This window comes from Sceloporus occidentalis, unplaced genomic scaffold, assembly GCF_023333645.1.
Source record: "Sceloporus occidentalis isolate IW3139 unplaced genomic scaffold, rSceOcc1.0.p SCAF_9, whole genome shotgun sequence".
Taxonomy (NCBI): Eukaryota; Metazoa; Chordata; class Lepidosauria; order Squamata; family Phrynosomatidae; genus Sceloporus; species Sceloporus occidentalis.
The window spans coordinates 45,126,696-45,198,765 of NW_028316989.1; the positions used below are offsets into that span (position 1 = coordinate 45,126,696).

General features: G+C 41.2%; 2 protein-coding genes across 3 annotated transcripts; both read right to left on the reverse strand.

Annotated features, from left to right (window-relative positions):
- Positions 1 to 1,347: 1,347 nt before the first annotated feature.
- LOC149307442 (leucine-rich repeat-containing protein 28) lies at positions 1,348 to 37,544 on the reverse strand. 2 transcript variants are annotated; one of them, XM_089539178.1, is made up of 10 exons: positions 37,453 to 37,544; positions 35,771 to 35,997; positions 32,101 to 32,141; positions 28,277 to 28,314; positions 26,978 to 27,115; positions 15,612 to 15,818; positions 11,784 to 11,886; positions 8,793 to 8,968; positions 6,536 to 6,695; positions 1,348 to 3,095 (listed from the first exon to the last, which is right to left on the reverse strand). In XM_089539178.1, exons 2-10 carry the CDS (start codon positions 35,960 to 35,962, stop codon positions 3,023 to 3,025), a joined length of 1,128 nt encoding a protein of 375 aa, XP_089395304.1. In that variant the 5' UTR covers positions 35,963 to 35,997; positions 37,453 to 37,544; the 3' UTR covers positions 1,348 to 3,022. The 2 variants fall into 2 exon arrangements, with proteins under 2 accessions (XP_089395304.1, XP_089395305.1); XM_089539179.1 differs by lacking the exon at positions 37,453 to 37,544 and adding an exon at positions 37,236 to 37,311.
- Positions 37,545 to 47,196: 9,652 nt separating this feature from the next.
- Positions 47,197 to 70,764, reverse strand: SYNM (synemin). The gene is made up of 4 exons (XM_089539180.1): positions 69,964 to 70,764; positions 61,499 to 61,623; positions 55,972 to 56,045; positions 47,197 to 55,330 (listed from the first exon to the last, which is right to left on the reverse strand). Exons 1-4 carry the CDS (start codon positions 70,753 to 70,755, stop codon positions 51,393 to 51,395), a joined length of 4,929 nt encoding a protein of 1,642 aa, XP_089395306.1. The 5' UTR covers positions 70,756 to 70,764; the 3' UTR covers positions 47,197 to 51,392.
- Positions 70,765 to 72,070: the final 1,306 nt, after the last annotated feature.

The following is a 72,070-nucleotide window of genomic DNA, read 5'->3' on the forward strand; positions in this document are numbered from 1 at the left end:
AGATGTTGACTATATGAAGAAGAGGGGTGAATCAAAGACAGGGGAGAATGAAGGAAGAAATGGAAGGATAGGGGAGTCCCTCGTTCATAGGGTTGCCATATATCAAAGCTGACTAGATGGAAATTAACAACTGGCCAGGCTTGAAATTGAACAGAATAGAAAGCCAATAGAAACACAGCATACAAGATGCTTAAGTTTGTTTTTTTTATTTTGGGGTTAGGACATTTAGAAAAAGCTGTAGCTACAGCCAAGTTTTGAACTATTATCTCCCTCAAACTACCAAAGCAGATGCCTCCAGGTAGTTGGAGGTGGGCTACACATGCATTCCCTACCCATTACTATCCCAACCAGATAGAATGTCTATGGTGAACAAAGTGGTAACTCATCCTTTGCTTTTGCCTCCCTCTCAAGGAGGAGAACAAGCCCTGGACAAATGGAAAAGAGGAAGGAATAGTTCCCTGGTAGCAAGGAAAGACTGCAGATTAAGAATGGACTATAGCTCTTGCACTAAAGACCAGGAAATTATTTTTAAACCACCATATAAACAAAAGCAATGAGACAAGGAAGAGTCCTTCCTTTGTGCAAGAAGCTATTCTTTACGCTTTTCAATTGCTCAGAGCACCCTTCCTTCCTAGGAGGTGGAAGGCGTGAACCCGAGATTCAAGCCACTCTAGCCTTCTCACCTGTTGGATTCTTAGCCACCTTCCTTGAGGATCAGGTATTACATGAAACCTAGTTCTTATGAATAGAATGAAGAAGTCCTTAATTTAGGGCAGAGTCCACTCCAGACTGAAGGCTGAGGCTTGCATTCCTAACCTGTATTGGAAAAAACAGCCCAGATACCTTAGAGGATCAAATACTGTGCCACTCTGTCATGCTACTATCTTACACTCAAGGTTTTTCTCCACAGAGAAGCATACAAAAACATGAAGCCCTTTCTGAAACATGTTCCAGTTCAGAACATGCAGCCCACAGACTGAACTTCCTGGAGCTGCCTACTTTGGGTGCATTTGCACGACAGATATAATCTGGTTTGACACTGCTTTAACTGCCATGGCTCCATGCTATGGAATTCCAGGAGTGGCAGTCTGTTGTGGCACCAGCGTAATGAGGAGCTATGGCAGTTAAAGCAGTGTCAAACCTGATTATCTCTGCCATGTAGATGCAGTCTGTTTCAGAAAAGCATCCATGGAGATGCATAATAACACAATTAGAAAATAAGTAAGCAAAGGGATCTTGTAGCACCTTTAAGACTGACTGAAAGAGGAAAGTTGGTAGCATGAGCATTCATAGACTTGAGCCTACCTCCGCTGAGAAAGTAGGCTCAGGTTTATGAAAGCCCATGCTACCAACTTATTTGTTTCAGTTAGTCTCAAAAATGATACAAAATTCCTTTGCTTACAATGAGAAAATGTCCTCCCTTCCATATTACCACAAATGTACCTGCATCTGCAATTACCAGGCTTGTGCTTGCCTCCTGCCTTCTACCACTATTGTGCTTGGGAACACCTGAAGAGTGCTGCAAACCTCATCCAGTATGCGGCTTGAAAGAAGACTCTTGACACTTCAAGGCAGATAAATGGGGGCCAGGGTTGGGTGGGGAGAGAACTTGTCAAAACCTGCAACCAGTTAGAGGCTTGTATGCATTCACAACCATGTACTAAAGAAAACCAGCTTAGGACTGTGGATTGCTCTTATTTCTGGTTTCTGTTAAAAATTAAATTGTTATGGTAAGGCCAACAATTTGGGCTCCCTGTTGGTTTTTACACTGTTAAGTATAATCAAAGATTCCAAGAAACAATCCTCAGAGCAGTAATAATATCTGCAAGGCTCTTCTTGAATACAAACCAGTTAAAATGCTATCATAGCCTTTTCAAAGAAACATTAGGAAAAAGTGAGTTTACTCCACTCTCCCTTTCATGGCCTTCCCTGATGTTAGTCTGAAGCCAAAATACTAAAACTACTGCTATGCAAACTGTACCATTTCTCACCTTACAAGTTCTATTAACATTGACATTACATTTTAAAAGAATTTTGTACAGGATGAGGATGTAAGCAAACAACTTTTGACTCCTCCTGGCTTACCCTTATTTTTAAAACCAAAATGAGAACATCCAGATGTTGAATTGCAACTCCTGGCATTTCTAACCACTGGTTACGCTTCTTAGGGCTCATGGGAACTGCAGTCTAACAACATCTGAAGAGCTGTGCTTTGAAAATTGATTTTAAACTCTTACTTTGGTTTTGCAAGAACACAGGATGACACTCTGAAAATGTCTGCTAAGAAATTACCCATTTTCTGTCATTTTCCGCAGTTAATCCTCTGAAATTTGTCCACTTCATACACAGGGTAAATTTTCAGTTTTCCCCACCCACCTAATTCCAGGCAGACAGCAGCAAATGACATTCAGAAAGAGTAATTTTCCAAAAGTATAAGCCTCAGTAACCATCAAAAGTCAACTGGGTGAGAACACATTTCATTCTGAATGGAAAATGGGAGGGAGGAATCTCACCAGCACAAATAAACTGTTACCTTAAATGGCTGCTCTGTAAAGGGTGGTAATACGCAGCCAAGTAGGGAAGCCACAAAGGAAGTAACAGGTTTTGCAGATGTATTGTTCACAACATCAGTTTATATTGTCCAAGTGACTGAGCCCACTTTGAATGGCGTCATGTACAAATGCAACTAGAAAATCATACACGCAAGCCACAAGAGCATCCCAGAGGTCCACTTCCTTGCATGTTTGTTTGGTTTACGTTCTTGCCTGGGAAGGAACAGGAAGATGTTAACATTTTCTAATGCTGGAGGATCGAAACGTTTCCAAGGGAGTTTCTGCTTTTTGTCCAAGTTTGATACGGGCACAGAATTCAAGTGGTTCGCAGTGTTCCCAGCTGGGCACTCCTCCTGTTGCTTTGGCACACACACACACACTCTCACACTCACACTATTCCAGTACCATCAGGAGACACAGTTTAATGCAGCTTTAAGCTGGCACTGCTCCTGAACAGCTTTAAGTATTTATCAACTCAATAGGTCAAAAGTCTGCAGACACTGGGTGGAGCAGCAGTATGCCACAAAACTAACAGTTGTCCTCCTGGAATAGAAGGGGGGAAAAGAGGGGTGGAGGGAGAAAGAAGACAGCAGTTGTCAGTTCAAGATTAAAACACTGGCTCTTCTCCACAATACACAACTTTTCTGGATAGTTAGAAAGCAAACAAATCAGGAGCAGGGGGATTAAGCCCTGGTAAACTAAGTACACAAAATATTTGAGTTTGTAAAAATAGCAAGAGGTTCCCCCCCTCCCTCTGTAAACATACCAAAAGAGAGAGAGCAAGAGAGAGAGAGAGAGAGAGAGAGAGAGAGAGAGATGCTAAATACTTCTAGTTTTGTAGTTATAGAGATTTGGACAAATTCATTAAATACTTTGGGAAAAGGATGAATTTTTTAAAAGTCTGTGTAATCTTCCCCCTTCCACTTCCAATTATTTAAGGAACTGGGGTCTTCCATCTAATCTACTACTGATTAAATTGAACAAAGTGTTCAGGCTACACTGTATTCTGCTATCACTTGTTCATGTTTAGTCTTCCGCTTACGAATTCATTCAAGGGAAAGGTTATACATCTTTACACATGTAAAAATCTTTGCACAAATGATATGAACACTAACATGTTCCCAGCCTTGGTGACAACAACATTGTCCCATTTCTTATGGTGAATTTCTGTCAATAATGCATGACTGCAGCACTGGACAAAAAAACTAGTGTAACAATCGGTGCAGAGAAACAAAAGATGACAACAAAAAAGGAAGAACAGGAGACCTCTTTCACAAGATCTGAGAAATCCAAGATAAATTTAAACCAAAAGTGAGAATGCTCTACAGCAAGGAAACAAGTAAGGAAATACATTACATGACCAAGTAGAAATAAAAAGAAGATGGAAACAACATACTGAAGAATTATATAAAAGAGATTAAATGATAAAAGATTCATTCGAAGAAGAACTATACAAAGAATGGTGCAGCTCCCAGTTTTAAAAATGAAGTGGAAGCTGCACTCAGAGCATTTTGGAGAAAGAAATCACCAGGAACAGATGGCATACCAACAGAGCTGCTTCACTCTACAGAGAAAGAATCTAGTCTAGTTCTAATTAAAATCTGTCAACAAATATGGAAAACAAAGCAATGGCCTACAGATGGAAAAAGATGAATATATATTCCAATCCTCAAGAAAGGGGACACCAAGGATTTAACAGCAGGACCGCTGCATTGATTTCCCATGCAAGCAAAGTGCTGCTCAGAATTCCAGAACAAAGACTTCTACCATAAATAGAATGACAAATACCAGATGTTGAAGCTGGATTCAGGAAAAGATGAGGCAACAGGGAGCATATAGCAAACACATGTTGGATAATGTAGCACATCAAAAAAATTCAAAAGAAAATCAGCTCATGCTTTATAAATTATAGCACAGCCTTTGACCATATAGATCATGAAAAGTTATTTGATTGCTCTTGAAGACATGGATGTACCAGCCACAAAATCTGGTTGTCCTGATGAGTAACCTGTATTCAGCTCAAGAGGCTACTGTGAGGACAAAATACAGAGCAATGAAATGGTTTCCAATTGGTAAGGGATATACATAGAGATTCTGTAGCACTTTTGAAACTAATGGAAAGAAAGAGGTTGGCAACATGGGTTTTCATAGAATTAAGTCTACTTCCTCAGAAGCATTCATTAACTCCCATCAACTTATGACTTCAACTTATGGTGACCCCTCCAAGTATTCCTATATTCCAAATGCATCTGAGGAAGTAGACTTAAGTTTACAAAAGCTCATACTGCCAACTTCTTTCTTTTAGTTAGTCTCAAAAGAGCTACAAGATCTCTCTACATACTGATTCTACAAACTAACATGGCTTTATTTGATAATTGGTAAGGGGGTCTGTTCAATTTGTATGCCAGAAATATAATACATAAAGCAGGAATAGATTCAGAGGAAGGAGAGGCAAAAATTAGAGGAAGGAATACCAACAATTTAAGATTGCTGTCTACAAGACCTGACCAGGGCAGCTGATGACAGGGGGACTTGGAGGCCTCTCTTTCATAGGGTTGCCATAAGTCGAAGCTGACTTGATGGCAGTTAACAACAAAAAAGAGCAAGCCTGGACTCTCTCTGGAAGCCAAGAGGACTAAGCTGAAACCATCACGCTTTGATATTGGCGCCTGGCAAGGCAGAAGGCATCAGGAAAAGAGGAAGACCACATTACAGGTGGATAGACTCAATCAAGGAAGCCTGAATATGCAAGACCTGAGTAAGACTGTTGATAATAGGAATGCTTGGACAGGGCCACCATAATTTGAGGTCAACTTGATGGAAGTTCACAACAACAAATCAGGTAGAGCTGTACCACTGCCAAAGATGTAAGAAGTAAACCTTATACATGGAAGAGCTGGATAATAATAATAATAATAATAATAATAATAATAATAATTTTTATTTTTACCCCGCCTTTCCAAATGCATGATCAAGGCGGCTTACAAGATGAATGGTGGTTGCAACTGAGGCACCTTTCTAAAGAGATGAGGATGATGAAGGTGGTGGTAGCTCCCTTAGAACAGGAAATTATGTCCACAGCCATGTGGCTGCTGTCTCAATGGACGATGCCTGGGTTGTTCCCACTTCATAAATTTCTCTTGCTTGTTGAAAGGGGAGGGAGGGGAAGAACACCAGAAGTGTTATGACACACACCTACAAAGCAGCAGCTATTTTTAAAAGCTCAAGAAATATACACAGGATGCTTCCAGATAGTGTGCTCCTACCCTTCTGCCAGTCAAAATGCAAAGGTGAGTGTTTCTATCTTTTCCTCCTTAACCAATTTTCTATTTCTGTGCATGTTTTAAGAAAAGAATAATATTACCCTTCAGATACTTAGTTTGATTTCCAAAAATATCAGCACCTAAGATGGGATGGCAGGCGTCTGGCTCACAAAGATTTGAAGATGAGTGAGGAATGTGTTCCAAGCTCAACATGCTTCTAATGAGGTGGCCAAGAATGCATAATTCTACATGCCTTTTTCTCCCTTATCCATAACTTTAAATGTTGGCTCCCCATCTATTGCTCCAAATCAGGGTGTCAGGAACAAATACAGTTCAAGTTACTCTGCTGCTTCCCTTCCTAGCCAGTGTCCAAGCAAATCCATAAAAGTGAAAAAGGATACATGGCAAGAAACAAGTGTGCAAATTCATTTGCTATAGACCAATGTGAAAACCAATCATTCTGAGTGTGTGTGTGAGAGAGAAGATTATGTAACCAGCTGTACAGCTGCTACTTTCAAGCTACATAGATATAGGAGTCTTAAGAATAAAGAGAAATTTATTACTTCTCCTCCCCTCCTCGTTTTTTCTGGAGACTCTTGACATTCAATGCCTAAATATCCACCAGAAAAGCAGAACTGCAGCCTTATGCAGATGCTTATTCCTCTAACTGGAGCCTTTGTGTGAGGTCTGTAGCCCCAATGTAATTTCCCTTGTAATTACCCCTGATGCAATCCTGCCATTGGCGTCTCTCTCAAGGGAAAGAGCTTTGGGTAGACAATAGTAAACATGGGCTGGCTGCAACGGTGGCAATGTCCCAGAGGGCAATGCAATAATTCCAAGAGACTTCTGGGTAATGAGATTGGAGTCAGGAACTTCAAATCTACAGAAGAAAACAGAAATAAATTTTGATTTCAACAAAACATAATTACACTTTTCTTAATCATGATGAACACATCCTAGATGCATGGTAGCATTCTGTTCACACTTGAAATAATAAAAAAGGGCTGTAACAGAGAGGAGGGGTCAGGCCTGTTGTCTGCTGCCTCAAAGGGTAGGGCCAGGTAATGGTTTGAAATTAAGGGTAGATTTTTATTGAACATTAGAAGGAACTACCTGACAATAAGAATGGTTTGGCAATGGAATCAATTTCCTAGAGAGATGATGATATCTCCTTTTCTGGATGTGTTCAAAAGAGTCTGGACAGCTGCCTGCTGAGGATGCTTTAGCTGTAGATCCTGCACTGAGTAGGAGGCTGGATGTGAAGGGCCATGAGGCCTCTTCCATCTCTATGATTCTGTTATTCTAACCAACATCAGAAGGGCATGAGATTTAACTAATCATAAGGTCTCTTCCCACAGCCAAATTCCGTACAATATGGTGCATAATTCTGAGCCAATGTTCCAGCGCTGGCCCAAACTGCAAATAAAGCAGCTAGTAGCTTCTTAAGAACAGAATGCTGACGTCTTGGGAAACGGAGTCCTTTGCTAATTCACATTCATCTCAGTTACACTTATCCACACCTCCCCTATACTGCCCAATATGTGAGGCCGTGAACTCCCAAGGACTTTTAGCGAGCTCAATATTCAAGTTCTTGTCAGAAGACAAGGCCCCATGTGGCAGCATGATGCAAAAGGCTGACAAGCCATGGGCCAGTTTTCAACAAAAAAGCCTGAACTGGGGCAGAACTAAAGCAGCTCAGCTGTCACGTTGCACTGCAATGGCCAACGGGCTGCAAGCGGTTGTTCTGCCTCATGCTTAACAAGCCTGCCAGCGCTGGAGCCGGCTGCCTGGGAAGGAGCTGCATTGTTGGATGATGCACAGCCTCTTGCCTCAGGAATACTGTATTATTATTTCTGCTTCTCTACTCCATTAGAAGGCCCTTGCTTCTCTGCTGCAGACTGTGAAAAGGCTTCAGCTTTTCCACTTTCTGTGCAAGAAAAGGCTCCTAAATGACTTTCACATTTAAAGCATGACACTCGGCTGTCCTTTAGAGCCTCTGTATTCCTACAATAAATGTTACTGGGATGCTACTTTGGCTGGAGTTTTAAAAACATGGCCAGACTACACGGCACTTGGAAAGGCTACATGCTTCAGGTACCAGGCTGGCCACTGGGCACTTCCAATAAGCTTCTTCCCTTCAAGATACGCTTCTTAATTTACAAATGTCTTAGATCTTCTTATCTATGTCTCTTTATGCCCCTGGTTGGGTTTTTTCTAGCAGTTTCCAATATGCTTGTGAAACTTCTTCTTCTAAAGTTTCAATCTTTTGCCACCTCCATTTTTCACCTCCCCTGCCCCCCAATATTTAACATGTCTCTCTCATCTGCCTGCTTTGAAAATCAGGTTGCTCAAATTGCTACTTCTTGCATATGTTTTCCCCAATCCATCCCTTTTCTACATTTTTAAGGTATCATTTTCTGGTTTCTATATCTATTCTCCCCTTTCCCTGATTAGTCCCATCTGCCTGGATTGTGCAGGTGCAGGCAAAGATTATATCCATTTGTAACTGTTTCTTTACAGCAAATGGGGTAGGGATATAGGACTGACCAGACAGACCTGGCTTAGAAGATTCTGATGCTTGAGGCAGAGCGCAAATAGTGCCACCTACTCACCAAAATGAAGAAGCATAGCAAGCCAGTCAAATTATTTTGACACTTGAGGCAAAAGAATTCCACCAACACTCTTGTTCTTACACCTTACCAATACAGAACAACCGCAACAGCAACAACCAAATAATTTGCTGCCTTTTCAATGACTCCTATAATCTGCTGCATGAATCACTATTTGTCAAAATTTGGGAGAGGGAGAACAGCCTGCCTGTGGTTGTATTACAATAACAATCAACCCTAGCTAGCCTACTCGATTGTGAGAATGATGGGAGTTGCACCATGTTACCCATCCCTGCTTTAAAGAGACCAGGTATTTAAATGTTTGATAAGACCTATGCACTCTAGAACCACAACCTCTGTCCAAGTACCTTTGAAAAACCTGCTATATGTGTTGTACAGTGTCCTCATTGTCATCTCTTGCAAAGGCAACACATGGTCCAATTCTGTCCCTATTGCCTTCACTTCTGCTGGGAGGAAAATTGTCAGTTGCCCTGATGTAAAGGACAGAAGCTTCACCTCTGACTTGAGAACCGGAGAACCACAGCTGGAGAGATATTTGGGAAAAGGTAAAATGTATTTAAAAGCAGTGAAATAACACACAAAGGCATTACCCCAAGCCACCTAAAGAACTATTGTACTTCCTTGGACACATGCAGCATATGATTACAAGACAGGCATTTTCAACACTCAACTATCAGGTGCCATTGCCTAGAATTAACCAGCTTATAGTGGTTACAGATTTTTCTTTTGACAAGCTGTCAAGCAAAATAAAAACTAGGGCATTATATCTATCAAACTTCATTAAATTACTATCTAGTTGTCTTGTATTTTCTTCTTTCTACAGAGATCTTTTAAAAAGAGTTTTCCTGGGCTTCATAAAAATTGCATGAAATCAGAAACATATGCCAATACAACTCAAGAAAGAACTAATTAATTAATGGAAAAGTTGTGAAGAACACTCAATTTATGGGCTTTTCATCAAAAGCATCCAACACTGTGCTTCAGGAATAGTAAATATGTTACAACAAGGGTGGGCAACTGTGGCCCTTCAAATGATTTTGGATTGCAGTTCCCATGGCCTGTTACAGACTGCCAAAATAAAGCTGCTTGGGGTCTCTTTGGAGGTATGCTATTTAAATGATGCATGGTTCCTAAGAGTCCAGAGGTCGCGCCAAAGCCACACTCCATTCCTAAGCACTGGAGTGCAGCTTTGGTGCAGCTTCCGGATTCTTAAGATGCATGCATCATTTAAACAGTATACCTCCAAAGAGACCCGAAGCAGCTTTATTTTGGCAGTCTGTAACAGGCCCATATTTCCTCACCACTTGGCCTTGCTGGCTATGACTGATGGAAGTCATAAGCGAACATCTGGAGGGCCATGACTTTTAGTTACTGAAGCTCTAAAAGACAAGTTGTATTTTCTGTGGTGACACAAAAACAAGCTAAGACTTTCCAATGTGATAATCCCAACTTGAGTTTATCAACTTTCATTAGCCTCAACAGATGTCAGAGAGTTACACAAAAAGCTTGAAGAAAGGCTAGCATGAACACTACCCCACTCTACGGCCACAAGTGAATTAAGCAAAAGTGGCAATGTACATGAAGAAACTGATTTGAAGTGATCATAGTCAACAGATAGAGGACAGCATCTGAGCAGGAGATGGAGAATGACATGCCCAAATGTTTATTTTCTGGTGTTTGTTATACTGTGTGAAGTGACTATAGAAGAAGAACCCCACATTCAATGAATTAAATAGGAGAGGAGAAAATAGAAGCAGCTGAGGGAAAGCTTTTAGCTTGAGCATTAGAGACCAAGGTTCAGATCCTTACTCTTCCACAAAGCTCATTAGATACCCTTGGACAAGTTACTCTCTCTTTCTCTGGCAGGAATAAATTACAATACAGTATAAGTTGCCCTCGGGATTCAGAAAGGAGCATGAGAAACAGGAGATGTAGGGAGACTGTGGTAGCCAGAGGGGACAGAGAGGAGGAAACATTCCCCCCAAAGGCAGGTATGAGGATGGGAGAGATCCTTACTATAAATCTCTAAGGTAAATTAGGCTGAGAAAGGATACTAGCTCAAGATAGTCCAGAGAATGGCAGGGTTGTGAGCATCCATTGTGGCCAAACCAATTACCTTTTTCCACCCCAGGATGCAACTCAGAGAAAAAAATGCCACTGTTTCTATCATCTGGCGCCACCAATGTCATTTTCCTGTGACCAGATCTTGCATCCTCCTCAGATTGGTACCAAATGCAAAAATTTTCAGCAAGCTGGCCAGAAAAAAATACATGCCAAATCAACACCATTTGCTCCATTTTGAAAGGAGCCGCTTTGCATGGGGAAGGAACAGTATGCATTTTTTAAAAGCTTCATGGTCCACAGGGGCAAAAGGGAAAAAAAGCAACCACTTGCTCTGGCATGGCTATTTCCACAGCATATAATAATAGAGACCTTTTGGTAATCATCAGTTTAGAGAACTAAATTGATGGACAGTGCTCCAGCCAGGAGATAGTACTACACATTCATCTTTTCCACATTCTCTACACCATACTTTTTGTAACAGGGTTGGGGAGTTCAGTTCTGTGGCTACTACTTATGAACATCCACCTTCTTTATCAGATATAATCTCTTTTTGTTCAGCGTAAGAAGAGTGTACAGTACCCAGAGATCTATTTGCATAACCACCTGACAGAAAGCAACACAGACCTACAGGGGGTTATACCTGCATTTGCCACTTTCTTTAATGTGCGTGCTTTCATGTGTTGCCAATGATGCCTAAAGCACACATTGAGATGCTTTTAAAAGTACAAATAAATCCAAATTAAACTCAGACGAGATATTTTGTTTACTAAGGGAATACGTTCTGCCACAAAATTACTGTCTCAATGTGAAAAGTAAGTAAATAAGATCCACCACACTGTTCCATAGCATGAATAGTTTAGCAAAATATAGGTATATTCAAAGGTATCTGCCTGTGGGGGGGGGGGGGAAATCAAAAGGACTTTATGCCTAAAATACAGGGTTAGAACGTGAGCATACAAAATTGATAACATCTGCATTTTGAGTGAAATGTTTTACTTCACAGCGCATGTTCGGCACCAGAAACGTCCTAAAACATCAAGAAACAGGCAGACAGCAAACAGCTTAGCACTAGAAGTATTCAATATTGAGAAATTTAATGCAGGAGATTTAGCACAATTGGAGGGAGCTGGCAGTCAATGTAATCTCTTCAAAGTAATGTAATGTGATGAATTTAAAAAAAAAACATCCAAAGGAAAGTTTCACTTGAAAAAGGCAGCCTGCATTTTTGGAAAGCCTTAGAAGAAGAGACATGGCAGCTTAACTCATATACGTACCCACTACAACCAATGACTTTATTATAAAGGTAAGAGGGAAGCCCTTTCAGGTGAATGTTGTTATCCACATAAACATACTGCAGTTCTCGGGAACGACCTAAATCTGGACGGAAGACACAAAACAGGAAGATGAAATAATCACATTGCTGGCAGATATCCTTGAAATACAAATGTAAAAACTTACCAGGCTCTGTGTCAGTGAACACTCGCATTATGAATGGCGCTTGATTAAAGATCAGATTAGTCAAGTAGATGAAAGCCACGCAAAACAAGACAAGAGGTCTCCAATTAAAATTATCCCTCAAGTCAGTCCCTCTTCCAAATTTCCATCTATTAAGCCGTGACGGAGACATGCTTTCTTGATACATTATTAGTCATATTAAATGCTGGGAAAAGGAAGGACGCAAACAAGTCCCATTTTTCCTATGTGATCCTTTTAAGAGGTTTGTCAAACCCCTCTCAATAAGTAAGACTATTTGATTCGAAGACAAATCACAGTGGAACTAGTGATAAAGGAAAACTCCTACACGTGCATGTGGAAAATATGCATTTGTTATAAAAAGAGATGAAAGCTATTTAATAAACGAAACAAAGAATTTGGACACACACCCCAAGTTTTTAATGCATTGTTTCATTTTACGTTTGGCTGTAGCTGCTGTTTGTACTAAACTTTTTTGTATTCAATGCTGTATTTCAAATATTTCATAAACTGACTCGAATCTTCAGCTGAAATGCACTCTTTTTAATTAACCATTCAGGAAAAAATGCAATATCTGAATCTTATAATATAATCTTTCCATTTCCACTCCTTTGAAAAGGCTTTTAAGAGACAAGCTTCATGTAACTAAGTAGCAGGTGTACACATATATGTAAAAGTCTCAAAAAGAATAAAAGCTATGCCACCTCAAACCACAAAAAAGATTTCTAAATGTTTAGTAGCTGCTGCTGTAAGTGGTTCTTCCCACTCTCTGATGCTTTTAAGTTTTAAGAATCTGATCCTGTAATAAACGTTGCAAAATGCTTTTCTGCTGAACACATTCCTTCTGGGCCTCAAAGAGTAAGGAGGCTCTCCATCTGATGCTACAAAGGAAGTTTTCAGAGGGCTTTTTAAAGCACTGCAGCTTGTCTAAAAACATTTCCACTTTCCTCCTACTAGAGCAGGAGATCAGAGCCTTTTTACTAGAACTGACCAAATGGCATGAGTCCTGAACAGACCCCAATTCAAGTTTTTCCCCCTCTCATTTTGACCTCAAGGCACTGGCATATGCATTCCACATGGCTGAGGATGGAACAAAAGGTCTTATGTGTCTGTACTGATGTTCTTTAACCCTATTGTGAAAGTAGAAATACAGATGAGCTGCACACTTGGTGACAAAAAAGGCCAGTGTTTATCACACTTTGGGGTTCTAGCACTACTTTATTAATACTAAAGGCAAGTAATGAAGTAGTTGAATATAAAGTTCTTGCTTATAATATGTAACTAATTCTGTTGTTAAGATGTCATGTTGCACAATAGTTTGATTCAGCAGCTTTATTTCTTATTTATTTATAGCTTTTACGTTGTTTTTTGTGAGCCTTCAAGTCAGCTCTAACATAGGGCAACCCTATCATATGGTTTTCTTGACAGGTTTTATTCAAAGGAGGTTTGTCATTGCTTTCCTCTTAGGCTGAGAGACTGGGACTTGCCCATGGCCACTCAACGAATTTCCATAGCTGAGTAGGGATACAAACCCTGGTCTCCAAACCCGGTCCAACACATCAACTATTAAACCACACTAGCTTTCTTATAGCCTTTAAAGCACCCTCAAAACAATCTTGGCCATGGAACAACTGAACAACTTCCAGCCTTCATCCTGACTTTGGAGTTGGCAGCAAAACTGTACAACTGCTTGGGCTGTGTCACCCAGCTTCGAAGATGGAGGGTGACTGGTTGGTCACTTAAGGGTGGCACAAGGAGTACCACAACAAGTGGGATTTAATAGGAATGCCAGAGTTCCTAAAAGCAGCAAAGACATCAGACAGAATCCATTTATCTTTAAAATGCTTTGGCAAATGAAAAGGTTTTGACCTCGCGCTAGAATAATGGCAATTGTGGTGCCAATCACATCTTCTTCCATATTCCATAGCACCATGATTGAGACCTCTGTATCACAAAATAACCTTGTTTTTGTTGTAATGTGCCATCAAGTTGCCTTCAATTCACGGTGAGCTCATGAATGAGAGATGGCTAAGAAACCCTGCACACACAGGGCCATGGCTTCCTTGATCTAATCTATCCACCTGTAATGTGCTCTGCCACTTTTACTACTATCATGCATGATAAGCAGGGACTTGACCCTGGTCTCTGGAGTTGTAGGCTATCACTCAAACCATGATACTACACTGGCTCTCCAGAGAGTAAGCAACCTTGTTTTAAAGCATTTTTTCCTTCTAACATGTGGGTTAATTTTTTAATGCATTCAGTGGATACAACTACAACCAGCCTGTGGAACAGAACTGCAAACATATGGAGAGACATCTTCTGTGTATACCTGTGTCCATTTAAACCCAACTATGGTTAAAGCCCTCTGTGAAAATCCCTCCTACACAAAATCAAGAAAGGAAGGCTTTCATGGACACCAGTTGCTAGACTAGAAAGCTTTTCATGTATGTATATCCCTTAAACCCAAGCCCACAGTCTGAAGTTATTTTTTGAGACATAACTAGTCCCTTCAAAGAAAGCTCGGTTTGAGGTTTCAGTAGCTATTCCAAAATTCAAAAAATGGGTTGCATGTGTGTGCCAGATTGTTTCTAGGGCAGCAGTTTTAAAGATGTCATAATTATTTATGCCTCTGTCGGTGCTATAAGAAGCTGAAGGGACACAAACAGACCTAAGAGACACAAAACTATGCTCTTAACCTCCTTTGACTATAATGACAATACAGTGGTACCCCGGGATACGAATGCGCCGCCTTACGAAATTTCCGGGTTACGAAAAAAATCCATTGAAAAAAACATTTCCGGGTTACGAAGGTTATTTCGGGTTACGAAGAAAAATTTGGTGCTTTTCGGCGCGATTTCACATGGAATCGCGGCTTTCGCTATTAGCGCCTATGGGCTTTTCGGCTAGCGAAAGTTTCCGGGTTACGAAAGCGGCGGCGGAACGAATTAATTTCGTAACCCGGGGTACCACTGTATTTCAGTAACCCCTTCAATTTGGTTTCAGTCACCTCAATTAACCAATATGTATTGTTTAAGTAGGAGCATTTAATCCATTCAGTGTTGATATAGGTTAAGGATGTTCTGGCTAACAATGATTTTAGAAAAGGCAGTGAATTTTGGAGTTGTTGTTAACTGCCATCAAGTTGACTTCGACTTGTGGTGGCCCGTGAATGAAAGAGTTCCAAGTCACCCTATCGTCAACAGCCCTGCTCAGGTCATGCAGACACAGAGCTGTTGTTTCCCTGATTAAGTCTATCCTTCTGGAATGCAGTCTTCCCCTTTGGTAAAATGGTAAAAGTCTTTGTTATAGAATTTTGAGCATCACATTGCTTGCATGGAAGATTAATGCAAATGGTCCTGTGGTTACTGCAATCCCTGGTGTCCCTTTTCTTGGGGACTGGAATGTGTACTGAATGTTTCCAATCTGTGGCCTATTGTCTTGTTTTCCATATTTGTTGACAGATTTTAGTTGAATTAGAGTAGCTGCTGTCTCTGTAGCATGAAGCAGCTCAACTGATATGCCATCCGTTCCTTGTGCTTTGAAACAGTACTGCAACAAAGCAAAACAAACAAACTAACTAACTAAAGGGGAAAGACATGTGATGAGAGACAGAAAGGATCACTCACCAAGTGGCAAGAATGCGAGGCGGTTTCCAGCCATGGACAATTCATTCAGACTAGGAAGCTGACAGAGATGGCGAGGGACATACCACAGATGGTTCCGATCTGCAGTTAGGTACTGAAGAGAGACACACATGTGTAGCCTTTCAGGCAAAGTTATCAAATGATTGGTTGAGATGTCCAGTGTCTGCAACTCCCGAAGGTCTCCAACCTCTACAAAACAAACAGCAAATGCAGCTGAGTTAAGTACAGCATTTAAAGAACACTTCAACAGAAATGTAACTCAAATGGGGAAAGTAAACTTACATATTTAACCCATCAGTTCAAGCCCAAGAGGTTTTGAAGTCTTAGGCAAAGGTCAATATGCCTCCCCCCCATCCACATACATAAGTGAACTGAACTTTTAGCTAAATTTTATTTAAATACTTATAGAACAGTCTTCTCCACTACATGTGAGAGTAGCAAGATAGTTTACAGGGCATGTAAACTATCCTTCAATGAATTTTGCTGCCCCTAAAATGATGCCCCTAAAATCTGCTATTTGAATATAGATTTACTGTCTTGTGGTAAGGCCACCATTTTACCCACTGCAGAATCCATTTTAATTGTCATTTAGTACCATTCTTGACACTAATGAAAGCTACCTGAGATACCCAGGTAGGGAATCTGCTATGTTTGGGCAGGTGGATCACAATCTGTGTAGGATCTACTTATGCTATCACGAATATAGTTCTGAATCATAGGATCTGGTACACTTCACCGTTAAGAACTTTGGTCTTAGGCTATAACATGGTAAAGGAAATTCCTTTTTTAACTCGAAGTCTTCCATTTGCACTAGCATCCAGAACACTATCCCCAAAGCTTGTGCCTTTTATGACAACTGTCCCCTAACAAGTAATCAAGCAGCTCTGTTAATTTGAAGCTCCATTAGACACAATGGAGATAGGTACAGGGAGAAGCTCAATTTCTCTAAATGGAGGGGAAAACTCAAGAACCAATATGAAAATGTTCTTGCAAATTCTCATGAGTTTTCTGCAAGCCTTGCAGCCATCACATCTTAATTAAAAGAAGATTGTTTCCAGTAACTGCAATAGGAGGGAGGATATCTCCAACACACACAAAAAGCTAAAGACAAAACCTCACAAGAAAGCAGGCCTCATTTTACCAAGATGCATTTCTGCACCTCTTTAAAGATACCAAGTTAATAAAAAAGTAAATAGGCATTGCTGAAGTTATACAGAGTGAGCTCCCACAAGAATATATAGGTGTGGATGTGAGGGACACTAAAAGGATAGTGCTGCAAACCCAATGCAACTCTCTCTTTCATTTCTATTAAATTCAGAAATAATTAACAACAGTGCAGGAAATAGATCTAAATGTTAACAAAGAAATGTCTCTTTACAAACCACTTCAAGTACTGTAGGGGGACTGGCATAGAAAATAAAGGTCATATTAAAAGTTGTCTTAACTTGCTAACTGGGCTAGAAGCATATGTAAGCCTTGTAGAAAGTAATCAAGACAACACAAAGAAGAAAGTGGTGATGGCAGACAATTACTCTTGTCCATCTATAGCAATAAGGGAATACAAGGGAGGGAAGAGGGACAGCAAGTTAAGGAGAAAGAGAGAAAATTAGGGCAAATGCATGGCTACATTAGTTAATATAGCACATAAAACAAAAAGGTCTAGTGACTACTGGTTCGAACAACATAGCTGCAGCACAAGTACAGCAGAATGGTCTTACACATGCACAAAGTACAGCCAGTAGTGGAAAGAAAGCTTCCTACATACTGAATGACAAGAAAAAGGTCCTGCTATTTTCATACACAGCCTCTCCTCTGCCACTAAAAATAGCCTTGCAAACACTGGCCAGGCCCAAATCCTTCAAAGCTCCAGTTGGCAAACTGGCAGCAATCCAGAGTCTCTGCCGGCCAAGGTATTTTTCACGTCTTTGGGAGTGAAAGATCTATTTCTTATCTTTGTTGTTTATCCAGCAAAGCACTCATCTGAATATCCCATCTTCTTTTTATCCTTCAAACGCCAGGGACGCGTGTGTCAAGAACAAAGGCTGCAGTCCTATCTAAGATTATGTTAGCTAGATGAGGAATAGGTCATTACCAACTTCCCCTCATCCTAACGGGAGAAAAAACATTCTGACAACAAACTGGATTTACAACAGAGTAGCACTGTAGATGTGGAACTATGCTAGTACACAAGGAGCTACAGAGTTTAGGCACAATCTGATGCTCAGAGCTGGGCCTTTTGTCACACCTACAAAATGCATAGATAAATTAAAAACACCTCTACTGAAATTAATAGCGAGTCCCAAAACACACCAACTGTACAGCCAAGATTTCTGGCTAACTCTAAAGCCAAATAACAGCACAGTACTGTAGGCTATATTACAGAGGAAGGAACTGGCAAAACCACTTCTGAGTGTTCCTTGCCTAAGAAAACTCAATGAAATTAATGGGGTTGCCATAAGTCGACAGACGACTTGAAGGCACGCACATACACAGACCAGAAGTATAAGCAAATAGAGCTCATGTATCAAAAACTCACAAACGGCTATGTCACTCCTTGGTATTTACACAACTACAACCACTGAGGCCAAAAGAGGGAGAGGAATCAATGGTCTGGCAATCTCTCCATGATGCCCAGATGGAATTCCAGCTGAAGGTTTCCCCATGCTCCTCTAAGTCCCTCTGCTGAAGCTACTGAAGGGAAAGGAGGCTTCAGCCTCTCTGCTGTGCATAGATCCAGACCCATCCTCAAATGAATGACTACCTGCCAAGCAGATATGAAGAGCTTTAGGAAGAAAAGGCAGTAAGCCTAGCAGACAGAAACTTCTTTTCCCTAATCCAGTAGGCTCCACATAACTGTCTTGGAAAATCTCAAAGGGGTGGGAAGAGCTCTGTATAGCCAAAGAGCACAGAGTGAGGAGTAACCCACTACAATTTTAATGTGCCGCTACTATTTTTACAACCCCCTATTGTTGTTGCAGCTGCTGTTATTACACTGTACATGGTACGTCACATTGGGCCAGTGAAAACACAGAATGGTGGAATACAGTGAAATAAGTAAGTGGAAACCTTCTGCTAAGTTCCCTATCACCAAAAAGGAAGAAAACAGCCATAGCTTAGAGGAAAACATAGACGAACAGCGCACTCCTAACAGATGTGTATGCATTTTCTGCTTCAGGACTTGCTACTAGAGGACATTCCAGGAACCTCAATGCTACTGTTGTAATGGGAGGTGTAAAAATAAGTCATCTGACATAAATGAGAAGTGGGGGGATAGCTCACGCCTCAAAGCAAGACGCTTGCAGACTTTTTATCTTTTTGTCCAGCCAAACATTTTAGGATGTACAGAGCCACAGAATGCCCTCATCCCATCTGCAACAACTGTGATGAGTTGTTGAAATCCAGATAAATAACATCCAGAGCATTCCCATCATTGACTGATCAAAGTGACCTGATCAGAAAGATACAAGACTAATTGGGCAGGATTTGTACTTGACAAACCCATGCTGCCTCCTACTGATCAGTGCATTGTCTTCCAGATACTTGCTGACAGACTCCTGTATAATCCATTCTAACATTTTCTTCTGGTATTAAGGTCAGGCTAAGTGGCCTGTAATTTTCTGGATCTCCTTTTTTGAAAAGAGGGACAATGTTTTTGCCCTTTCGTAGCCTTCTGGCACCCCACTTGTTCTCCATTAGCAGCTGGTTTCATTGTATCTTGTTTTCACTATAAACTACACCTTTTTTTCCTAAACATGAAAAGAACTATTTAAAATGTTGCTAAAGATATATACAAAATAAAAAATACTACTAATTAGATCCTGTACCTTGATAGCAAGCACATGTGCTTAAAAACAACCTGCTTCAGACACAGTGCTCCTTTAAACACACTGCAAGGGACTGGCAAGAGGTAAATGCTAATGTAATTTCATGTTTTCCTCAAATCCCCAGACATCTATTCACTTGAAAACAGTATCCTCCTGGAAGTGTGCCTGATGTACCAAATCCGTCCTGTTTCTCTTATTTTTATTCCTACTACTAAATTAGGAAAGCAGAATAGATTGTCTTTGTGCTGGTTGTGAAACAAATGGTGAACATCAATCGTTTAAATGAAGAGTGGGCAGGTGCCAGGAGTTGGAGATCCATGTTGGGCATCTGCATGATCCTGGAGGACTCTACTCCCACTGTCACTCAGTTTGCCCCCAATTCAAGGAGTGGCTATTGGCCATTTCACTACAATTTTTGGAAATGTTCTCTGTCCCTCATATTTTTAGACTTACTGTTCTGCTTACAGTAGTCCCTCCACGTTCGCTGGGGTTAAGAGTGAAGGACCCCCATAAATGTGGGGAAAAAACTCAAATAAAAAAGCCACTATTCTTTTTATCTGAGAGAATATCTCTCTAGGAATCTCCAGGTCATCCAGTGCAACTCCGTGATCAACATCTGCCAGAAGTTGATCATAGAATCATTCTGGAGGACGTACAAATGCCTAGAGAAGTGCTTTCTCTAGGAACCTCTGGGTTCTCCGGCACAGCTCTATGGTCAGCTTCTGGCAGAATTGTGCTGGAGGACCTAGAGATTCCTAGAGAGAACATATTAATCCAAACCGCAAATAATCAAATCTGCAAAAGCCAAAGCTGCAAATGTGGAGGGCCAACTGTTGCATGTGTCCTTCGAGCCTGTGCAATGGATTTTTCTGGTGGAGCGCAGCATGCACCGAACTGGCCTCACCCTTTAAACCAGAGGTTCATCTGCTGGGGCCAACTGTACTTCCCGTCTTCACACCTGTACAAAGTAAGGCCTATATGGACCTAAAAAGGCATAGCAGGCAAAAATAGCCTATACATATGGCACTACAAACTGTTTCCCAGAAGTTATGGGGAACTATTGGCCATTCGTTGAGAATTCTTTTTCCCACACACACATTTCAGTTTTGGGGCAGGATCAATTTTGAGGCAGCAAAAGCACCCTTGGAAATGCATGCAGACCATGGGCCACACTTTTTCTATCAGTAATTTAGATGTAGTCTTTGAAAGTCAAGGTACTTCTAAAAGCATAAGCATGATGGATTCATGCAGCTGTACTGATGCAAAATGACACACACACACAAATACCATGTTAAAGCTTATATCCTCAATAGTTTCCTCTCTGGCTCGGTCTATAGCCTGCTACTGAAACCACGTAGTTGAATTAGAAATGACTTTGTCATTTAACTGTATTCCAGTTCTTCCGACTAAAAACTGTTATGTACTGTTTAAAAGGCATGAAACCTGTATGAGTTTAGCCAAGGAAAAAGGAAAAGGATTTTATGCACTACACCTTCATGACAATACTTCTGCAATACTTAATACTTAGTTCTCTCCAAAAGTAGGGCACCGAGGAATTTTAGAACAGAACAAAAAATACTGGAAAGCATTTCAGAAGGATCTTCATCTGCATGAATACCACACACATATGCTGTATTTCTTGGCACCTAAAAGGGAAAGGTATGTGGCAGGACTGGAAGGAGAAAAAGAGTACAGACTTTTCAGTCCCAATGCATTCAAGGGACTCAAAGTAGCAATGTAAATTGCTAAGCAAAACAGATTTGGTGGTGTTCAATTATCATTCCTAGGCTATTTTATAAATGCTCACTGTGGTGAGAATGTTACAATATGATTTATATGTCAGTGGCAGGAGGAGGGATGAACCTACTTAACCACAAGAGTCTATATTTAGAAGCAAAGTCCTCTAATTCTTATGTCTATAAAATATATTCTGTACTGAAATTAAGCTTCATCCACTCATTTAGCAAACCAGATAAGTACAGTAGTCGCAAATTAGAGCAAAGAATCATATTCACCTTCACAGCCATGGTTAACATATAGATTTCATCGAGATGGTTTCTAAGGCCATTTCCTTTTTTATTTCAGAACGAATGAAGCTTGTATATAATATCTTATAAAACAAAGTTTCAAGGAAAACCATCAGTGAAATATCTTGGAAGCTGTGTTTGTAACAGCAACACATAAGATATTCAGAGAGGTCTCACTAAAGCTGTTTAACATTAAATGTAATGGCCAGGATCCAGAAGAACTATGTAACTACTTCCATGGGCCAAGGATGCTTTCAGACAAGGTGTTCCTCAAACAGCATGCTTTTTCATGCTACATGGCTCAGTTCATTTGAAACAGAGGCATGTTTGAAAAAGTTTCTGATTGAACATGAGATCAGAAACTACCCTAATGAACAAAACTCAAAATCCCCTCCAGGTATGTATGTCCAAGTCCTTGGGTGCAACCAAAGCAGTTCTTTGGATCTTGGCCAACATTAAATTTAGCTTTAGGTCTGTCTGTAAAAGCTCTTACACAGACTTTCTCTCCTCTTAATAATTAAAAAAAAAAAGACAAAGGCTGTTGAGGTTACTTGCCGGGGATAGTCAGTGGATTTATCACCTTATATCAGTTTGGGGGAAATGATTGTTAAATCTACAAATGCTAGAAGAACAGTTTGGGATTTAAGGGCCTGTGGTCTGAAAAGGTGCCATTATTAATTATTGTTGTCGTTCTCATCGGTCCCAGAGAAAAATGACACATCAGACCACAACAAACCAAAAACATTGTAGCTCTGGACTTTGTTAACGTGGACACTTTCTTCATTACAGCAGTCCCTCTACATTCGCTGGGTGTAGGGTTGAAGGACCCCCATGAATGTGGAAAAACCGCAAATTAAACAAATATATTATTCTTTTTACCTAAGAGAAGACCTCTCTAGGAATCTCCAGGTCCTCCAGGGCAACTCTATGGTCAACGTCTGGCAGAGTTGCGCTGAAGGGACCTAGCGATTCATAGAGAACACATTAATCAAAACCACAAATGGTTTGCTTACTGATAAATGTAAGCCTATCTACATGATGCTGTAACATCAGAAAGTGTCATGGGGAGCTATAACAGCTGGGGATGGTGCATAAATGGTAAGAAAGAGTTTTAAGAAACATAAAATTGAAATGAGTCTAATTTATTAAGCACTTGGTAGGCTCTGTTGTGAACCAGGGTAGCACATGAGCACTGTTAGCAACCGGTTTACCCATTTCAAAGGCAGGTGAGGTGGTATGTTCACATGGCAAGGGACATATGTACCAGGTGTTATGTTCCTTTATCCCACCATGTGCAGAACAAATACTGTTCTTCATAGGCATAAAGACCTTAGGGTTACAAACCATGGACAGCTCAGTTTAAGTTCACAGCACCCAATAAAGCAAAAGGTTTTACTCTGGATCACATAGTTGCAAACTGGGAGCAAGCTACTTCAAGTTTTCCAAGTCCTATTTTCTTAAGGCAGAAATACAAATAGTATTTTTGAAAGGGAACTTCACCACAGAATGGGGCTGGGAGCTCAAGTCACTGCCAATTTCATTTAATTAATTCACTTACAATGAAAGTTGGCAAAACATGAAGCTTTTCACTTAGTAAATCTATAATTAACTGCTAATGTTTGCTGAGTAAACATGGCCCTATTTTAATTAAATCTTACTGCATGATGTTACAACCTGAAAGTTTTACAAGCAACATGCATCTCCTACGAAAAAGTAAGAACTTCCAAATCTTGTTAGACATTTTAAAAAATTAACTAATTTTATTGAGCTTATAAATAAAACAGGCACATATTAATAATATTTAGTTGGCGTAACATGGTTTTAGAGATAAATGCAGATAAAAATGTAGATGCTAAAAGCAATCTGACAGGAGCTCTGTTTGCAACAGTGGTGCATAAAAACTTCCAGCGTAAAGTTACAATTGAAGCTGCTATCGCTTTCATACATCTTAATGTTTGTACAGATTAAAATGAGTTTTTATAGAATGATCCTGATAAAAAGGAAGTAAACAGAATATTTATAAGGAGAGAAATTAAACATATTGGCATATTGCCTTTTGTTAAAATCAACTAAGAAGTAGAGACCATGGGCAAAGGCCTGTCTGCTATTTTCTTGGTTCTCACAACAATAGTAATAGCATTAAAATAGCTATGTAAGATTCATAAACTGGGCCCTAAATTGGTTAAGGGCTCTTTTTTGTGTGTGAAACATAAATTCAATAATAACAAGATTCGTTCACAAGAAAAATTAAGCCATAGTTCATTGCCTGGTTGCCTTTTATTCAAATTCTGCTGAAATTATATGTCTTGAGGTCAGCCACAGAGGCTATTATAGTTGGATAAGATAGAATAGTACATGTAATCTACAGCAGAGCATTTAGTAAGCGCAGGGTTGCTTTATCAAGATTTGTTTTTAAAACTGACACTCGAGATGAACTTCTGCAGCGCATCAGAAACTGCAGGGGAACCAAGAGAAACTACCAGCCATAATGTGTCATAAAATAGGGCTAAAGCCAGGCAAATTAAGGTACATCACTTTTGGGGAGGTTGAAAAACTCAGAATCATAGCTGGAGCACATCAGGAATATCTTTCCACACCCTTTTAAAAAGAATTGCCTAGTATGACTAACCATGGCTTGAAAGAGTTCCATCACAGTGAATAATTTCATGGTTTCCAAGTAATAAATATGGGTGGAGAATCCAAACGTTTTCTGGTTGATTTGAATGGGCCAGTGTACTTACTGTCTCTAAAAGAAGTATATTCAGGACCAGAGGACAGGGGGATCATGTCCAAAACACATTGCAGGAAACAGCTGGCCTTAACCCTACTTATCTGCCCACTGCCCAATAATATGGAAATGACCATGTTGTGTGTGTGCCGTGCTGCTAACAAGGTGAGTTTTGGGGGAAGAGAACTGGGAACTAATATAATAGTATAAAATAATCCAGTTACTTAAGAAGTGATTTAAGCTGCCTGTGGTTTATTTTTCTGGAGAATTTATAGCCTTCCAGACTTTGCTAGACTGCAGCATTAAAATGCTTTTCAATCAAACAAGAGCCAGATGACCATGGAAGATGCAAGGAAGATCTGGAGCTATCACACAGAAGGAGTGGAAATCATTCAGCTACCCAGATGTTACTTGACTTCAAGCCCTAGCAATCCTAATTGGCATAACCAATGATGATATGTAGTCTAATAACACCTGGAGGGCCACACATTGCCCACCAGGTTACAGTTCAGAAATGAGTCCGAAGCATTCTAAAAGGGAATAAATTAATGCGTGATCCCAAGCCACTAAGGTGCTTCCACTTACACCTGGGACATCCAATCCCCAAAGGAGGGATGATTACAAAACAGAACCAGTGAACACATTGTAAACCAAATTAGGACTGTACAGTCCACGCAATTCTACCCTTCTGGTTTCTCCCTCTTCTATCCTACCTTATGGGAATTCATGCTGATCAGCTGTGAAAGCAGGGTGTCTCAAGGATACACTACTGAAAGTGATATAACACAGTAGTAACGCTGCAGCTGTGTTCCAACATGATCCAACGCTGCTAAGCAAACCTAATGCAACTATCACAACTGGCAACAGCATGCACTTAAAACCTCTCTGAGTCAGACAGTGCATCCTACCAAAGAGGATACCTAGTAAACACATAATAATTCCTACAGCAGTTATTTTACAGAAGGAGCATTCTTGCTCAAGGAAATGTACAAACGCTGACTGCAATGATAAGCTTCATCATCATCATCTTCTTCTTATGTGCCTTCAAGTCATTTCTGGCTTATGGCAACCCTAAGGCAAATCTATCATGGGGTTTTCTTGGCAGGATTTGTTCAGAAGGAACTTGCCTTTGCCTTGCTCTGAGGCTGAAAGAGTGTGACTTGCCCAAAGTCACCCAGTGGGTTTCCACTAAAGCAGTACAGTACAAACACTGTACATACTGCAAAGCCCACTACAAGTGTTTTACGAGAATAGAAATGAACAGGATCTCAAACTACTCATAAAAGATGTCACAGTATGAAATCCATCCTAGCCATTATTTTGATAGAAACAGAGAAGCTCCTTAACAGAAATTATGAATCAAACACTCACAGACTCTGCATCCTGCCTCTTTGCAAAGTGATGACAGAAAGTGCTACATATAAGAAAATGCTCAGTGAAAAGTATCAGCAGAGTCATTTTCCTAGCAGCAATGAAAGAAAATCATAGGCTGGAGATCATTAACAGGTACGGCACAAAAAGCACTTCTGACTACAACAAGGGGTGTGATGGTGGATAATTGTGTAAAGAACTAGTTAGATGGCCTCAGACAAGCTGACTCTACCTGAGCACTTCAGTATATGCCAGGCCTTTTGCTGAACCCTCTGGTAGTTAAGGGCCAGTGATATATTTAGCCATAAGAATTGTACCTAAATTTTGAACACATGAGAGTTAAAGGATTAATATCCCATATTTCTTATAAAGGAAAAAAAATTAAATGCTATTTCCTAAGCAGAATTCAGTATAGTCAGTCATCCCACAATGTAAATTCTTCTTTTTGTACCCCTCCCTTTCTGTGATCTGTTGAGTTCTCTTAAAGGTGCCTGCTTTTGTGAAGTTGAAGGCTTTCATGGCTGGCATCCATAGTTTTATGTGGGTTTTTCAGGCTATGAGATTTTTCTGATGTTTCGCCAGCAGCTGCAGAAAAACCCACAAAAAACTGTGCCTGCTTTTCTTTGAACAAACCTTGCTTTTACAGTGTCAGAACGCAGCATACGTTTTAAGAAATTCAAGAATATCCAGATACTCTTGAATTAGGTATTTCTCAAAGATCAATTACCGTTTGTGGCAGACTTCCATCAGAAAATGTTTCTGGCCTTATAAAATGGCATAGTTCTACTAATTTTTAATCACTTCTGCCACACATTTTGCTTTTGCTGTTATGGAAACAGAAATGAAGCACGGCAGCTTGTTTTATATAACAATGAACGGACACCATGCAATCTTAAGCACTTTCCCTACAGGGCAAATGCCACTGAGTTTACTGAAATTAACTTCAAACAAAACATGCTTACTTAAGATTACACGGTTGGTTATTAATCTTTTCTTCATTTAATTCCAGGCCAGGAATGAAACCTTGTGGCGACCAAATTATTCTCCTTAAAATTACTGTCTTGATTTATACTAGCCTGTCATTGAACACGACAGACAATGTGGTACCTACTTATACATTTAATTCAGATCAAAATATATGTTTAATATGCACCACAACCATCACGATGTACAATTTGCTTTCAGGCAGCTATAGCATATTTCTAATCAGTTGGGCATTTAACTTTATTGCCCTAGTCATTAAGCAGACTGGAAAACAATGAAGTTATTCTACCCTATCATTTAAGAACATAAGCATCAAGAATACTGCCATTTATCAAAAATCTCTATAACACAATGCAACGAGATGTGTGTGTGTGTGTGTGTGTTCCAGAAGCTCTGAAGCTTCTCACACCTTACCTGCTGGCAAGTACTTCAGTTGATTATTAGCCAGTCGAAGGTGTCGCAAAGATCTCAGGCGGCCAATCTCTGGGCATACGATTTCAAGAGCGTTGTCACTCAAGTCCAGAAACTGCAGTTTAACCAATGAGCCAATTGCTTCAACAACAATAAAAAAGAAAGGGGGGATATATTTGACCTAAGTATGAAGATCTGAGAAAAGGAAGGGGTCTCACGCAATTCCTAATTCTTAGATGTTGAAGAAAGTTTGCTATAGCAAAACTATGTCCCCGCTGAATATACTGTATATATTCATGTTTAAGTCTAGAAATTTTAGTCAAAAATTGACCCCAAAATCCTAGGTCGACTTATCCATGGGTCAAATGTAAATATTATACTTTAACTCTTATTAAAAAAGGAACCATCCCCTGCAATCTGTCCTGGAAGAACTGACCTCCCTCTACTCTCTCTTCCATCCAGCCTTTAGTGTGAGCTAAAACAATTATGCCTGCCTTCATTTTGTAGGTTCTTTAGCATTGTTTTCCTTTGCTTTGTTATATGCACCTAAGTTTTACCCTCAACTTATCCAAGGGTCATATCAAAATCCAAAATTTTGCCTCCAAAAACCTGACCTCGACTTATACATGAGGCCGTCTTACAGTCAAGTATATACGGTAATTGATATTTATTAGTATTTTGGACCATTTATTAAAAAACAACATGCAATGGAGGAAACAAATGTGGTTTTTTTTCAAATCATAATTCTAAATTTCAAATGATAATTCTATGTTTCGCTCACACATATCATGCTATTTCGCTCTGAAGGAGGGATATGTAAGAACAGTAAAGATGTGCATCAACAGAAAGGCAATCAGTTCAATTTTGGAAGTCTAGAGTGAATTGCAATTCAGCCACAACACTCACTGGGTATCACTGACAACTTATCACTAAGAGGGAAAGGATAAAAACACATCTTACAGGGTCCGTGTTGTTTGTATATATGTTAGGGAAAAGACAGGGGAAAAACACTTTGCAAAGCCAAGGTTGCTGGGGAAATAAATGCACATGTGCTCTATAAACGATCAATAAGATTTAAAATCACCCATCAAATGAAAGCTAAACACAGTGGGTCTGTTCAGTGCCATGCTTAGAATTGTTTTAAGATAAATGCCATTTTGGCTTTTCCAACATTCCTATAGACACAAAGCACACAGGGCTCAGGTATATTAGAGTACTCAGACATTTTCATTTCTCAAAGTCCACAGTATATCTCATCTTAATGACAGAAACCAGTTATTCTGAATATAGTAAAGGACTTACCTTCTGGTACAACAACGATATTATTTGAATGAAGATACCTAGGAAAAGAGCAGAAGATACTAGACATAACCCTCAAGAGCTGTCTAATAAAGCCAGTCATCACAATTGTCATGCTATAGGAAGCAAAACATAAGGGTAAAGTGCAAAAAGATGTATTCTCACACACGGCAAACTATGGCTAACAGACACTGCCAGGAGTTTTTGATTTACTTGCCTAAGACAGGACATAGGTTTTCAAACTCTTTCCTGAATACAACTTCCTCTTCCAAAGTAGAGATTAAATCACTAATTTCACATTTGTTAACAGGATGCTCTGTATACAATGCAGCTACATATGGTTTCCTTTCTTCTAAGAAAGTATCCCGAAGGCAGAGGCAAAGACAATATCAGATTTACCCATTTATTCTAACTGGGCTAGTTTTGCTTTCAGTGAACGGTTTTTAAGGGATCAGTTTTACAAGTATTGTGAGCTGCTTTGATGAGTTCAGTCAAAATCCAGGATGGGGATTTATTCAATGTATGCTTTAAAAATGGCATTACGGAAGACTTGTAACACGCATGCCACTTAACACCAACACAGATGTTATTTAAAGATAAAGTCACCTTAGTCCTGCCAAATAACAAAGGCAGATTGTCTAAACAAAATAACCGCTGGATCCTGCTCCCTTCAATAACCCAAAACCAAGGTCAATATGTACAGAGAACATTTTGGCCAGTCACCTCTTTGCACGGATCAGAAAAGGGCTCTTTATGACTGGCTGACTATTAGGTTTGCTGGGGAAATGATGGCATTTGAGGCAAGCCCATTTACAAAAGGGGCTCCAAATGGATTCTGTCACCTTGAGGTTGCATTTAAAATAATAGTAATTGAATCGGGTCACTGGTTTGGTGGATAGTGCGAATGCTGTAGACATTGTGATATCAGGATTTTGGCTTGATAAAGTCCCCTATGATATTTTGGCTAGCTAACAGATTAAAAGTGGAATACATGGAAGCACATTCAGGAAACTGCTATAAAGTTTAAAAACAAAGGAGAACTTTCTTATGTAAAAAATGCATCCCATGGAATTAAATAATAGCGCGACACACTAAGTAGCCCTGTGACATGTTGGATTTATTTCAGTAATGAATGTCAGAATTAGATTACTATACAGTGTAAGAGTGCTGCTGTTTCAGAAGAGTGGTGTGGAGTTACTTGGCCTATAAATGTCAGCTTTTAAAACCTGGATATTTCTAGACTGTAGAACATAAAATATGTAGTCACAAAAAGACGACTGTAAAATTGAATCCAACTCTCCATAATGCTAAGTGTTTCTACTAATTTCTACAGTTCTGTCATCTCAGGGAAAATTAAATCTCTGGAAGCCAGCATCCATTTTTCATATTCTAGAATCCTTGACGATCCAACAAGTTGGATCTTCCACTTTACTTATTCCAGTGACTCAAGTATTCAAGGCGTCAATTGATGTAAGATGCCAATGTAGCTAACTATCTACAATGTAGTGACAATGAAAACCAGCTCAAATGTGGAGCTCTTTACTAATATTTCCCCTGCTGAACAAAGTACTAAGCTTGAACTCCCACAGCATGGATGACTGTATATAACCGATTTTCAAACATAAGCCTTGCTAGGAAAAAAACCTGTGTTCTCACTGTAAAATAATGCAGTTACAGCAAAGAGAGTTTAAGCTTATTAACTAGTTTATTCCTTCTCCATGCCTTGCTCCTCAATTAGGTTTAATTATCTGATAGGCATCAACAAATTTATAGTATGATACACATATTATTACAGTTCATCCTGCATTAAGAGCCCAAACATCTGGAATTCAGTAAAGAACACAAGAAAGAGGGTTAGGGGGTATGATATAATTAAGACAAGCACATTTAAGATCTATTAAAGAAGATCTCTCTGGTTTTCAGAGTATCTAAAAATTGCTCTCCCCAAAACATTAGTTTCAGAAAGAACTTTCTTATGGCCTCACCAGATTATCTTTTTAAATGCTTAATGGCAAATCATGAAGTGCAACATAAAAGCTGTATTTCGGATTCGTTATAAAGCAGAACTCGCACCAGGCAAGATGAGGCAAGACTGTTTCTTGAGCAAGCTACAGATTGCAGTGACCTGTAAGAATTATTAATGGCACGGCAGATTCACAAACCAGTAAGGTGCAACTCTCCAGGGACCAACATGGGGAAAAGCAGAAGCAGCCGTGACTACACTTCTTAGCGATTTGGGTCTGCTAACATTGGCCGATGTGTCTACAGTGAAGCCCTGCTCAGCCATGGAAACCTACTGTGTGACCTAGGGTTCTCAATCTCAGAAGAAACAAATCTCCTCTGAACAAATCCTGCCAAGAAAACTCCCATGATAGCTTTGCCTTAAGGTCAGCATAAGTCTGAAATGACTTGAAGGCACACAACAACAAATACCTCACTAGAGCATTGATTCCAGAGTGGTGTGTGTGTGTGTGCATGAATGATACAAACCTCTCGCGGTTGTTTGACCATTAATAGATGACATATCCAGGGGTAGCCATGTTGGCCACCTACCCTGGTCTCCGGAGTAATAGTCAAACACACAAACCACCTAAACATTAGGAGGAACTTCCTGACATAAAGAGCTGTTCAACAGTGGAGCACATTCCCTCAGAGTTTGGTGGCATCTCATTCTTTGGGGTTTTTAAAACAGAGGCCAGATGGTCATCTGTTGGGAGTAATTTGATTGTGCGTTCCTGCATGGCAAGTGATTGGACTGAATGGCCTTAGTGGTCTCTTCCAACTCTATGACCCTATGAACCACCACACCATGCTCGCTCTCCCGTATATAAATAAGCCTAGGATATTTATACCCTATTTTGTCATGTTTAGCTCCCAAAGTACCATATACTTATAGTGGCAATGTATAACAGACACTTTACGTTGGAGTATGTGCAAGTGTCTGTCACAATGTCTTTTGATCACTGGCATTTTACGTCACAGTCTAAATTTCAGGCTCTTTTCTTGAGACTTCCAGAAGGACTCAAGGGCGATTCAGGGTGCCAACCCCAGGATGCAATCCATCCAAAGAATATAGCTTCTTCTCAACTCACATTGAGAGACATCTGTAGCTCTGGCAATGTTTGATACAAGGGGTTAATGGCTATCACCTGGGCAAGAGCAATACAGAATCTGCAGCTACAAAGCCAGTGTACCTCTCAGTGCTAAGTGCTGGTAACAAACAACAGGTTCTCATCTTCAAGTCCTGCTTGTGCATTTCCTACATTCATAATCACTGACAGAAAAAAACAACAGTCTTCACAGAAAGACAGCTTTCTGTTCTTAGCTAATGCAAAAAAGCCTTCCCATGGAGAACTTCCACTGTGAAAATAACAAACATAAATTAATAACACTGGATTTGAGGTTTTACATGAGGAACCTTTTTTTTTAAATTAGGAAACGCTACTGTATAGTCTTGTAACAAAAGCATGGGATATAAATTATGTGTAGCTAAACATTTCCACCTCTTGTGATTATATGATTTCCAGTTTCTCTGAACAAATGGTCTAGCTGCTGCAGAGTGAAGTTAGTCACATAGCAAGTGTTTGACAAGGTGGTGCCTCCAAGCTGTCACTTAGGTTCAGAGCCACTGTGCTGAAGCATAGGAGAAGGCAGCAGGAAAGAAATTAGGTCATGGAAAAGCACACCAAAATGGCTCTGGCAAAAACAGACCAGCTCTCAGCAAGACACCATTCTAAACAATTTAAAATACTTGTCTACAAAAGTCCAGAAATATTATTTGCTTAATTTCACGCATTATTGCAAATAACAAGGCATTATACACTTACAATTCCACAAGGTTTGGAAGCTTCTGGGCAAGGTTTTCTGGCTAAAAGAGAAAATTATAGTTTGGATTTAGTTTCAGAAATAAAAACTCCAGAGTCAATTAGCAAACCAGCTTGGCAGGTTCAAACAAGGACCAAAATGGAGCTCTGTGTGACAAAGCCAAAAGCAGGAGGCAAAATTGTGTGTGTGTTTTAATATATCCCACTAACCCATTTGGCACTGATGTACTCTGGTCTATACCAGACTGAACAACCACCCACCGTTATCACCAGAAAGATGCAAAAATGTTGATGAGTTAAGCCAAGCTATAAATTTTGATGGCAGAGCTAGCTTCTAATTTGGAGCCATAATCTCTATTGGTGTGGATTATCCCTACTATTCTAAATCAGATTATCAGCAGGTATGGTAGTATACAAAATAATGAACACATCTGAGTTCAATGTACACAGAGGACTAACTTAGCTGGATATTCTTTAATATGTAATGTACTAGACATGCCAACTGAAAACCTAAACTATCTTTCAATGATTCAAAGCAAATAAATAAAATAAGTGCATTTAATTAACATAACTTAATAGTAGCTACTTCAACAGTTAACCACTCTGCTTTTCAGTCACTGTAATAAGGGCAAACATATTAAGGCTACATTGGCTTGCATGGATGAGAACTAATGCCACAATTAACTTGCTAGTATAGCAAGCCCTTTTCTTGCATCTGTAGCAACAAACTAATACGGCTAATATGCTGTGTAAACAATGTTTATATTATGTTCTCACAGCCAGATGTTTTTTTAACATGGATGCAGATGTGTTCTAATGATTGATGTATACCATGCAGTCCTCCAGATACTTGATGTGAACCATGCAGTCCTCCAAATTGGACTGCAGCTCCCAGAACTCCTGGTAATGATGGCTAGAGCTGCTGACAACGGAGGTCTAAGAACACCTGGAGAGTTGCATGACTCTCACTCCTGGTGTGAAGAAATTTTTGAAGCAAGATCACACCACTGAGGTCACACTACTTCTGTATGAAGCTCATGGTGTTAATATTGCCTTACACAACTCTGCTGGAATCCTGTTTCACAAGCTGATTACCGCCGCATTCCAGAGAAACAAATACAAATTTCTATTGCAGCACTGAGCTTGATTCCATGATATATTTTATTATTTATTAGAAGTACTTATTTATAATCTTTCAGTCCATCAGGGCTCCCAAGCAACTCCACAACAGGGGAAAAAAGCAAATTAACACATTATAAAAAGCATTTTCAAAAACCAGTATCCTTTAGGAATGAATGAAAGCAATCCCAAAAACCAGCTCTAAAGCTGGTTTTAACTGCCAGTGGCCATAGTGGAACAATACTGGCCACCTGCTAGTCCAGTAAGGATGAAGCTAACCTTGCTTCCCTTGGGAAGAGTACAGAAATGAAGGCGTTGCTACAGAGAAAGCCATATCTTATGTATTCATTAACCTAGCCTCTCAGCATGATGGGCATCAGCTGAGGATTTGAAATTCTGGGCAGACTGATTTAGGAGGTGGTTTTGAATCCTGGAAACTCAAAATTGATGGAGAAAGACAGTCAATTTTAATTTATGTGCTCCTCACACACAATTCATACCTGAAGGCATGCAGCTTCTTTCCACCTAATTTTTCATGTAGGAAAAAGGCCATGCTCTACGTTAGACCAAATTCAGTTCTAACAATTAACTACAGGTGAGGTAGGATTGACATTTGCCAGTCATTTTAGAACTAAAGAAATCTACAGTCCTCCTTAGAGTAGCTTTTCTGATCAACATTTCTCTGGTGTTTCAAGCATGTACCACTTAACGCACATACAGCACTGTTCATAGCCAGAAGCGGTATCATAATTCTTTTGCTTGCTTTGCATGAGACAGGCACATTGCAGGAACCTTGAGCTTTGGTTTCCATCTACTGGGGACTTTGTGCCAAACACTCTTAATTTCCCCCCTCAAAGGTATTTGTGTACAATTTGTGGTCCTTGTTATCCGATTCAAAGATGGAAAAATACATATCTGCAAAACGTACAAGTGCAAAAGAGAAAACAAGACCCATCTTAGTTACTTCTGCGACAACTGTATCAACTGCCATGCAGCTAAGTGTGAATAAATAAATACTCATGCACTCTTAACTTAAAGTACTCAGTGACCTAATAGGTGTAGCATTCACTGTTTTAATAAAGAATTTCCGACATCATGTGTTGACAGTGACAAAGAAAAAGAAGGCAGGACCAGAAACACCATGCATTTTACCTTAAATATTTTTAGTGTCAGTAATAAGCCTTAAGGAAGAAGTAGGCAAAATGTGGCCCTTGGGTCATTCTCATGGCCCATAGCTTGCCCTAGAGGTTAAAAATTGGGGGCTTGAGGGACATTTTGCCACATGGTGGGAGGGGGGATGTACCATTTTAGGCCCAAGAGGGGCCTTTTTTAAAACCAGAAGTAAATTGGAAGTGACTTGTTTTTACAAAAGGCCCTTCCTAGGCCTAAAATAGCACAGAGGGGCCCTTAAAACATGGCAGAAATGCCCCCACCCCACATTGGGGACATCTGCAGACATTTAGTTTTTGGCAATAGGGGTGCAGTGGGAGGTACATCCCTCCAAGGTCTTCTGGGGGCAAATATGAACCTACAGCTTCCCACTGTTTCTCACCCTTGCCTTAAAGTTTTGGTCTCTGTTGATTGTGGAGTAACACGGGCATATGCCGTCTAGTGATGATTTGCTGTTCCTGCTGCGTGTTTTACAGATGGCTGGGGTTGCAAGAAAGCCAATCTTATTTCTGGGTAGACTGACACAGTGCTGCTGCTGTTGTGTGTTTTAATAAACAGAATCTTGGATGAGAGTTCTGTCGTTTCTCTTTTCAACTTTCAGGCTGGAGAAGACTGGTCAGATGAGCAAACAAACCCCTTCTAAGTACTGCATTCTGTATTGTAAAAAGGTACATCCGCAGTGGAAGATTTTTCCCCTCTATCCCCAACCACACTGTATATTGCTTAGATATGTCAGTTTCATATTTATGAAATTGTAAGCCAGATTTATGATCTTGTAATTTCGTGTTTATGATCATTAATGTTTGTACACGACCCCCAAAACCAATCTCTTAAGCCTCTTAAAACCGACTAAAACTATTCTTTCTGAACGACTGTGGCTTTTATAGGTATGCTGCTTGAACAATCAATTACTATGTTTAAAATGCATTTATATCCTGGTGTTTTTCATTCTGTAAAACCTGCATTATGTAAACACTTTGTTCAGAGCAACAGGTTTTTGATAGTTAGAGAGTTTTTCAAGATCGTACTTTTTACAGTAAATAATCTGATTAATCTGAACTTTCAAATGTATTTTACATGAACCTAGAAGCCAGCGCTTGGTGTTTTGCCTCTATTGCCCAATCCTCTGTGACAAGAAGACATGGCAAAGAAAAAGAACGCAGCAGAAAACAACACATATAAATGAATGCCCGATTCAGTGTTTACAGCTGCTAATAGAAGAGGATTAGCTGCTATCATAATCGTATCTCTTCACGTTCCTTTTATTGTTTCCCACAGAAGTGAAAAGCTGCCATTCACTTCCAAAGAGAAAAAGTCAAGCATCAGACTCAAGGATGTGTAGATCCTACACATCACAAGCAACTTATACAAAAAGAGGTCATACCAAGGTGGTCAAGGAGTTTCTTTTCATATAGAGTCTTTCCAAGTACTGAAGACCTTCGTCTTTCAGCAGCTCTAAAGGGAAATGATGCAGATTCCGGTAGTTTAAGAATAGGTTCTTGTGTTTTTCTAGCTTCGCCTCCGTTATCGTTTTACAAAGTTCGGATGCCATGGCAGAGACTGGCCAAGCCACCATATTAAGGCTCTAGATGCTGTGGAAGCAGTTCATTTCTGAAAAGGAAAATGGAAGACTAGTTATCCTTCAGTAATATCCATAGCATGCTATTTCCCACAAAGACTGTTCTTCTAAGACAAACTTCTTACATTTCAAAACATTTGAAGGGGAAATTTAATTCAACTTATACATACATCCCAATCATCTATGTATCTATACACACAAATCTATAGGATTCAGAGCCATTCAACTCATGATGTCAAGATGTTGGAAAACAAAAATAACCGTACAATTGGAGGAGCGCTATAAAGAGGTATGGAAATGAGCGATGAATGATAAAATTGATACGCAGATTGAAAGTTTAAAATAAAAGGATTATGTTGGGGGGGACAGTGACTTCAATGGAATTTGGAAAGAATTGATTGAGAAAGTATTGAGAAAAGAGGGTGGAAAATGACCTCCAATGGAGGGACTGAGATTTTGGATGGAATATAAGGGTGAAAATGGCTCCAGGGATATAAACTATATTTTTAATTAAAAAATAAATAAATACATACATACATGAGGCAGTCTATAAAATATATTTAGCCAAGCTGTAACAGAATGTAGAAAATATATTTATATGGAATTATGTATTGTACAAAATTTATACGTATGAACTTTAGTTTCAATTTTAAAATTTTTAATAAAAAATAAAATATTATTTGCCATATTTATTATTATAATGTGAATATAATAATATTATATTATCATATTTATCTTATAATATATAATGTTATATATTAAATTATAATATATATTATATGATATGTTATTATAATATTAAATACATATATATATTATAATATATATAAATAATTATATTATTTATCACAATAATATACTAAATATTACTTTCACTTTCATTTTATTTATTTATCTCAAAGCTATATAAATATTAACCAATAAAAGCACTTAACAAAAACTAACAAATCTAAATAAAATCAGATTAAAACACAAGTGACCATAAAATATTTGTTATTTATTATATTATTATAATAATACTAAATATAATAATAATATAATAAATACAATAAATATAATTATAATATAATATATTATTATTTGTTCCAAGTTATCAGCAATAGTCCCAATGTTTTTTTCACACAGCCAGGAGGATAAATAAATAAATGTAATAATAATAATAAATGTAATAATAATAATTAAATAAATTTTATTATTATTATTTGTATATTAAAGAAAAACCTGGGTTTTGTATTAATTTATACTTTTTTAGCCAATGTGGATTAAGGACCTTGTAAAACTACAAATCCCAGGGTTCCATGGGGCAGAGCCACAGCACTTAAAATGGTATCAAGCTGCATTGTTTCTATAGGAGGAGGAAGGAGGGTGGAATAAAGGAGGTTACAGGGCTTCAAGTATAAAGACTACTGGTTGGACTACAACTCCCATCAGCCCCAGCGGCTGGGGACGGTCGTTACAGTCCTTTCGGAGCTTTTCCCAGCTCTTACCTTCTCTATGGACCAAGAGGGACTGAACTTAATAAGCAGCCCTCCACCAGCTGAAGGGAAAAGGGGCGGGGCCCGAAAAACATCAGCGAACATCAACATCCGGGGGGAAAAAAGGAGGAAGCAGAGCTCTGATTGGATGAATGGGAAAGACGCAAACTCTCGCGAGAGTCCGGGTTCTTTTTAAATATGGGCGTGGCTCGCTGGCAACGGTCGGAAACGTCCGAGCGTTAGAGTCGGGGCGGGGTTAGAGCAGAGGGCGGGGCAAAAGGGGGCGTGCCGTTGCTAAGCTTTATAAATAGACTGACGAGAGTCGGGGCGGGGTTAGAGCAGAGGGCGGGGCAAAAAGGGCGTGTCGTTGCTACGCTTTATAAATAGGCTGGCGAATTTACCTCAGCTGGGGGATTGCTGAGGCGAATCGAATGCTGCTGGAGGAAATGGGCTGGCTATTTATAAAGCGGGATGGGCGTGGCTCTCCCTTTCCCTCAGTCAAGCAGCACTCTTCGCCTCAGGGGCAATCCTGAGGTAAAGTTCATAGTGTTGGTCGAAAACACACTGCACAAATAAACCAGTTTGACACCGTTTTAACATAAGCTCTGTAAACAGCCAGCCCCTTTCCCTCAGCACCATTCGCCTCAGGGCAATCCTGAGGTAAAATTCATAACGTTGGTCGAAAACACGCTGCACAAATAAACCAGTTTGACACCGCTTTAAGATGAGTTCTCTCTCACATGGCAAAGGACATTAAGGCTGTGTCTGCACTGCAGAAATAATCCAATTTGAGACCGCTCTAAACTGCTATGGCTCAATGTTAGGGAATCCTGGGAATTGTAGTTTGTTGTTTTCTGACAGAGAAGGCTAAATGTCTCACAAACACTACAATTCCCAGAATTCCCCTAACATTGAGCCAAGGCGGTTAAAGCGGTCTCACACTGGATTATTTCTGCAGTGTGTTTTGGACCATTAGCCATGCCATTCTTGATATATTTTCCCTCTCAAGACACAGTTAATCAAAGAACTTGATTGTACTCTCTCCATATACATATATATTGCATTAAATGGCATGTAAGGTTGAGTAGTGGGAAACCTGATCTTGCAAGGAGCTGAGGGGTTATTTCTGGCTGGTTGTTGGAGTAAAGCCATTTGCTGACTTCATGCAAACTATGCCATGGTTGCTTTGCAGTCCTTTTGTTTATTCTTGACAAGTCTCATTTGTCCAAAATGCTTGTGACTAAAGATGTTGTGGCTTTTGGAAATGTTAAATTTTATTTTTAAATACCTACATTTGCATAGAAAGAGAGAGAGAGAGATTATTATTATATACATATATGTGTATACATATGCACTGTATATGCATATGTATATGCACACATATATGTTATTGTTCTTTTGGAATACCTATATGTATACAATGGGATTATTATTATATACATATATGCATATACATATGCATATATGTACTGTATGCATATGTATATGCCTACATGTCATTGTTGTTTTGGGATACCTATATCCGCATATATGTATATAATGGGATCATCATTATATACAGATATGCATATACTTTCCAGGTCTAAACTGGTGCATATCTCACTTTACATAATTAATTTCATCGTATAATTCCAAACACGAGTGACTCTCCTGTTGATTACTGATTACTGTAGAGTTTGCAGAATTCCCGAACGCTGAGCCAAGGCAATTAAAGCGGTCTCAAACTGGATTACTTCTGCAGTGTTTTCTGGACCATAGACTACAATCCTTGACCATAGACCATACACTATAGACTCCTATGTAGACCATAGACTACAATCAAGTCTTTCCCGACATACGGAGATCCTATTATTGTGGGGTTTTCTTGGCAAGATTTGTTCAGAGATGTGCCATCCGCAGAGGCTGAGAGAGCATGACCCAGTGGGTTTCATGGCAGAGCTGGGAATCGAATCCTGGTCTCCAAAGTCATAGTCCAGCACTTAAACCACTACGCCACACTGGTTTTATAACCCCTGGTAGTTGATGCCAAATAAAATACCTTGTACAAAGAATGGAATCCAGTATCTGCACTTTGAACAAAACTGGGCGCTGAACAGCAGATGGTGCTCTGGCACATCGAACGGCTGACATTATGCGCAGTTTAAGACCTGCTGCTACTTTTGTTGTTTTTAAAGCTGCTATGACAAAATATGTTGGATTTTGTTTACGAAGGAATGGGAACCACTTACTAACTACATAAATGGACAAAAGGGTCCCATTTACACCATAGGGTTAGAATAAAATGTTCGTCATCGCTGTCAAAGAACTTTAAATGATGGGGAACATATACGAGAACAGGGCAGGAAAGCTGTTGAAAATCGCCCAGAATGGTTCAAATCAATGTTGCGAATGACAAGATGAGGAGTAGCTTCTGTGGTGGATTTGCAAGAAGGCAAAAGGTTATCGGTCCAAGAGTTGTATGTTAGTCCTAAAGGTAGATTTTATAATGTCACCAGACCTTATAAAATATGGGCCTGATAATATTCCCAAACAGAAATATGCCTGGCCTTTCTACAGTTTATAAAATACTGTAAACCATATACTTGTAAAGTTACATACCTGAATTTCCAGTTGCATTGCTTTCAATGTTTTGTTTCAAGAGTTTCTGTTTTTAAAGTCGAACACAGTAGCTGAAAACTTAACAAAGCATGTGGATTTTTCATAATGATGATGCCTAAGATTACATCCAGTTCTCCAGGACAAGAATTTATTTTTAATACTGTGCTTATTCCATACAAACCAATGAAACAGATAGGTAATATAATGTGAAAATGTATTTCTTTTTCCGCGTTTTGAATGGATAGAGTTGCGTTTTTAAAAAAAGGATGCTAAAGCTGCAATCTTGTGCACACTTTCTCAAGACTGAGCCTCACTGAGCAAATAGAATAAATCTGTATAAGAATGCATTCCAGAAGTCCAAGCCATCTCTAGTAATTTCCAACTAAAATCTGTTGCAGTGTGAAAATAATCCAAGCTTGCCAAGTCAGAAAGGACAGCCACTGTCAAATTCTATACTAACATTTTTTTCCATAGCAGAGGAGGAAAAAAATCCAAACCCAAGACATTTCACTTTTGTTTACCCATTTTACGTAAATGATATTCGGAGAGAATCTCGGCTAGGGTGGGGATAGGGCCAAAGTGTACTTCAGCATAAACCTTTAAAGGCCAGCTTGTAAAGCGGAGATGGAGATGGGCAGCCTTGTTAGGAATTGTTTTGCTCTCTGCAGCACAGGGCTGGGCCTTTTCAAGGTTGTGTGCTTTTAAAAGTATTCAGACGTGAACTCCGCATGTCACACCACAGACACTGGAAAGTCCTTTATTTAGCTACTCTTCCCTTACCACTGTTGGTAACAGATACAACAGTACAGTAACACTGAATAGTAGAGGCAAAAGAGTCCTTACATTAAGTCTTGCATTGGAAACTCATTGGATGCACTGCACTTTTGGGACAGGGCATATGTGTCAATTTCAGTATATATGTTCTTATAATGTTATTAAAATATAGCGATTGAGATTTGAAGTGCAATTGTGTTGGCAATATTCCATTACAGTTGGTCCCACAGAACCCAGAACGAGGTACACAAACAGGGCATGGGATTGTGGTTATGTATGGGAGTGAGTGGCCTGCATCACAACTTTGGATTGCCTTCCTCAAATGATGCTTGGCCCCTGAATGCAAGGGGCAAGTCTTTGGGTCCACAGAGATGCCACATGCATAATACATGTGCCCATCCGATGGTTGGGACCTGTGCTTGGACAAACTGCAGGTGGCACATCGTGTATGACTATACCAACACAGTCCTATTTTAAGGACTAGATTGTTTTTGAAAGGGACACTCTGCATGTACTCTCTGAAATGTGTTAATTGTCCTTGCGGGGATCCTTCAGATACTAAATTAACCTGTGACCTTTACAGAAACTCCAGGACAACAGATGCAAGTTCCTTAAATGAAACCGCTCCAAGGAACAGGATCAAGCTCACTTCACACAAGATAAAGATAACTAAATAGACTGATTTAATTGACATTAAGCTGCGGTTGGCCGAATGGAAGGAGTCCTGATGAACTGTGGGGCCTGAAATTGCCATCCCTGTTTCTGCATACCTGCTTTAGAACACAAGTAGTAAGAATCTGTATGGTGTAATGGTCAGAGTCAGAGGCAATCCTATCTTCTCGCAAAGTGAGGCACCTGTCTCAGGGAACAGCTGTTAAGAAGTGCAGAATAGATGAGGCTATGTGTGATGTGAAAGTAAAAAAGTGCCCATATCTTGGATCAAGCATCAGTTAGAATGGAGATGGCAGTCAAGACATCAATGGAAAAGAAGGAATGGGATGGTCAGCTATGAAAGACAGAGTCCTAAAGAGTAAAGATTTACAACTGAGCACTGAAGTTAGAGTAATCCAAGCCATACTATTCTCCATCACCATGTACATGCGCACCACTGTAGCTATACACTCCCTCCCCATGCACACCCAGAATCTCAGTATTTTCTCAATTAAATAAAGCAATGAATAGCTATCTCTGTGCCACACCAAACTGCTGGTACATCAAACAAACCTTGATTGTTTAATATGTTTTTAACCTTTTAAAATAATTTTTAGTATTTATGTTGTTGTGCCTCTTTTAGTCATTTCTGACTTATGCCAACCCTCAGGTAAACATCCCCCAATGGGTTTCCATGGCTAAATGGGGATTCAAACCCTGGTCTCCAGAGTCTTAGTCCAATGCTCAAACCACTACACTATGCTGGCTGTCTTTATTTATACTACTGTACCAGTATGTTATTTATACTGTTTAAATTTGTCAGGCTGCCCTTAGCTCTCTGGGTAGATCAGGCTATCAATATTTTAATAAATCAAAGGGGAGACCCAGTCCATACTTGGCAAGAAATCTTACTGATTTGTCTCTGGGCCATTAACTCTCAGTCTATTTTAGCCATGAAGACAAAAGTGGTGCCAGCTATGCTACCCCAGCTCTTTGGAGAAAGGCTAGGAGTACAGTTTAATAGCAGTAAAGAGACATAGTGCCACATGGTTGTGTTGTTTTGTGAGCCAAGGTCTTGGCTTCCTTTGGGATGGCTTTTGGCAGTTCCCTAAGGAGGCATCTCTTTCAATCTACTGCTTAAAAAACCAAAACGAGGTTATGTTAAATGGATTAAACAGCTGGCAGCCCCTCTTCTTAGAGTTTTGGACCCTATTCTCCTCGCAATGAAGGAGTAACTGGTCACAAAAAGCTCGACTTTAAGAGACTTTAGCTCTGAAGTGGATGAGACATACTGGCTCCAAGTCTCCAAGCAGCGGAGAGAAGGAGCTGGCAGAGAGGCACATATTTGGCATTCAAGACATTTAAGAAGTGAAAATGTTCCATTGGCCTAACAAACAGGAAAGAAGCCTTTTTAATGCAAGCGAGTTACACCCTGATAGAGTTTACTGGGCTGCTGTTCTGTGGTATGAAAGAATAACCCAACAGATCACCAGCACTAGTTTGCAGCAAGCTACTGTGTTCCCAGGCCAAAGTGATACCAGTTTAAGCATGCTTTTTCAGAAATGTCTCTTCCTTCTCACTTTCACCGTTTCCCACTTGGACCTGTTTGAAGCATCCATCAGCAGAGGTTCTTAAAATATGGGCCATTACTAGTTTAGTTTGCTGCATTTCATCTTCAAGAGACCAGGGGAAACAAAGTATTGAACTTTAATAAGGATCATCCAGTCGATTATATATTTCTGCACCATGTTGGCAACAGATTCAAGGAATTTTATTTGATTGATCTCCTTCCTTGTTTAAATTTAAATGAAGATGAATATTACCCAAATATAAATGTGCCTTTTAAAGATGTTGTGGGGTCTCAGGGCATGCAATATAGCATTGCTGTTGAAGAACTGAAAGTTATCGCTGGGTTGAGACTGCTTCAAAATGCAAAATACACCCTGCCTTAACCTTTGTCAAGAAAACATAGGCTCAATTAAATAATTTTTTAGGGAAGTATAGGATGATTTATGATCAAATCTACTAAAACTACATTAAACAAGTCCTTAACTGAAACCCAATAATAAGCGTTGCCCATAGTTAAAATAAAATCTTGAGATTCCTCGTTTATATATCAAGGCTGAATCTACACTGCAGAATTAATGCATTTGACATGGCTTTAACTGCCACAACTCAAATCTATGGAGTTTGGGGACTTGTAGTTTATTTCATTTCATTTCATTTTTATGCCACCTTACTCTCCAAAAGGGACCCAAGGTAGCTCACAAGGTAAAAACACCTTTAAAAACACTTAAAATAACTCAGTTAAAACAGTATAAAAGTTAAAACATACAAAGGTTAAAACACATAAATCTAGTTTTTGAGACATTTTGCCTTCTCAGAGAGCGCTGGTGCCACAACAAACTACAATTCCCAGGATTACATAGGATGGAGCCATGACAGTTAAAGCGGTGTCAAACTGTATTATTTCGACAGCGTAGCAGCAGCATAAATCTTGCACTCTTTATGGAAAACCTGGTATAGCAACTTATCAACAATTCCCATATCTCCAAAGTAACTTTAAGCTCCAGGAATGCAAGGGAGTTGTCATCCCAGTGGTGTTTTTCTGGAGTCTGGTTTTAAAGTGATTTAGTAAATCAGAGATCATGCGCCGTATGCGCTCCGAAATACTTCTCCTGACAAAGAGAGAGTGTAGAGCTCACACGGCACTTTGCCCAAAGCAGAGCAAACTCTCCTGCTCATGCAACCTTTTTAAGTATTACAGCTGTCCCTGGAACTCGCTGTCAGCGTTTGTTGTTCTGCAGCTAATGTGCCTATTTTTATAGTCTCCTCCTGGGCAAATGTCCTGAAAACTCTACTACATACTGAAGTCACTGTCCACGGGTATTATTTGTGGCATTGGCATCCTCAGGGTACAAACTGTGTATGCAGCAAAAGAGGGGAGCATATCGATGTGTAAAGAAACCCAGGATTTTTTCCAGTATAACTATATTCCCCTCACTTACCTCCTTCTCTTTACCTGGTTTAGTCAGGTATTCACAAGTCACACATCCTTGCACTACAGCCTTAAAGCTCTCGGAGGATTCCAAGCCTCCACAAACTATAAATCCCAGGAATCCACAGCATGGAGCCATGGCTGTTAAAGTGATTTTGAAGTGCAATAATTGTAGGGTGTAAACTAGTGTGGTGTAATGGTTTGAATGTTGGACTACAACTCCGGAGGCCATGATCCCAATCCCCACTTAGCCATGGAAATGCACTGGGTGATGTTTGCCATTGCCTTCCACTGAAGCTGAGAGCTTGTGACTCACCCAAGGTCACCCAGTAGCTTTCATGGCCAAACTGGGCATCGAACTCTGATCTCCAGTCATACTCCAACATGCAAATGATTATGTCACATTGGCTTGCCATACATCGGAAATTACTTGGAAGATATACAACAGGTAAAATCCAGGTAGTAGGACAATCCAGTGTCACAATGCTACCATTCCACTTGATCCAAATGGCACAATGAGCCCAAGTACATGCACTATCCATCTCTTCTTCCATTCCCTCATTCCTGCCTTTCTTGAAGCACTGATGTCCCTCAGCTACAACACACATACAAATACCTTCAAGCTACCTCTCAGATACAGGCTAAAAACTGTATACTTCAGAGCCCATGAAATTAAAAAAGAGAGTTATTTCTGTATAATTAACAGTAAAACAGAACTTGGAAAAGTTTCAACTCCCAAAATCCCCCAGCCAGCATAGCTAGTAAAAATTAAACCATTTAGGAATTAACTGGTTAAAATGAATAATAAATAACATTTTCAAGCTCTGCATTTTCATCCAGACCTCCCGCCAGAGCTGCCCTTGATATTTGAAGGTGCATGTCCCCTAGCAAGCAGCGTCTGTCACAAAACTGGCTTCTGGGAAACACCAGTGAGTCATAATACCAAAAAAGACCCCAAGGTCGCTCCACCATCTAGTAATAAGTTAGGATAAGGTTGGGAAGATTTGTCCGTCTCCAGCCAGAGGCCCTTGGAGATCACCGATCTGTCCATTACAGGACAATGAAGAATACGCATCATGCACAATTTCAGATTTAGCAGAGAATTACTGTTACCAAAAAAGGTGTTTCTGAAGTCCAAGCAAATGTTTTCCTCTCCCCCATCCCCAGCCATCTTGCAGAAATGTGCAACACAATGAAAAGGGACTCCAGTTTGCTTCACCAAATAAGCTGTCAAGAGATAATCAAGTGGTTTGCTCAGGACACAGCCGACGGCTCCTTAAAAGGGAAAGGAAGGCAAAAAGGACTTTTGCAGAAGGGTGACATTCTGTTATCTGTTCTGCTACATTAAACTTTGCATTGGCAGTTTTTAAACCACAATCCATTACCGGAGGGGAACCAGAGGAATCGCTCAGTGCTGGAGCACATGCCTTGCATGCATAAAGGCTCAGGCTCAATGCACAGCAGCTGCTGCAGTTGAAAGCTCTCAGGTAGCAAAGTTGGGAAAGACCCTCTTCTCAAAGCCACTCCAGAATAATACTTTGCAAGTTAGAACAAATCTTCTTTTTGGTTGATATAGGAAGTGATCCCTGTTTTTTTTCCATGTTACATCTACTTCTGATATCAAATTTGCTGTTAAAGAATGCGCAGGAACACACCTTTGTTAACTTGAGACATCTCTGTATATGGAAAAATAGTTTTGCTGCATATGTCCACTGACCATCAAGGAAAAATGGAAAGTTAGCATGATATAGTGGTCACAATGTTGGAGAATAGAAGGGGTCCCCATTCAAATACCCACATTAAGCTTCAAGGGTGGCCTTGGGGTGTGTCACTAACTCTCAGCCTTGCTCACTTCACAGATAGGATGCCCAGGGTACAAAGAACAGGGACCTTTCAACTATGACCAAGGGAAATTCAACAGGTGAAGCTTACCATACCATGTGCCACCTTCTAAAATTTCCTTTTCTACACAACTTACCAAAGATGTAGATTTGTCCACCTTTTTCCCACCAGATACAGAAGTGTCGTGATTATCAATATTGTAAGGCATTTAAAAGAATTCATGGCATACGTTCGTAAGGCGGATAGCATGTTGAAACAGATGCAGGATGCCTGGTAATACATTCAGGGCTGGAGTCGCATGGTCAGGATGACCAGACATCCTCCTTTTCCAGGACATGTCCTACTTTTCAGCCTTCTGTGCAGGAGGAATTCCAAAGCGTCCTCCATTTTGAGCATGGCTAGGAAGCGTGAATTTTTATTGACACAAATGTTTGTAGCTCTTATTTTGTAACAGCTCACATTTTTCATGAGAATCCTACATTTTGCAGTGACATGTCCTCTTTTGTGGTTATGGCATCAGGTCACTCTGTGAAAGTCCCAGGCCTACCGATGCTGTGTGGCTGAATAGAAAATATGTCACCCTATACTCCTTGGAGGAAAGGTAGGATTTTTTAAAATGTAAGTAATAAAATGAAAGAAAGGAATGTATTGCCACTGCCACTGGACAGAATTCAAACACTTTAACACCTATTGATTTCAAGACGCATAACAGATCTGTGTGCCGAATTATGGCAGCTCAGTGCTTTTATAATTGTTCCCCCCGGTCCGAAGAAATGGGCTAAGAGAATTGAGATATTAAACCTGTTGTTTTGTTTCCTAAGTGATCTTTTTACAACATTTGTTTTAAAAGAAGCACTGACGGGGGATAAACAGAGAGAGTGGAGACAGCCACATTCGTTTAAAATGTTTAATATTTTAACTGAAGGAAAAAGTGCAAAATCACAACAACTTGAAACCATCACAGAGATGCACACCGCATTGTGAACTAACCATGGGCCCTTTTGCACTATAAAATTATAGCACAATGATACCAACTTTATTTGCTGTGGCAATATTGTATGAAATCCTGGGATTAAAGCATTCTTAGTATTATCCGCCGGAGAGTTCTAGCATCTCCCCAGATGTCAAACCTCAGGGTTTCATAGGATGCAGCCATAGCATTTAAAGTGGAATCGTAGCGCTATAATTGTGTAGTGTGAAGAAGTTCCAGGACATAAAAGGGCCTACAAAGTCCCATCTGACATTAAACCACCCAGTTTCGACATGTCTACAGCCTTTGAAAACACCTACTAAGAGCAATCTTTAGCCTACACCAGGGAGGAGGAACCTTTGGCCTTCCAGATGCTTTGGACTGCTACTTCCAGAAGACTTAACCAGCATTGGCAATGGTAAGGGATTATGGTAGTTGCAGTACAAAACAGCAGGCATTCCACAAAGGCTCCCCGTTCCCAGCCTACAAAATTGCAGCTCTCACACTGGAATTCAAATGAATCCCTTCTCTATTTCATTTGCATGGATATTAAATATTTCAAGACTTAGGGCCTCTGTCCAGCGCTGCTGAAGCCAAGGGAACAACGTGGTTGCAACTAACTCAACTCCTATTGTTTTCAGAGGAACTGAGTTCTGACTATTCACAGCTGGACACAGGTCTGTTTTACTATAGTTAATGCGTATTAAAAGCAATTCCTGGAGACAAAGCTTTGCCAGAAATGGAACTGGCTTCCAAAATGTGCTTAAGGATTGCAGCATTAGAAAGGGGAAAAAAGTGTCCCATTTTTGAGGTGAACTACCCTCAAGCATATCGTCTACTATGTGAAATATTCTCCCCAAAAACAACTCCACACTATTAATCCTCCATTAAAGAAAACAATGTTTGGATAAGACCTGTGAGGCAATGGCATCTTTCTAGCTCTATGCTATTAAAACACAGCTTTTAAATTGGGACAGATTAGCATCTATGCTTTTGCTCGATTCTCATGCTGGTTTCTTTTATTATTTTTATTGTTTGGTCCCAAGAAAATACAGCTGACAGCAGCCTGTCATCTCCCTCCTCTATGTAAAAAATGATATGACAGGCTAGACCTGAGTCAGCTGCATCCTCTCCGGATCAAACAAATAAGAAATAAATCAGGCTAAGCGCCAGCTTTGTGCTAACAGAGCGACATGAAAGAAAACGGCATTGCAGGTGTTTCAAACCTAATGAAATACATTGAAGTGTCGGTGTAGAAAACCTAATGAAATATACTTAAAGTGCATGCCTGAATTTAAGCATCCAATGGTTTAATCAGCTACGGTCAACTATGGGAAAAGCAACCACAACTGAGTTCAATCTCAGGGACCTTTTGCAAAGGCTAGAAAAGACCACTTTAAATTGCTGTCCTGAACCTGAACCAAAGAATGGAGTGCAAGTCCCATCATATCACCCAGCCTGGCTACTCACCCTGTTAACTGGGGAAGATGGGAACTTCAATCTAACTCTTCTAGGATGCACCAGGTTAGAAAGGCTCCCTTACAGTTCATCTACACTGTAGTAATAATGCAGTTTTAAGTACAGTCTCTCTCACTATAAGGGGAAGACTTTAACTAGAGAATCTGTGTGATTGCTAACTTCAAAGTTCCTGGTCTTTTTTTAATGGTTATTTGTCTTTAAACCAAACTTGGATTGGACAGCTCTTCAAACAAAAATAAAGTAGGAGGAAGCATTAAAATCTTCTGTAAAGTGACGCACAGTCTATGAGTATTTTTAATGTTTAAACATGGGGGAAGAGTGGCCGGTCTACATGGGGTCCATGGAGCATCCTATGCCACTCCCAAGCTCCCATAGGATCTCTTAAAACAACTGAGTTTTTTAAATGGTCACCCGTAAAATAATTATATTCCACCAAGAAAACCTACTTCTAAGGGATCTGGTCTTGTGGCAAATCACTGTTTCAGCCTTCAACTATCCCAAAACACATGAAAAACTGTGATAGTAGTAACCCCAGGTGGTCAAAATGGCATGTCTCATTTTGGGAAAGGAAAATATATAGCCCATGTAGGATTGGAGGGCCTTGAAAACTAGCCCTTTGACCATGCCCACCCTTACTAAAAAGGCATGCTTCACTGGTGCAGATAGGTTTAAAAAGAGATTAGACAAATTTGGAGACATTACATATGAATCAGTATGCCAATGGATACCAGTTGCTCAGGAGCAAGATCACAATAATGGGTTTGCTGAGACTGTCCTCTTGGCCACTGAGGCAAAGGATGAGATGTCGGACTGTTTCAATGCACATCAAGAGCTGTGGCCTTGTGTTGAATATCATTTTCATCCCAATCACTTCTGAGCCACACAATTAAGCCAGCCTATATTGTGAACATCTCTCACCACATCTTCCATATGTGTGCAATTAGAAACTGATACAAGAAAACATTCATATTTGGGGGGCAAACTCTTATCGTTTCTCAGCACTGAAGACCATTGGTTTTCTGGCCTTAAGGATTGCAAGGATGCAGATGGGACAGGGCTTTTGTAACTTTAACCTCAAACAGATAGAGAAGTTGGTTGAGGTACCATAAAATTTGGTCAAACTGGGCAAACATTCACATTTGGGGTGCAAACTCAATTATTATTCATATCTGTTTCTCAGCACTGAATGCCACTGGGCTTGGGGCTTTATATTAAGGTTTGTAAGGTTGTATATAGGGCTCTTGTAACCAAGCTCAAACAGAAAGAGAAGCAAGTTGAGGTACATAAAATTTGGTTAAACTGGGCAAATGCACCCCAGAGGAGAGGTGTGGAGCTGTCCGCAAGAAGAACAGAGCTTGGTGCTTCTCTACTTTCCTAACCCTACTCTTCCCTGGAGAGGCAAGAGCCATGTTAGGAGGGAATGACTAGAACTGAAAATTCAAGATTGAAAGGTAAGGGAAGATAGATAGCTTTGACTAGCTTCATCAAGTTGGGCAGTACCCTGTCCTGCTTCCCAATCTGTTACGAGAGCCTCATCCCGCATCTAACCTGGCAACCCTACTTTAAGTACTGAAGCTGGTTCCAATCTCTAGAACCCTTATCAAAATGACTAGGCTTATGGAAGCTGGATACAAGAGATTTTAGCACAGTTTAATGGCCAACACACTAATTGTGAACATACTATAGTTGCCTGCTCTGCAGCCCCTCTGGAGTGCAGGTAGGCTGCTCAGTGGACTCCACTTTAAAGAGGATGGTCATCTTTTTATCGGCCCAGCTCCTGCGTCTTTAAACCCAGGCATGGATTTCATTGCTGAAGCTTTTCTCCTGCACTCAAACTCTTGTTTGGGTAGCAATGCATTAACAGGAGACTGGGGTAATCCTGATAAAAGTGACACGGTGAAGTACGTGCAGATGTATGTGACAGCAAAATAATAATAATGGTAATCAATGTTTAATTTTCAGCAATCATCTCAGTGTATTTTTACTGCCCTTTCCTGCATTGACTTGGTCTGGTGAAGAGACACAGATCAATGATGGAGCACTTACTTTGCCTCTCAAAAGTCACAGGTTCAATCCCTGAAATTTCCTGGTACAGCCCCAAACGTCTCCTGTCTGAAACACAGAAACAGATACCAGACCCATAGACAATACTGAGCTAGATGAAACAATCATCCAACTCAGATTAAGGCAGCTTCTTGCTTTCCTATTTGGTCACTTCCTCCTGGAAGGTATATCTGACAACACAGTTGTTCCTTGGGTTGGTTGGTGTCACACCATTCACTTATTTCGTGGTATATACATCTTATAACAGTCTTTGCGTAATTTGCCATTATATTGGCCACTTCTAAGCTTAATAAATGGGACTGAGGATCTTCTTGTACATTCTCTCACACCAAGAAACATGAAAACACTTTTTGCTTTAAAGATAACCTTTCGGAGTCCATGGCATTAGCCAAGTGTCATTGTCTGACACTTGAACCCATGTTCATTCAAAAGATCCTGTTTAAAAATAATACTGCTGTGTAGGAAATCAAATTATGTATTATGGAAGTGTCCCATTTTTAACAAGTCTACAAGTGTCCTTTTTTTTAGGAAGTGGCATTTAAGCTCCTAAACAGAAAACTTTGGAAATCTTTTACTTCAGAACCAAGGTCCATTATCATCATCCTCTTCCTCTTCCTTCTCGTCATTCAGGTAAAGAAGGGCAATTTTCTTCTCATCAGAAATCACTGATCTTTGGTCTACCATCCTTTGCAGCTGAACAGTTTGATCAAATGTCAACTCCTTTGATTGTTGTCCATTTTCAGCCTCTTTCTGCCCATCCTTTCTGGTGCTTTCCAGTTGATGGGCCTCTGCTCCTTTCTTGCTTGGTACAACAATCGTAGCTTCTTGGCCTCCACCTGCCATATTGGTTACATCCATCTGAAATGTAAAAGATGCTTCCTTAGATCCTATCTTTATATGTCCAAGAGATTTGCTGCTTTCTGAGGGCCCATCTGTCGGAGAAAGGTCAGCAGTGCCAAATCTCAGCGTTTCAGAAACAGGGCCATGGAATACAATCTGCTCCGTAGGTGTTTCATTAGAGCTCAGTTGGATATGCCGTGTTGATCTACTAACCTCTGTGGGACCGCCTTCTTCCGAAATGTCTTCTCCTAAGGAACTCACACCGGAAGATTCTGAACCTTGGTACATTATGCGCTCACTACTCTGAATTTCCTTTTGCCCCAATTTAATGTGCTTTATTGACCCTTCGGAGGAAAGGAGTTGTCCCTGTCCACTGAACTTCAGCTGCTGTTCAGAAATGGGCCCAGTAAAAACAATCTGCTCAGTTACAAATTCCTTTGGACTTAATGTGATGTGCTTGACAGTGGTATTTGTAGTCAGCATCCCCTCTTTGCTGTCTGGAGCATGGCCTAATTCAATTGTCTTATGGAGAGATTCTTCATAACCAGTTTGGTCAGATAACTGGGTGTCTTTCTGTCCTATCCTAATGTGTCTTGCCGACTCTTCAACCTGAACGTGGCCCCTAGCAGTGCTGACCTCTGTCAATCCAGGAAGGACACCTTCATATACAATATGCTCAGTATGTACTTCTCTTGGCTCTATCCGAATGTGCTTTATTGTCCTGCCGGATTCTGCTGGTCCTTTTATTTGGAAAAGGGTCTCACTGCTCTGATTTGTTGACAAATCTGAAGCTGGTCCCTCAAAATCGGTTTCTTCAACAATCTGTTTTGAACCCAACGTGATGTGCTTTGAGGACCAGATATCCGTTGAAATTTGTGCCTGAGCAGGACCTTCAGAATCATGTACTTCCACCGTTTTATGAACAGGTCCTCTATAAATTATTTTTTCTGTGGTCTGAATTTCCTCAGGGCCATGTCTGAATTCTCTTAAGGACGGACTGACATCTGCTGATGCTTCTGTCTCAAAGTCACTCCTACCAAACGCTAGATTTTCAGAAACAGGACCTTCATACAGAACCTGCTCAGTTCTGTGGATTTCGGTTGGGCCAACCACAATTTGCCGCACACGTCTGTTAAGATCGAATGACCTTTGCAAAGGATATGCTTCCTCTCTGCTATCAGTTTCCATGCTTTCGAAGACTGGGCCTTGATGGATAACTTGCTCATTGGAAAGATACTGTATGTCATCAGAGCTGCTTAGTTTGGCCGAACCAGAAACCGCTTCTGTTGTCCAAGGTACAGAAGAAACATCTATACCAACTTTATTTCTATCAGCATTACTTTCCAAGTGTTTTCTGTATTCATCAAAATCACTTTCACTTGATGACTGTGTTGGCAACCTGATCTCGCCAGCCACATCTTCACCAAGCAATTCTGGGCTGAACTGGTCAGATTCGAGGGTCTGGGATAGATTGACTTCTGCGACTATAGTAACCAACCCTCCTTTTTTGGTGTGCTCCACTTTTTTAATATCCACTTCCAAGCTACTGGAATCAGCTTGGCTCTCTTTTGTTAACACAGAGAGTTCCTGTTTTACACTTTCTGGAAGAGTGTCATCCAGCTTTTCTAGTGCTTCTTTCAACTGATGCTTAGGGTCCTTTGACTCCTGAGAGAAGAGACTTTTTATCGACTCCTGGAACTCATGTGGGATTTTAATCTCCTTCTCAATAACAATGGATTCAGCATGTGCCACCTGCTCCTTTGGAGCATCTTCCTTTGAAATAAAGGCACCTGCCTCTTCTCCCATCACCTGATAGATTAACTCTGGGGACCCTGTACTTTCACCTATCTTTGTTTGAGATCCCTGAAGAAATTCATCTTGCCATGAGTATTTAACAGTTGATTCTTCTTCAATATGGATTTGACCGTATACGGAGCTTTCATTGTCCGCGTGGCCCAAAGGATGCTCATCCGGAGTAGACACAAAGTACTTTTCTTCATCAACTACGTCATCCCCCTCAGCTACTTCTTCAACATGGGTCACAATCACATTGGGTTGTTTTTCCTTTACTACACTGTCAAAATATGTGGTACGTCTCTCTTCATCACTATGGTATGGACGTTTGGTCATACTTGGTAACATATCCTCTGCTTCCTCCACTTCAAATGGGGTTGAAAACTCCATGCGTTCCTCGGCTGAAGATCCTAGTGGCTCTTCAACAATTTCAACGTGAACGGTCCTTTTGTCTTTGCCCTCCATCCCTTTCACCCGAGCATTAACTATGTCTTCTACTACACCTCTGGATGGAGTTCCCTTACTCTCTTCCATCACTTTTTTAGCATCTTTCTTTAAGAAACTTACCAGGTCAAAATCATCAGAAACATTCACATCATCTTGAAGGGTGGCCTGTACATTGATTTCAGTCTTTAATTTGCCATCTGATAAAACTTCTTTCTTCTCAAAGGCGGTGGATTTGGTAGCAGCGGAAGGTCCTGTTTCAGAGGACTTTTGCACAAAACCTTTAAGAATGTCCGAAACAATGTTTTCTGCTATACTTTCTGTAAGTAAGGTATCCATCCTAGAGCTTTCGTCTTCACTTACTCTATCTTTATTAAGTTCCATGGTGAGTTTAAATGGGGTTTCACCCTTCTGACCTCCTCCTGAAGATGGCCTATGTTCTGTATTATTGGTCTTCAATGTCTGGCCATGAGTACGCACATCCGACTGGAGAGGGATCTCAACAGCTTCTTTGCTTTGGGTCACCATGCTCACATTTCTCTCCTTTTGAAACGAACGACTTTCCTCCATCTTTCTATCTGCCGGAACATTTTTTTCTGATGCATCTCTTCTAATCTGTTCTTGCCATATGACATCCTTGGGTGTTGTATCTGCCATAAACCTGTCATTTGTTCTGTTATGTATAAGGGTAAATTCTTGCAATGTCTGCTTTTTCTCACCTTGCTTAATTTCGGTTTTCGGTTCAAAGTTAGCACTTCTTTCTACTCTAACCGATTTCTCTCTAAACCTCTCAGTATCAGGAGCTGTTCTTTCTTTGGCTAGTGCTTCTTTTTCCTTGCTTTCTTCAAGCAAAACAGTCTTTCCCTCTTTCACCGGCTTACTGTCTTTGACCTGATCATTAGAATGAGTTCTCTTTACGGTTTCCTCGTATTTAGTTTCTCTTGAACTGGAGCTCAGGCCATGAGATGGAAACGTCGGAATACTAACTCTGGTTTTCACATTTGCTGATATATTTGGACTTGTGGTATGTTTCTGGATACTTGTGGATTCTTTTGCAAAAGACATAGTACTTCCAGCTTCAGTTCTTTTCCTTTCAGGAAGGATTGTTTGTTTAGTTTCACTTGCTTGGCTAACAAGATAGGGTTGAGTAAAGGTTCGGGTTGCTCTTTGCTCTGTCCGAGTCGCATCCCTTTTGATAGCAGCTGAAGGATGATACTCCGGCCTGAAAGCATCTCTCCTTAAACTTTTCCCAGGAGCAGCTCCCTGCGTTCTCTCGGTTTTTGTTTGAGATGAATAAATCGCGGAGCTGCTAATATTTGTTAAAGGGGATTTATATCTTGTGTCAACATTCTGGATTGCCGGGAGAGCTCTCTTTCCTTTCTTCTCTTGATAAGCCGAATGGTGGTTGCTGTATTCATAAAGCATGTCCCGGACACCTGCCAGTAGATAAAACAAATTAAAATAATGACACTAAATACAATATACTTGAGTAATGTTCAAACACAGCAGCACAATAGGTTGATATCTAATTGTAGCAATAACACTTCTGTGAAAGACGGACTCTGTATTGCAATCCAAACCCATTTATGTTATGCTTGTCTTCCCAAAACATATAATGAACATAAACAGCTATATAATGTCAGTAGGCTCTATGTCTAAGACACTTACTTACAAGTCCCTTGCCTCATCGACTGGCAAAGTAAATGTGATTTGCACACAAAGAAGCAAATAATATTGGCACACCTACATGCAATTCCATGACAAAGAAATTCATAGCTACTGTCAGGAATTTACTACAAAGTAAATTGTAACGCCAGGTATTTTACACTTCCAACTGCTAATCCTAGACATATACCTTCTGCTTTCACAGTCAGCTGAGGGAGTCCTTTGGGGTGGGCAACTATTGGTCCTCCAAATGTTGCTGGACTGCAACTCCCATGAGCCCCAGCCAGTATAGCCATTGATCATGGGAACTGCAGTACAACAGGAGCCACTTCTTACTAAGGTGGAAATGAGGGATACATATCTTTTCCCCTCCCTGATCTTAAATCAATAAATATTGGCTAGCAATCCAAACCTGGCGGTAATTTCCTTCCACGCTCTTCATCCCACATAAGAATCCACTGACTGCTCTCTCCTTCCAGCAAAGCTCTGTAACACAACAAAATAAGAACATTATAAAGTGGAAGGCTTTCATGGCCGGCATCCATCGTTTCTGGTAGGTTTTTCGGGCTATGAGGTTCAAAAAAACCATAGTTTTATTAAGGATTAAAAAAACACAATTAAACAGCCTTTCCTGTGGACAGGGGCCCAACCCAGGCACATAAGGTGAGTTTCCCTTATCTGAAAATGCCAGAAGTGTTGTGGATCTTTTCAGTTTTTGGAATATTTGCATCTGCATAATGCGATATCTTGGAGATGAGAACCAAGTCTAAACTGGAAACTCATTTATGTTTAGTATACACCTTATACACATAGCCTAAACGTAATCTTATACACAAAATTTTTAACAATTTTGTGCATGAAAAAAAGTTGTGTCCACTGAACCATCAGAAAGCACTAAACTATCCCAGCCACTCATATGGACAATTGTGGATTTTGGAGTATTTTTGATTTCAGGATTCCAGATAAGAGAGACTCAACCATTTCCTAGAGTGTGAAGATCTTTATGAATTGGGATGCACTGGAATTCCGCCTTTAAAGAGAAAAAGATTGCTTGTGCAGTAAGGACTTCCTTTTTACAACTGCTATTATCAGGACATTACAGCCGTTGTTTCAGATACTGTTCCCTCACTTGTTAAAACCTAGCAGACTCACGCTGTGGAACGGAGGTGGAAAAGTCTATTCTCATGTCATTTTAAAAAGTGCTCTATTGGTGAATCAAACACAGAATTAAGGAACAATAAATCTGCCCCAAGATGATGGCATGAATGCCTCGCAGCATACTGAAAACTGTAATAATCTCGACGTTTTCCAACTGCAGATTTTAAATTCAGCGATCATTAAAGACAACAAGGAATTTAAGCAATTTCATTTCTAACACTTGGCTGAAACATTTTGAGTTTCACACCGGCATATGTTTTGAACAGATAATACAGAACAGCTACTTAAGATCCATAACTGCTCCGTCTGGAAGAGTCTGATAATCGGAGCTTCAAGCGCCTGGAAAGCAATTCGAAATGCGGAGACACTGGCCTTTTAAAAAACATAAACACAGCGAAACAATCCAAGGTATAGTTGCCGCTGCATTCAATCTGACTATTTTTCTTCTAGTTTACCTAAAGAGGGATTGTAGCCACACAGCTTCATGAATGCGTAACCAGTTCTGTTCAGGGTAAAACTGAAATATCTACTGGGAAGAAAATGCTTCTTCAGAGTGTGGTGGAGTCACTTTCTTTGGAGGTTTTCCAACAGAGGCTGGATGGTCATATGTTGGGAATACTTTGGCCCCATTCCCACTTACAGATAAATTGGTCTCCGATCAGAATTGATGGATCAATTTGACATAAGATCGTGGTTCCCACTACATTTGCCCCGATTGCATTTTTTGTCATCTAACTGCATCAAAATAACCCACTTGTGGTTCCCATTCATGAATGAGTCAATACAAAATGATTCGGGTCCAGACAACCAAAGGGGGAATTTGAATCAATTCCGATCTGATTGTGGTTTACACTTGCGTGGAATCGACTTATTGAAAAAGAAGCGTCAAAAATCAGCGTCAAAAAGACGCGGGTTAAATGGGTCTTGAGCATGGGCCCCCCTTTCGGAATCATTTCACAGATTCAGATTAAGTGGGAACCATGGTCTTTTAAACTGGTTTGAACCAAATCACAATCCAGTTTAAAAGGTAGTGGGAATGAGGCCTTTGATTGTGTATTCCTGCATGGCAAAATGGGGTTGGATTGGATGGCCTTTGTGGGCTCTTCCAACTCTATGATTCTATGATCTCCTGCCATTTCCAGCATTGCATTGAGTGATGCATTGAAATCATTCATACCCAGAACACTTCTATTTGCTGTGTCTGCATTCCCCTTCCTCACTTTGCCTGACCTTTTTTATTTGGATGCCAAAACCACAATTCTCAATGCACCAGTTTTAATGTAATGTCGAAGGCTTTCATGGCCGGCATCCATAGTTTTTTGTGGGGTTTTCGGGCTATGTGGTCATGTTCCAGAAAAGTTTCTTCCCGATGTTTCGCCAGCATCTGTGGCTGGTATCTATGCTACAACTTCTTTTGCACAGGTCCAAAACACACTGCAGAAATAATCCCGTTTGAGACCGCTTTAACTGCCCTGGCTCAGTGCTAGTGTATATTGGTAACGTCTCACAAAACTACAGTTCCCAGAAATGCCTAGCATTGAGCCAGGGCAGTTAAAGTGGTCTCAAACTGGATTATTTCTGCAGTGTGTTTTGGACCACAGTTAATCTCAAAGGTGCTACTAGATCCCTTTGCACAGTGATATTCCAAACCAACATGGCTATGCCTCTGAATTCCAGTTCCTTGATACTTTTGGAGAATTTCCCTTTAAATGCAGAAAGGCACCTAGATAGCAGTCCCCTGTTAGGAGCAAGCTTTGGGATAAAACACATTTTACAAACATACGGTTAAGATTTTTCTTGACCTTTTTTGATTTTTTTAAACTCTCTTTTTATTTTTTAAGGATAAAGACAGAAAGTCTCCTTGTTCTCTAAGGTGCTATGTTTCCAAAGTGGAGGAAAACCTGCACATGATCTTCCAGAAACATTCCACTGCAAAGAATAATTGCATTATATTCCCAACTTCTGCTCCTTGAGGAAGTCCCTGAAAGCGTTAACTGGAAAGCAGGAATGCGGGAAGTTTGACTAAAGGATTTTTGGCGGATGATAAAACAACAGTTTGCTTAGTTGCTAGAGCAACGAATGAAGTCACTAAAAATAATTTCCAAGCAATGCACTGTATAAGGCAAAGGGCAGCAGGACACAGGAGGGAACTGAATCCCAAACCATGACGGCTGGAAACAAGCTTTAACATTTAAAAAACTCCACTTAAAAGGTTTGTCCAAAGGAATGAGGAATTGAAGGATGACAAAGTGGTTCATTGTTTCGAGCAAATCTATGCTTGGGCAAGTTGACGACAGTAATTTTTGCCACCAGTTTTTCTTTACACAATTGGCGACAGGCCTGCCAAGTCAACCAGCTGTACGCAGGCAAGTCTTGAAGCAGTTCAACAACAACGGCCAAAGTTTTCAGAGACGCCGAAAGTTACTGCAAGGGCTGCATCGGCAATGGGGAAATAATCCAATCTAACACCACTTTTAACCACCATGGGTCAAAACGGTATGGAATTCTATGAGACATTTATCCAGAGAGCTCTGGTGCCACAGAAAAATGAAGCCAATGCTGCAACTTCTCGCTCTAAGAGAAATGAAAGGGACCAGAGACTAATTTACTGTGGTTTGGTTTTTCCCCCCCTTTCAAATCATCTGTCTTCATAGAGATCTGGATGGATGCCATCAAGCAGTTGGAGCAACCGAGAAGACAGTAAGCGATCAGTTACCATTCAGGAAAATTTATGAGCAGAGCTGGCATCCTAACTAGATGAAACACTTTTGGAAACTTCCCCTCTCTCTTTGTCCCTTTTTCTCTTTCTAACAGAAGGCAGAAAAACTTCACACACCATCAAACCATTTCCAAGTTGACCAACAACACCAGTGTCAAATGGAAACCCCATTATAAAACATTTCCTGCTGCACTTATTTTTTAAAATCAAGGAACATTTCTTGATTTATTATCCATCCTATACGAAACAGGTAGACATGGCGTGAGCCTCTTAAGACATCTTGTAACTAATCCTAACCAAGGACCAGAAGCACTAAAAAGCTATTTTACATTCAAGTTTTTTTCCAGCTTAGCTGGAATGTCCTGTAGGATGGAGCCATGGCAGCTAATGTGATGCCAAAGTGCATTATTTCTACAGTGTAGTGGCAACCCAAGTGTAGCTATACTACACTTTAAAGCACCTTGATACCTCTTGAATTGTCATGGTTCTATCCAAAGGAATCCTGTGGATTGCACTTTGGTGAGAGAATTCCCTGCTAGAGAGCTTTCCTGATAGAAGACAATTCAAAATATTAATGACAAATCCAAAGAAACTATAGGATGGAGACATGATGGAGACAAATTAAAGTGGCATCAAACTGCTATGACGGAGCAGTGTAGACAAGGGCGTCTAGTGGATCCACTGCCATAGGAATGGCAAACTCAGGTTTTACCACCATTGCTATGAGTTGAACAGTAACTCTGCTGGTGCCAAACCTAGGTATACCAGAATATCTCAGTATATGAGATGACAATACAGTCGTCCCTCCTTTGTCACTGACTGGAGGTTCGTCTTGAATATTCACAGAAGAGTGACCTCCGTTGTTTTCAATGGGGTACAGCCCCGTGGTGCGCGCACTCTTGGACATGTGCCCCATTCAAGCCTATGGGGCTTGAATATAGGCAAGTCTCTGATTTCGCAGGGGGTTCCGGAACGGATCCCGTGCAAAAAAGGAGGGCCGACTGCATAACAATATCTAATGTGATTTTCTTAAGAGGTAGTGGCAATTTAGAAAAGTTCAGGGACAATGACAAAAAACCTCAAGTCTCCTGGAGCAGCCATTTAAAATGAAATAAATCATAGTGATCTCCTCCAGTTTTCAAGCATCAGCTAACAGTGAGGCTGCAGCACTAAAATTCCCAGGCTTTTCAAAGTCCAAAGGCAGCCCCACATAAATCACTGCAGTAATCCAGTCTGGACGGAGGCAGGGCATGGATAACTGACACCAGACCCACTGTCTCTGGGAAAGGCCAAAGTTGGCACAGGGAATGCCTTGCAACAGACAAGGATGGACCCAGAGAAAGTAATAGGTCCAAGAATATCCACAAACAGGACCCCTGCTGTTTCAAGGGAATACAGCTATGTCTGAGTACCCACATTCCACAACTCTCTGACCAACAGCTCTTCCATCTTATGTGGATTCAGTTTGTTCATTCCCCCATACATTCCTGAATTGATTTAATAGGATCATAAGAGTTGGAAGAGACCACAAGGGCCACCGAGTCCAACTCCATTCTGCCGTGCAGAAATACACAGTCAAAACACTCCTGACAGATGGCCATCTGGCCTCTGTTTAAAAACCTCCAAAGGAGAAGACTTCACCACGCTCCAAGGCAGCATCTTCCACTGTTGAACAGCTCTTACTCTCAGGAAGTTCTTCCTAACGTTGAGGTGGAGTCTCTTTTCCTGTAGCTGGAATCCATTGCTCCATGTCCTAATCTCTGGAGCAGCAGAAAACATGCTTGCTCCCTCCTCAACATGACAGCCCTTCAAATATTTAAACATGGTTATCAAGTCACCTCCAACCTAAGGAAATACAGCCACACACACACACACTTAAGGTTGCTCCCGATCCACTTTTGTTGTTGCTGCTTTTGTCCAAATTATTGAGATGTTTCCCCCAAGCAAGAACCTTCGAACTTGTCCCTAGTTTTCCCTTTATCTCTATAAATGAACCAAAATTCCGTAGAGAGATTTTAAATGCATCTTTTAGGACATCACCTGTCACTTTTATGATGCTTACCTGTAGGTGGCAATTTCAAGGCTGAGCCCCGCTTTCACCTGGAGGAGTTCATGGTAGTCCTTTAGGTACTCTGCGATGGACATGGTCAAGAACTGCTTTTCTTCCTCAAGGGCTTCAATTATCATCTAAACCAAAACACAAAGAAAGCTGTAAACACAGGAACACACAGTGAGCTCAGATAGATAAAATGGCTTGCAGCAATGAAACTTTTAGGACTCAAAAACAAAGCTAAGAATATACTGGGTCCCCTACTGAGAGAAAGAGAAGACATAAATAGAATAAGTAAGGGCTTGTTTGCATGGGCCAAATAAAACATCCTTCCCCTGGTCCTCTGAGCAGGAGTCTGGATAACTCAGGACCCAATTCCGGAGGTTGGTGTGAACAGTCCAGATGATGTCCAGCCAGTTCAGCACCAAAGCTAGAGCACAACACCCTAAAAATAGATTTTGCACACTGTTTGCTCCAGAAGATACGGAGGCCTCCACTGTTTGTATATGTGTTGGTTGCTCTGAGATCAGTGATGCATGCAGCCATAAGACTGATGCTGGGCACCTCATTCTGACCTCAAAGCAAGCGATGCACCACCACTGTGGACATAGTGGGATGTGCATGTAAATAGCCATCCAGCATTGCAATGGAGGGTCCTAGGTTACAGGTGGAGGCTGGGCCACCTTTGGGGCCAGGATATTCTGGGCTGCTCTCAAAGTATTCTGGCCCATGCAGACACCAGCTAGGTTCAGCATTTTGCTTCATTTCAGGTATCCCCCCCCCCCCCAAAGTACCATCATCCCCAATCTAATGCAAGGGTTCAGCCTGGTGACATATGGGCAGGGAACCCAGGCAGGCTTTGCTTCAACACCTCCACCGTCTCAGTCCTTTCCAGGTATATGACTGTCTGAGGTGGTGCATCAAGGAGTGAGCCCACTTGTCAAAGTAAGGTACACAGCACCTAAAGTCCAATTACTTTGGCACATGAAAATCTCACAACCACCTCTCCACTGTGTGGATGGAATCCTGGAATAGATGGGCCCTTGCTGTGCTCCAAGATGGTTCCTTCTATGTTCTTATTACCAATATGGCCATTTTGGACAAGAGAGGCACAGGCACATCAGAGAGGAAGGGAGGATGGAGGTGACTCAGAGGAGGAAGGGCTGCAAGGGGAAGAGGAAGGAAGGTGCACCCTATTTGGAAGAATACCCTCATTTCCTTTCCTTTCACGGTCCAGACCAGCTGCTTCTTCATCTTCTGAGTCACTCCATCCAGCATCTGAGCCAGAAAATGACTGTAGTGGCAAACCCCTGGGACTTGTCAACTACTACTGGAGCATGGGAGAGGACATGAAGCTGTACAGGCTAAGCTTCATTCAGGATCTCTGCCATTTATAGGATCATAGATTCATAGAGTTGGAAGAGACCGCAAGGGCCATCCAGTCCAACCCCCTGTCATGCAGGAACTCTCAATCAAAGCATCCCTGACAGATGGCCATCCAGCCTCTGTTTAAAGACCACCAAGGAAGGAGACTCCACTAACTCCAAGAAAGTGTGTTCCATTGTTGAACAGCCCCTACTCTCAGGAATTCCCTCCTAATGTCGAGGTGGAATCTCGTTGTTGCTTGCATCTATTGTTCCAGGTCTTATGTTGCTCTTCTCTGCTCCAGAGATCTCCACTGGGTTTTCGTAACTGATTCTTTTAGTCACTTCCAAGTAAAATGCAAACAGAGCTTAGTGAAGGAGAAATGCTTGCCTCCTACTGCTCAGCTTGATGGGAAGGAATGCGGTAACTCAGTACGACAGATGTGTTAAAATGCTAATTTTACAAGATGTCATACCTATTCCCTTTGGAACACTACTGAAAAAAAAATCTGGGAACCAAATCGAGGTTCACAGGGAGGCGGAGGGGAAGCGAATATCAAGTTGACTCCAGGAGGGAAAACACAGTAACATTCAACTGTTCATTTCTTACATCCAAGAACTTCAGGGCACTCTTCCTACAGTTCCTTCTGTGGGTGAATTTGAATTCACTGAATCCATTGAATTCATAAGAATCTGGACTAAGCAATGGATAATGTAATTTCCCCCCCAAGAAAGCTGAATATTGTTTGAAAGTGAGACCACCGCTGCTCATTGTGTGTAACCTCCTCCTGTTTTCACCTATAGAAGTTTTGCAAGTGTGGTTGCCCTATTAAATGACCAAGGTGCTAGGAGAACCTGTGAAAAATAGTTGAAATAGCTATACAAGATTGAAGGGACACATGACAGCCATCTTCAAATACATGAAGGGCTGTCTTCTACCCAGAAGACATGCTTGGAGAGGGGCTGTTCCAGAAGTCTCCATGGCCCAGACCTTATTCTAACAAGACACTCTACTGACGCCTTATAAGAAAACCACTGGATCTACTATAAATTCCACTCCATTTCTAAAGCAAAGGGTTTGCAGCAGACCCAGCAGCGGTTTAACTCGTTCCTCTTCTGCTTCAATTTTGAGGAAAATCTCTCTCTCTCCAGGAACTGGACCCTGAACCTGATGCTACATGCATTTTTAAAAACTCTGCAGCAAACATGTTTGTAAAAGATGCATCTAACTTCACAGCACAGCTTGACTCTAAATCTTTACAACAAGAGACTCCTAGAATGGAAAGGTCATATAACCCAACCCTCTACTAATGAGGGATATCTGCTACTAATAGCATCCCACATTAGGGAGCCTTCCAGATTTTGCTTTAAAGAAAATAAAAAACAACCTCTACGGAGAGTGTGTCCATCACCTCCCAGTGCAACTGTTCCAGTAATGAAGGGCTCATGCCATCAGGTACTTCAAATCCCCTGGCTTGTAACCTGAAGCTACTGGTTCACACCCTTCTCTCCTGGATCTATGCGATGCGATAGCCCTTCAACTATTTGAAGGTTGCTATCATATGGCACCTTCCGCAGGCAGCAGTGACAGCAGCACCAACAAGAACCGCCACCACAAAAGAGAGACAGGATAAAACATTCGTCCCCCGGTCCTCTGAAAATGTTGACCTGACTGACTAAGATGTAGGTCCAAAACAGACTGCAGAAATAATCCGGGAACCTCCAAAAATAAAAAGGAGGTTTTTTTTCAACTTTCCGTCTGGATTAATGTCGCGTTATTTCTCATTGACATCAACACGTCTGAAAAGCAACCCACTTTTGCTGGTGTTCTGTGGACTTTTAAATCCCGTTTGCCCCCAATTTGCCTGTGTGTGATAAAGTCCTAGGTAAGGCTTCCTCCGTAACAGGTGTTGGGAAAGACCCCAGCCTGAGAGCGACTGCCAGTTGGAGTAAATGATACTGGGCAAGATGCGCCAACGGTCTGTCTCAGTCCAAGGCAGCTTCTCATTACCCTGCATGCCAAAGTCCACCCACTAAACTTTGGACACAGCTTTGTATATAGGTAACCTGAACCTAGGCACCACACGGGTTGCAAAACACAGTGAGGCTTTCAAAACAAACAGGCCACTGGCATCAAGGTGGGCAATTTGAAGCCCTGGATTACATGCTGCAATGGCACCATTGCAGCCTAGTCTCAAAAGCCATCACAAATGATCAGCAGCCTAGTAGATGGGGACAATGAACAGGGGGATTAGAGACATAAAAGTTGAGGCCATGTCTACACGGGTCAACTAAAGCAGTTTAACCCCATCCTCATGCCACAGATGCCCACCTCTGTAGTTCCAAAATTCACTTTGCTGTTGCAAAATGGTACCAACCAATTACGCTATCAGCAAGCACTAAACAAATTCCCAAGTTTGCAGAAGTACAAAACAGCTTTAAACAGCAATAAATTAAAGTGGAGGAGAATGGCCAAACAGCACAACCATACAAGGACTGAGGCCCTTAGGTGGCATAGTATTCAACTAACTACTAAAGAGAAGGCAAAAAATGGGAGGGTTTAAAAAAGAGAGAACAGAATCTTAAACAGTGAGATTCCACAATCTGTGATTTGTTGCTGGTTCCACTTGTTAATAGCAATCCCCAACACAAAATTCTTGCATTTACAGTGGGCCCTTGGTATCTGCTAGGGTTTGGTTCTAGGACTCCCAATGAATGCTCAAGTCCCATTAAATACAATGATTCAGTAAAATGGAAGATGCCACTGTCTATAAATACATTGTAAGTACATATGTCAGTGTGGTGTAGTGGTTTGAGAGCTGGACTAAGACACTGAGATTGGGGTTCACACCCCAGTTTAGCCATGGAAACCCACTGGGTGGCCTTGGGCAAGTCACACTCTCTCAGCCTCAGAGGATGGTCATGGCAAACTGAAGAAACTTGCCAAGAAAACCCTATGATAGGTTCTCCTTAGGGTCTCTGTACGTTTGAAATGACTTGAAGGCACACAACAAGCACATAAATGAACAAACATTGATAGTTTACCTTAACCATGTTTAGGTGTTACATCTGGATAGCCAACCTTTGGTTGGCTGCTAACTAGAATGGGAAACCATGGTTTGTAGTAGTTTCCAAACCACCATGATTACCTTTACATCTGCACAAAATATCCTGTGTATAAAAGAGACTCCAGCTTTGATAAACAGGCCCTGTTAGCTTCTCTCATTGGAAGGTTTTAACAAATTAAATCATGGTTTTATGGCATCTCCAATCCCTTGTCAGTGTGCTACGCATTATGTTTAATCACTGGGCTACTGGCCACATCTTCCCATACTGAAAAATGTAATAGCCGGATTCGGTAACAATGTGCATCCTCAGCAGTCTCGCTCATGCCAGTGGCACTGTGAAAATCCAGGCGCACCAAATCCTGCCCCTTCCCTGATATGCAGCCTCTCCTAATCCCCAATGGCCTTTGCTTACAATGCAGCCATTATCGAGATGAGCACAGACAAGAAAAGACCACCAGCGTGTGACTAAGAGGACCAAGGGGAACAAAAGAAATGCTGCCCACAGGAAACACAGGAACCACTCGGCCCAGCAGATCCCTGAACTGGGGGTCACTTGCAGTTTGTTATGACTACATCTCCTAATCTAATGGGACACGGAAAACAGTGGACTCATTTCTCTGGCGGAACCCCTCAGCCTATGTGGCTCACCTGAACATCCAAGGACACCATTCACCATACAAAAATCAGCAGTGGGACACGTTTCCATAGCCTATCTGCACCACTGGCCCAGGGCTGGAGCTCCCATGCAAATTGCAAAAATAAAATATAAGAAGCAAAATATGACAACTTTGTTGGGGATCAAAAGCAGTCTAGAACTCACTTCTGGTTTTGCTTCTTAGATTTTGCTTTTGCATTTTGCACAGTAGTTTCAGCCCTTAGCAGCTTCTGAAAAGTGATGCAAAACTGATGCTCGAACTTTGCTCACCCTGAACTTCTGGTCTAATCCAGCAAGGCCTTTCTTACAAAACCAGGGGCTCTTTGATTTCACCGCTGAGGTGAGTATCTGTCTATGGGATGTCCAGGTGCACATTTATCTGGTGGTCAGCATGTGCGCAGGAATCAAGCATGTGCACAAGAGAATCAACACAGAAACATGAGCCAGGGAGCCAAGGTTTATCTGTCGATAGTAATGGCAACAAATATCCCTAATCTGATATAGGGGCAATATAGTGGACACTTTGTCGGCAGCCATTTCAGGTTCTCCATATTTCTGTCCAACAGTGGACAACAGGTCCCCTGCCCTCCCCACACATTCATTGTACCCAAGGTTCTACGAATATGTCAGGCTGCTATGCAATTAAATCTAGACTAGGCAATGCTATTCGAAGCACACAAGGGGTGGGTGGGTGCCTAGACGCTCCTATTTCCTCCCTTTCTCCAAAGAGAACATCTTGTCCTGTGCTCAGCCTCTGATGACCTGTTTCCAGTGCTCCAGTCCTCCTGTGTTGATTTTACTGTGCTCAGAAGGCAAAGTTTTCCATCGGAAATGGGTTCCTGTGCCATTACATTCAAGCTGAGTCTGAAAAAAAATCACAGTTTGGGGGGACTGCAGTTCCCAGCATCCCCCAGCCAATGTGGCCCAGAGCCAAAAGCAGCAATTGTAGTCACCACCTCTGGTCACAGGCTGAACCGGCAGAGATTTTTATATTTTCAGTTGGCCCAGAAATGCCCACCCACCACTGCACTTGCTCCCAAAATGCCATCAAAAGTGATCCCCAGGAGCTTCATTGCAGCTGAAGAGTAAATCCCAGCAGCTTCTCAAACAGGAGATCAGAATAACCAAGATACTACTCAACTATAAGTCAACATATTTCAGTAAGGCCTTTGACAAAGTTCCCCATGACATTCTTGCAAACAAGCTTGAAAAATGTGGGCTGGACAAGGCAACTGTTACATGGATTTGTAATTGGTTGACCAGCCGAACCCAAAGGGTGCTCAACAATGGCTCCTTTTCATCCTGGAGAGAAGTGACCAGTGGGGTCCCACAGGGCTCTGTCCTGGGCCCAGTGCTATTCAACATCTTTATCAATGACTTGGAGAACAAAATTGGGGACATACTTATCAAATTTGCAGATGACACCAAACTAGAGGGAGTAGCTAATATCCTATTCTATTCAAGATGACCTGAATAGACTAGAAAGCTGGGCCAAAGCTAACAAAATGTAATTCAACACGGAGAAATGTAAGGTACTGCACTTAGGGCGGCAAAATAAAATGCACAGATATAGGATGGGCGACACCTGGCTGAATGAAACTACACGTGAAAGGGATCTGCGAGTCCAAGTAGACCACAAGTTGAACATGAGTCAACAATGTGATGCGGCAGCTAACAAGGCCAATACGATTTTAGGCTGCATCAATAGAAGTATGGTGTCTAGATCAATGGAAGTAATAGTGCCACTATATTCTACTCTGGTCAGGCCCCACCTGGAATATTGTGTTCAGTTCTGGGCCCCACAATTTAAAAAGGACATTGAGAAAAGGAGAGCGACTAAAATGGTGAAGGGTCTGGAAGCCATGCCCTATGAGGAACGACTTAGGGAGCTGGGGATGTTTAGCCTGGAGAAGAGAAGGTTAAGAGGTGATATGATAGCCCTGTTTAAATATTTGAAGGGATGTCATATTGAGGAGGGAGTGAGCTTGTTTTTTGCTGCTCCAGAGACTAGGACCCGGAACAATGGATGCAAACTGCAGGAAAAGATATTCCACCTCAACATTAGGAAGAACTTCCTGAGAGTAAGGGCTATTTGACAGTGGAACAAACTCCCTCGGAGTGTAGTGGAGTCTCCTTCCTTGGAGGTCTTTAAGCAGAGGCTGGATGTCCATCTGTCGGGGATGCTTTGATTTGGATTTCCTGCATGGCAGGAGGTTGGACTGGATGGCCCTTGCGGTCTCTTCCAACTCTATGATTCTATGATATATAAGTTGAGGGCAAGTTTTGGGACCAACATTATGGATTTTCATATGACCCATGGATAAGTCAAGGGTAAAACATAGGGACATATAATGACGGATGTAAAGGATGAAGTAAAGGAAAACAATTCCAAAGAACTTACAAAATTCCAGCAGGCATAACTATTAGTGTATATACTAAAGGCTGGATGGATGAGAGAGTAGAAGCGGGTCAGTGCTTCTAGGACAGATTAAACTCTTTAATTTCACTGTGTATATATATGTGTGTGTGTATCCAAATGTACTTACATTGACCTGTGGATAAGTCGACTCAGGTTTTTTGGGTCAATTTTTAAACCTAAATTTCTAAACTTATACATGAGTATATACATTATGTATTTTACAAACCTTTCTTATGCTGCTGAAAACAAACAAACAAACAAAAAAAGGAACTGGAAAAGCCACCTTGAAGACCAAAGTTTGGAAACAATTGCTCAGGGGGCTGAAGTCCAAAACACTCAGAGGACCAAAGTCTGGGACTTCATCCCTTTGGGCAGTGGTTCCCAAACTGTGGTTCTCCAGGTGTTTTGGACTTCAGCTCCCAGAACTCCTGACTCTTGGCCAAGTTGGCTGGGAAGCTGAAGTCCAAAACATCTGAAGGACCAAAGTTTGGGAATCACTATGGGCAGGTAGGTTTGAAGTCTAGGTGTATGGAACTTCAACCCCATGAAGATTGGTTCCCAAACTTTGGTTCTCCAGGTGTTTTCTGGGAGTTGAAGTCCAAAACACCTGGAGGACCAAAATGTGGGACGTCACCCCTTTGAGTAGCGGTTGCCCAATGGTGGTCCTCCAGGTTTGTTTTGGACCTCACCTCCCAGAATTCCTGACTCTTGGCCAAGCTGGCTGGGGCTTCTGGGAGCTGGAGTCCAAAACACCTGGAGGACCCTTGGGCAAACTTTGGTCCTCCAGGTGTTTTCAGGTCCTCCAGATGTCTTGGGCTTCATCTCCCAGAACTCTTGACTCATGGCCAAGCTGGCTGGGGTTTCTGGGAGCTGAGGTCCAAAAGAACACTTGGAGGACCAAACTTTGGGAGCCCGGGGGGGGGGGGGTCTGGGGCAGGTTGGCCCTTGGGGTGGGGAGGTGGGTTCCTTACCTGGTACTGGAGCAGCTCCTGGCCCTGCCTGTCCTGCTGGTCCAGGGAGTCCTTCTCCAGGGCCTCTCCAAGGGCGCAGAGCTCCCTCCAGGTGCGATGGAGCTGCTCCAGGTGCCTCTTGCTCTCTTGGCTTTGGCTGCGGAGCTCCTGGAGCTGAAGCTGGGGGTCTCCTTCTCTGCTGAGCCTCTCTTCCAGCTGTTGGAGGGCGGCTGCATAGCGCTCCAGGCTCCCTCCGCAGCTCCATTGCAAGACCAAGTCTCCATGGCTTCTGCTGCTGTTGCTGCGAAACCTGGGCTGATGCTGCTGGTGGTGATGCTGCTGCAACCTGAAAGTGGCAGGTAATTCCTGCAAAGGCGGGCGGCGCTTCCTTGCCTCTTGCAGCTGCCAACGTTCCTTTTGAAGCCGCTCCAGGAGCGCTTCCAAAGCGGCACAGTCCCTCCCCAGGCTTTCTAGTTCCCCATGCAGCTGGGACACCTGGGGCTCCAGGTACCTGAGGCGCAGCTCCTTGCATTGGGAGCCCAAGCTCTCCAGGTGGTCCAGCTCTTGCAGCATTGCATGGCGCTGGGCTTCAGCTTGGCTGCAGGAGTAATGGAGCTCCTCCACTGCTTTGCGCAGCTCTGCCACTTCTTTCTCTGCAGCTTTGGCATCCTTTCCTTGGGCCCCTCGCCCTCTCAGCCCCCGCAGCTCTTGCACCAGGCACCGGTTCTCCTCCTCCAAGGCCCGGACCCGGGAGACATAGAGCTCCAAGCGGGAGTTGAGCTCCTGCAGCTCCTGCTGCTCATCCCACTCCATCCTCTCTGCTCTGAGCCAGATCCAGCAAAGGGCTGCTTTGCTCTTTTGGAAACAGGAGGAGGAGGGGGGAGGAAGCAGGCTTTTCTGCCCAGGGAAAGGCCAAAGGCGCCCCCTACTGGCTGCCTTAGGGCCAGGGCCAGCCAGCCTCCCAACAACTGCAGCTCTATAAAGAGAAAGAGCCTAGACTAGAGAAGAATTGGAATACAGTCTGTGCAGGAATACATAGAAGCAGATGGAAGAGACTCCCCCCAAAAGGCCATCCAGGGGGATCTCATTTTGCCATGCAGGAATACATAGAATGCTGGAGGAGACCCTAAAGGCCATCCCTTTCTGCCATGCAGGGAGACCATGCAGGAATCCCAGAGTTGGAAGAAACATAGAATCATAGGATTCCAACTCTGGGATTCCTGCATGGTCTCCCTGCATAGCAGAATATCATGCAGGAATCCCAGAGAACATTCTGTGTATAAGAGGCTACATTAACTTACTGGTACATTTCCTTTTGGTTTGCAAGTCACACTCTCTCAGCCTCAGAGGAAAGCAATGGCAGTCCCTCCCCGGGACAAATCCAGATGGAATAACAGAACACATTGTTTAATAAATTGCATTATTATTCAACTATATTAAACTGTACATTGGGTATTGTTACATTTGATACATAATGAGTTTAACTCAGTTCGAAATAAATATATGCAATTTATAAAAACAGTAAATATTTTTATTTATTTATTTCATTTTTATCCCACCTTTCTCCCCTCGCAGATAAGACATTTCAAATTATTATAAAATTATAAAACAATTATTTGCACTGCTTCCTAAAAGTTACATGAGTCATATAGAAATTGTATATGGCATGCGCTTCCAGATCAGTAATATGGCATGAGCTTTCGGGGACACAGAAATACAGGGGCGGATGTGCCCCCATGAGACATCGCCATATTGTCCGTATTGTGAAAATATTTTTTATTAGCGCAACCAAAAAGGTGCAAAATTATTTGCACACATTTTTCAGCGCCACAGATAAAAAGCATGCAAAGTCGGTGGGAGAGGAAAACGATCGACATACGTTCCATGAAAGGTTATACCATAATAAATGAGTAAAAGGTTTTAAAAAAGCACTGGTCACCTAAGTCATCTTTCCCATTGGAAACTATTTTCTACTCCAAAGGCATCCTCCTTTCCATACAGGACTTTCCTTGATGGTTATCCCAGGTTTTCCACTAGTGTTGGTATTTTTCCCCCAGTTGCCAACAAATTCTGTCTCAACCTCTAGATGGCGGGTTTTATTCACTTTGGGGCTGTAATCCCCCTTTTT

Excerpts from the sequence above, each read along its gene's own strand:
- LOC149307442 (XM_089539178.1), bottom strand. The coding sequence starts at position 35,962 with ATGGTGGCTTGGCCAGTCTCTGCCATGGCATCCGAACTTTGTAAAACG. Across the intron at positions 28,315-32,100 it reads CTTCCAAACCTTGTGGAATT|GTATCTTCATTCAAATAATA; the intron begins GTAAGTGTATAA and ends CTCTTTTCCTAG. Across the intron at positions 3,096-6,535 it reads ATGGCAGGATTGCATCAGGG|GAGGACAACTGTTAGTTTTG; the intron begins GTAATTACAAGG and ends CTTCTATTCCAG.
- SYNM (XM_089539180.1), bottom strand. The coding sequence starts at position 70,755 with ATGGAGTGGGATGAGCAGCAGGAGCTGCAGGAGCTCAACTCCCGCTTG. Across the intron at positions 61,624-69,963 it reads AGGAGCTGCTCCAGTACCAG|ATGATAATTGAAGCCCTTGA; the intron begins GTAAGGAACCCA and ends GTTTTGGTTTAG. Across the intron at positions 55,331-55,971 it reads TGGAAGGAAATTACCGCCAG|GTGTCCGGGACATGCTTTAT; the intron begins GTTTGGATTGCT and ends ATCTACTGGCAG.